This window comes from Silene latifolia, chromosome Y (assembly GCF_048544455.1).
Source record: "Silene latifolia isolate original U9 population chromosome Y, ASM4854445v1, whole genome shotgun sequence".
In the NCBI taxonomy this organism is placed as follows: domain Eukaryota; kingdom Viridiplantae; phylum Streptophyta; class Magnoliopsida; order Caryophyllales; family Caryophyllaceae; genus Silene; species Silene latifolia.
The window spans coordinates 325,871,334-325,943,422 of NC_133538.1; the positions used below are offsets into that span (position 1 = coordinate 325,871,334).

A 72,089-nucleotide genomic window follows, 5' to 3' on the forward strand; every position below is an offset into this window, starting at 1 on the left:
TAAACGTTAATCAACTGATTAAATATACGAAGTATACCCTTGTGAACCTGAAAGAGATTTACAAATGTTATCACACTAATTTGTGGAGGACACCAGCTCCAACAATAACATTACCAATGTAGGGATTGAAAATCCCTTCAAACTCATCGTCCCAAAGACCACAAACTTCATCTACTTGATCACTAAAGATCTCTTGAGTTGATAGAGACAACTCTCCCATTGTCTTGCTTTGGCCAATGAGGCCATCTTCTTCATTGCTTGACTTTGGTGAGCTTTGCAAGCTCTCTTTGTTACAATTCACTTGCTCTTTGAATGGAGCATCTTCAATTTTCTTCTTCCATTGGAGTTCCGACTTCTTCCTATCATCCTTCCGGATATAATGATCAATCATGAAACATGGTTCATGTAAACGGGGAGCTCTCATAGTTTTGTCAAGATTAAAAGTTATACTCTCATATCCCACTTCTAGAGTGAGCTCTCCATGTTTCACATCAATCACCGCACCCGCGGTGTGTAAGAAAGGTCTTCCTAGAATGATTGGAATGTTGGAATATTCTTCCATATCAACAATGACAAAGTCCACCGGGATGAAAAATTTCCCAATTCGTACAGGAACATCTTCCCATATACCTAATGGTGTCTTCATCGATCTATCGGCCATTTGGAGTGTGATATTGGTGCATTTAAGCACTCCCATCCCCAACCTTTTACTCACCGAGTACGGCATAACACTCACACTAGCCCCTAGATCACACAAGGCTTTGTTGATCGTGGTGTCGCCAATGGTACACGGTATTGAGAAGCTTCCCGGATCCTTGAGTTTTGGAGGTGAACTCCCTTGAAGTATTGCACTACTCACCTTAGTGAAGGCGATAGTCTCAAGCTTCCGGATCGACTTCTTCTTTGTGAGGATATCTTTCATGTATTTCGCATAGGCCGGCACGTGATTGATTAATTCGGTGAAAGGAATTGAGAGTTCCAAATTCTTCACAATTTCCATAAACTTTCCAAGTTGGTCATCAAATTTGGGCTTGGCTTGACGACTTGGAAAAGGAAGTCTAATCACAATGGGCTCCTTCTCCTTGACCTTGTCTTCATTTTTCTTTGAAATTTCTTTTTTTGATGATTCTCCATCTTTGGATTTTTGCACAATTTCTTCCTTATCACTAGCTTCCACAACTTCATCCTCAACTTGCTTCTTCGGTGCTTCATACCTTGTACCACTTCTCAAGTGAATGGCACTAACCGTTTCATGTCTTGGGGGATTACTTTGAGGTGGTAATTGTCCCTTTTGTCTTTGTGAGCTTGAAGATGCTAGTTGAGTCAATTGGGTTTCCAACATTTTGGTGTGAGCTAGGATGTTGTTGATGGTGGTTTCCTTTGCTTGACTATATTTTTGCATTTGAGTGAAAAATTCTTGTTGATTCTTTTGCATTTGAAGGACCGCTTTTTGAACATCAAAACCTTGGTCATTTTGTTGATTGTATGGATTTTGATTTTGGTAACCTTGGTTTTGGTTGTAAAAGGGTCTTTGATTTTGATTTCTCATGGGAGGTGGGGTGTATGTTGTTTGAGGGTTTTGAACATTTTGGCTTTTGTATGAGAGATTTGGATGGAATTTGGTGTTTTCATTGTAATAGTTAGAATAAGGGGTACCACTCTTGTATGCTTGGAAAGCATTCACTTGTTCATTTGTTCCCCTACATTCACTTGAGTCATGTCCCAAAGTTCCACAATTCTCACATATCCCACTTGGGATTGATGAGGATGCCGTCATGGCATTAACATGATGCTTTGGTGATTTCGAGGCTTATTCAAGTCTAGCCATAGCTTTTTCAAACTTCAAATTGATGGTATCAATGTGAGCACTAAGTTGAGCACCCAATTGAGTAACGGAGTCCACTTAATGCTTTCCTCCTCTAGTTGTTGGAATATGTGTCCTCCGACAATAATGCGATCACGACTGTTGATCATGATGATCACATGTTTAAGTCTCATTAAAATGAATACAATTGGGAAGTAATTTTGTTATCACAATCAACCTGGTCAACATATATCGGTAATGATTGGTGACTAGAGTTTGACATTACTTGTCGTGTGACGGTGGTGATCGATTGACCCCTAGGTCATACCTAAAGGGCAACACTCTTAATTGATTATTTAATTAATCGTATAATGTTACGAGTTAATTAAATTACTTGAAAATTGACGGACGATTTTGGAAGTAAAATTTACGTATCATATTGAAATGTGATTAAATAAGATACGGTCTGAGTAATTGAATTGTATCATTACTCGGATCAAATAATTGTTTAATGTAACAATTAAATTGAATGAATTATTATAAATACAATCAGTTGTGATTTATAAATTGGTAAAATTTTTGGCATAAGTAATTATGAAATTACTAAGTCAATTTTTGTATGTGACGTATTTTTATTAATACGTTGATTTTTGATATGATAAAAATTACATAACAAATATATGTGACATGTGACATGTAACATATAGACAATTGACAAAAATAATATGGACTCTATATTATCCATTGTGCCGAAATAAAAGGTTAGTGGAAGCTAATATTGTGTTTGTTTAATTATTATAAGAACACAATGATTACCTACATTCCTAGCCATGCAACCCTAATATTCTTGTGAAGACAAAGGTGTTCATGCATTGGCTCCCCAAAAACCCCTCCTCTTACCCGGTTTTGAGAAGGCAAAAGCCATCATGGCTTTTGTTTTATTTTTACCTAATAATATACAAAATGTTGTATATCATTATTCATTCTATTCCATCATCAAATAAAGAGATTTCTAGTGAGATAAAATCCTCTCTTCTTCTCTCTTAAAAACCGAAACAAATAAGTGTTTTATAAAAGTTTTGGTTCAATTTTCTACCTTTGATTAATATTATAACTAGTATTTGTAATATTAATTATATTAAGAGAAGCCTTGGGTATAATACATAGGGAGAGATCTTACACTTAGATCTTTGTTCTTCCATTGGAAAAGCTCAAGAACAAGAAGAGAAAGGTGATCTCTCTTGTGCCCTAATAGCCGAAATCTACTATGTAAGGACATGATTTCTCCTCTATTTATATTATCGTTTGCATGCATAAGATCCGTTTTAATTTTATGACAAATTAGTTTTGACATATTTGAGTATGTTAACATGTATATGAATCTATTTTTCCTTCAATCGGTATCATGAGCCACGGTTGTTTGCATGCAAATTGGTTAAAAGTTTTTCCGAGTTATATGAATAACAAAATAAAACTTGTAAAATTTGTGTTATTATGATATATCACGAAATTATTACATGCATGTTAATATTTCTGGTCCTAAAGTGTTTTAGGATATTTTGGTTATTTTTTCGGATTTTTATTGTTCATAATTTATAATAATGGCATTTAAATGTGATTTTATGAGTAAAAATGTCATTTTTGGTCTAAAAATAGCTATACTTCGAAATTTCACTTGGTTTTTGGATATGTTGTTACATATATTATTTTGAGATAACCTGTAAATTTTCATAATTTTTGGACTTGTTATGCTCGAAAAATGATTTTTTCATCATTAAATTCGGATTTAAGAGAAAAAAAGGTTAGTATGAGTTAAATTTCGAATCTGGTCATAGAAAATTAATATGTTGTCACATGAAATTTTACAAGATGTGTGTAAAATAATTGGCTATAAAGAAGTCTTTTAGCATGATTTATGAATTTTTGAAGAAAAATGGCATAAATAGTGACATTATTAGTGAAAATTAATAAAATATAATCTATGACTTAGGAAAAACGTCTAATGTTGCATTTTATTATATTTTTTTTCAGATCTAAAATTGAAAGGTTAATGAAAATAATTTTTCCATGTTTTTATGATTATTTTATTAAATATCGATAAACCGCAACATTGTTTTTCCGGAAAATTTTCGAAATTTTTAACCTAAGATTTTGAACATTATGAGTGTCATGGAATTTTTCCAGAACGTTCATGAATTTAAATTTCAAATTTTGAATTTATTTGAAATTTTTAGATTTATTTGAAGTTTAATGGCTTATTTTTGTAATTTTTGGTCCATTTTTGAACAATTTTATAAATAAAGGTTAATTATGGTCAAATTATTAGTGAAGACTATATTTTGAGTCCTAAGAGGTTAGGGTAATTAACTTATGCATAAATATGAGTTTATGCATTTTTGTGATTATAAAATGTTGAAATCACGCAAATCCGTAAAAACCGAGTAATATACGATATTGGCTAATTAAAAGGCGATTTAGCATAAAAATTGAGCATGTTCATACATATTATAATGCTGCATTTTCCTTATGATTGTCATAATTTTAATTTATGTAATTTTTGAATTATGTAATTTTACTTAGTATGGCCTTAGATTTTAATTGGTATTTCCCGAAATGTATGGGAATATCGATTCGGTTGTAATTTTTATTGTGATCTCGTATCACCGTTTTGTAATTTAATAGATTTATTTTATTTTAGTTACAAATGTATAATAGGAAATTATGTAATTTATTATGTAATTTTATTCATTCCGGAGTTCCAAAAGACGGATTACTTCAAGAATGGCGATACATAAAGACGGTGTTACCTCGAGATGTGTGCCACAACCGAAGTTCAAGGGACCAATGGAGTTGGTTTCCGAATATGTAATAGATTAATAGTTTTTCTATTTTAGGAAAGGCCATACTAGGATTTTTATCTTTATGCTTGCATTTTATTTTATGTCACATGCATCGCTAAATCGTCATAACTAAACATGCATCCTTATTTTATCGAGTTTATCGACCGTGTCAATTAGAATTATCGTAGTTCACCGCTTTAGTTCACTTATAACGTGATAGATAATAAATTGACATGACCTCTCGCTAAAACTACTAATTGAGACATAGCCTTACCAAATAGTAGAAACCATGAAAACCTATTTCGCGAGGGAGTGCACTCGGCTACCCCGGGGTACAAACCTTGTTACGTAGGGGAAGTGGGTGATAAATGTCTAATCCACCGAATTCATGTTGATGAGGGTTTCATCGGCTACCCCGTGCCTAAGTTAATGTGGGTTTGGATAATGGACACATTTATTCGAAATTTGGATTGAACTCAACAAAAGTAATTGATAAGGGTTTCATCGGCTACCCCGTGCCCTTATTGATGTGTTTTGGGCTATAGATAAATATTAGAGTAATTTTATCGACCAAGAGTTCTAAAAGTAGAATCGATTAAAAGGTTAATCCACCGAGTTATATTGATGAGGGTTTCATCGGCTACCCCGTGCCTAAGTCGATATGAATTTGGGTCTTGGAATCATTTATTCTAGTTGGGTAGAGGTCACTAGAAAAATGCATAAAACTTGTTTAAATCATTCATTTTTACGAGTATAATTAAAACGACATATGTTTTACTCCTTATATTTTGTTTTGTAGACCACTTCTTATTCATAACAAATGGCAACACCAACTCCTAATGCTACACCACTCGCTACTTCATCTTGGCTCCGATCCTTTATGGATCGATGTAAACTTGAAAAGAATGGGTCAAATTTCTCCGAGTGGGATGCCCAACTCAAATTAGCCGCCGAGGGTGACGACAAGCTTCGTTACCTTACCGAGGCCTCTCCACCCGAACCCTCCGCTAGGTCCACCGCGGCCACTAGGGAAGCCTATGAGGCTTACCAAAAGGAGTCCGCCGCAATGAAAAATGTATTGATATTTGCAATGGAGGCGGAACTCCAAAGGAGAGCCTTCAAAATGGGCAATGCTAATGAGATTTACTCCAAACTTGTGACCATGTTTTCACAAACTCCGCGGATCGTCCAATATGAGGCGGCGCGGCATTCTTTGATCTCGACTTCAAAGAGGGCCAAAAGGTTAGCCCTCATGTGCTCAAACTCATGGAGCTTGTCGAGACCTTGAAAATTCAAAAGATTGAAATCCCCAAAGAACTCATCGTAGATAGGATTCTACACTCCTTGTCTAAAGTCAAGGCATATGTGCAATTCCGGGTGAATTTCAACATGCAAGACAAGGATGTGTCTCTTGAGGAGTTGCACAAGTTACTTGTGCAAGCCGAGAGGGACATGGGGTTAAATGTGAACCCTCCCAAGGATGTGCTTAACATAAGCACAAAGAGTAAGGGGAAGTTCAAGAAGAATGGGAGAAAGGGCAAGAAGCAAGCTCCCACATTCACCAAAGCTAAGTCTTGTGAAGCTAGCACATCCAAAGTCAAGAAGGGTCCTCTTGACAAATGCCATTATTGTAACGGCATGGGTCATTGGAAAAGGAATTGTTCTAAATACCTTGGTGATATCAAAGCTGGAAAGATCACTCCAGTAGGTAAATGACTAACCTTCTTTTATGTTTCTAAATTCAACTATGGTATTATGATGCAAAGTTGTGATAATGTATCTCCTTTTTATTGTAAATAGGGCCTCCACCAAGCAAAGACAAGGGAAAAGAAAAACAAGCATGAGAAACCATGGAGAAGCTAAGAATAGCTTTTATGGAGCTTTGTTTTTCATTGTCTTATTTTAAGTTATGTTTTGGATTCTAGAACTTTGAGTTTCCGTGTTCGACATGGAAAAGTATTTTGGATAATGAGTTGTATTTTGGATGATAGTGACTTGGTTTGCAACCCAAGTCACCCGTTTTATCATTTATCCTTTTAATGTTCTAAAATTCATCTTTAAATGCTTGCGTTTTGAAACATAAGATCATTCACTTAAAGGTGATCTAATAGACAATTATAATGACGGGTTTCATTATATGTCCACATGCTTAAGGCTTGTGTATGATCATTTATGAAGTGATTTTGAGTCTATGAACTCTCTTAAAGGTATGTCAATCACCAAGTACACACATGAAATCAATTACTATTAGTCTGTCTATGAGATAGTTCTCCTTATACTTCAACATCATTGATTAGTGTCTCATATGCTATCTTTGAATATATAGTGTATTTATTCTAAAGATAGAGTGGGAGAAAAATGAGGACACAACACACAAGGCAAGATAAAATTGTGTACTTGTGTAAATGTAGATCTACACAAGAGAAAATGATTTGAATAAAGGTATATCTATTTACATAGTATACCAAATAGATGAGATCTATGGTCTCAAGTTAGTTCTATATAACTAATGAGACCAAGTGTAGTAATCATAAGAGTAAATTCTCAAAATAACTACACGAGGAGACCAAAAGAAGTTTTGGATAAAAATGACTAATGTAAAGTCTTAACAAGTTTTGACTAAGTTCTATATGATAAATTTTGACCAAATAGTTTCAATCATGAGTTTTACTTAAGAGCCTAAATGAATCAAAGTAATATACTAGTTATGATCAAGATTAAGTTGCAAAGATTGATATTCCGATATCTTCAATAGCCAACGTTTTAACCACGCAAATGTCATTGCTTAACCTCGCTATGAAATGGTTAAATCTCCTTCCAAAAGGGTATTTGCGAGGGACGTATTCTAGATATTGTTTATATTTGAATAATGACATTACTACACATCATTATGACATGAGTGTGTTAGAGATTTAAAAATCTCTTTCCGTAAGGTTGAGATGAGACCACTTCAAAATAGGCTTTTTGAAAGGATATGATGGGAACATATATGGTTTTATCCTAGTAACTTGGCAAAGCAATTTATATTTATATCTTTGACAAATTTCGATTGAGAAGTCAATTTCGAAATATGTTGAATTGAGTGGGAGTTAGGAAATTCTCCTGTGAAGACATGGAATTTAGTGGGAGCTATCATCCTTGAATGTATAAAACTCATTACTCATTAAAGAATGACGAGCTAATGCCTTCTTTCATAAAGAAGCGTTTGAGTTTTCAATTTTGGATGAAAATGGACAATGATGAATCCAATTGCATCAGGAATGTTGGATTAGTATTAAGAGATACACATCATATCAACATATACATAGGTTATTCATATGAATGAAAATGGGATTACCATTAGCAGTCATGGTAGTTCATTGAACCTGAGAACGGTTGATCTCATGATTATTAGTAACTAATGTTTCCGCCATTAGAATGATCATGTACGTGTCCAATTTTGAATCATATGCATAAGAGCATGATGATTGGTTGGTGAGCCATAAAAGAAACGTCATGAATTCTCGAGTAGAATCCGATGAGCGATTTCGGTGTTTGACGGAATACTCGATTATGTGACAATAGGTTGCACATATATATGAAATCCGAACACAGGTAAGGATTTATGAGAATCCTAAAACTTTCGAGCTAGAAAGAGAAATGAGAAGCTTTGGAAAGATGCTTGGTTGAATAAGAAGTTATTCAAAAACAATCTTTCCTAGTAAAGCTAGGACTTGTGAGAAGTGCTAAGTTGAATAATCTTGTAAATTGTTACAAGATTCTACAAAACATATACCTAGTGCATTGTGTGTGGATGGAACACTTGATCGACAAGTTGTATTATTCATCGCAAATTCGTTCGTTATGAGATGAGCGATAAGAAAGTTCTTTCAAGTTAAAGAACCAAAACCAAGGTCGAGAACCTTGATGTGTACATGGTAAGATTCATGCTATGAGAGAAAACATGAATGTAAAGGAAAATGCAAGTGTAAGAAGTTTGAACACATGGACACATGGGATGTTAAACTTCTATTGCAATCAATAAGTGTTTATACTTATGATAAACATCACAAGGTTGTAATATGATATTGACTACCCGAGTGTGATGTCGACACTTGTCGTTTGAGTTATTATTAACTCACTTTGAACATTGTTATATCCAAACGGGTTGTAGAGACAATTGAACCCCGTTAAAGTGAACATGGATTAACATTGTTTTTGCCCATAGTTACTTATATGAGGTGACGTCTCGAAGTGACTAGAGTGTGAGGCGATTGATGGCAAGTTCAAGTGCCATACAAATATGTGAGATGACTAGTCGATCACATAGGCAGACTGTTAGGAACACTTTGTCGGGCCTTATGACCGCTTATAGAGTTCGGCAAATTTATATAGCCTGGTCGTGGCGAGAGCTACTATAGTATTCAAATGAGTCGATTCTTTTGACTAAAGACTATTCGCCTAAGATGGCACAGTTTCGATTAACTTTGATTTGTGTTACTACGACCTTCGTAAATGGGGTCAAATGGGCATATTTTGGGTTATGATGGCTGTGGCTAGCCGAAGGGAATGAGTGCGATAGGAATTGTCCACCCCTAGTCGGGGTTATAACAATATCTCGGGGCCACTCGAGGAGTAATGAACTAGAAATGCGTGGCCACGCTCGGATGGCATCCAGTGGTGGATAAATCCGGTCAATCGGTTATTCTCCAGATCGAGGAAACCACTCTCGATATGATCACTTGCAAGTACGACCGAAAGACACCTTGCATTGAGTGGGAGATAGTAATAGGACAAGAGAATTGGTGACGCACACTTGTCGAGGACAAGTGGGAGATTGTTGGAATATGTGTCCTCCGACAATAATGCGATCACGACTGTTGATCATGATGATCACATGTTTAAGTCTCATTAAAATGAATACAATTGGGAAGTATTTTTACTGTCAACCGGTCAACATATATCGGTAATGATTGGCTGACTAGAGTTTGACATTCTTGTCGTGTGACGGTGGTGATCAGTTGACCCCCTAGGTCATACCTAAAGGGCAACACTCTTAATTGATTATTTAATTAATCGTATAATGTTACGAGTTAATTAAATTACTTGAAAATTGACGGACGATTTTGGAAGTAAAATTTACGTATCATATTGAAATGTGATTAAATAAGATACGGTCTGAGTAATTGAATTGTATCATTACTCGGATCAAATAATTGTTTAATGTAACAATTAAATTGAATGAATTATTATAAATACAATCAGTTGTGATTTATAAATTGGTAAAATTTTTGGCATAAGTAATTATGAAATTACTAAGTCAATTTTTGTATGTGACGTATTTTTATTAATACGTTGATTTTTGATATGATAAAAATTACATAACAAATATATGTGACATGTGACATGTAACATATAGACAATTGACAAAAATAATATGGACTCTATATTATCCATTGTGCCGAAATAAAAGGTTAGTGGAAGCTAATATTGTGTTTGTTTAATTATTATAAGAACACAATGATTACCTACATTCCTAGCCATGCAACCCTAATATTCTTGTGAAAACAAAGGTGTTCATGCATTGGCTCCCCAAAAACCCCTCCTCTTACCCGGTTTTGAGAAGGCAAAAGCCATCATGGCTTTTGTTTTATTTTTACCTAATAATATACAAAATGTTGTATATCATTATTCATTCTATTCCATCATCAAATATAGAGATTTCTAGTGAGATAAAATCCTCTCTTCTTCTCTCTTAAAAACCGAAACAAATAAGTGTTTTATAAAAGTTTTGGTTCAATTTTCTACCTTTGATTAATATTATAACTAGTATTTGTAATATTAATTATATTAAGAGAAGCCTTGGGTATAATACATAGGGAGAGATCTTACACTTAGATCTTTGTTCTTCCATTGGAAAAGCTCAAGAACAAGAAGAGAAAGGTGATCTCTCTTGTGCCCTAATAGCCGAAATCTACTATGTAAGGACATGAATTCTCCTCTATTTATATTATCGTTTGCATGCATAAGATCCGTTTTAATTTTATGACAAATTAGTTTTGACATATTTGAGTATGTTAACATGTATATGAATCTATTTTTCCTTCACTAGTAGCCTTGCGAGGTCTACTATATTGTGAGTTATGGACCGCCATTTCCTCAATTTTGTTCCAAGTTTGATTGTCATCAACTTCGGTAAACATTCCATTTGATCCCATGTTGAGAATGTTCCTTGAATCTTCATATAGACCGTTCCAAAATTGTTGTACCAAGAACCACTCGCTAAGTCCATGGTGAGGACATGAGCGACAAATTCCCTTGAACCGCTCCCAAGCTTCATACAAAGATTCTTCATCCCTTTGCTTAAAACCCGTAGTTTGAGCTCTTAGCATGTTAGTCTTTTCCGGTGGGTAGAATTTTTTGTAGAAAACTAGAGCCAACTTCTTCCAAGAATCAATTCCGAGAGTGGCCTTATCAAGGCCCTTCAACCATTGTTTCGCGGTGCCAATTAGAGAAAAAGGAAATATGACCCATCGAATTTGGTCTTGAGTTACACCGGTTTGAGAAATCGCATCACAATAGTCACAAAAGGTCTCCATATGAGAATGAGGGTCTTCACTAGGCATCCCCCCAAATTGGCTCCTTTTGACTAATTGGATAAATGCGGATTTAACAATGAAATTTCCGGTCAAATGTTGTGGTGTGGGAGTACCATTGGGTAGGTTCTCCTCGGTGGGTACGGAATGTGATGAAAACTTAGGCATTGTGGGTTGATTTTGTGTTGGGTTCTCCTCACCTTCTCTTGCAAAAGGGTTGATGAACTCAATAGTTGGTTGAATATCTACAACCTCACTAATACCTCTCAAATTTCTCTTAGCAAGTCTTTTATTGGTTGTCAAAGTTCTTTCAATTTCACGATCAAAAGGTAACAAATCACCTTGTGACCTTCTAGACATGCAAAATATCAAACAACTCGAAAACAATTAGAACAAACCTTGAGGAGTTTTACTTCCTCAAGGCAAATAAAGACACAACTAATAACAATATAAGAAAATCTAAATCAATATAACACCGTCCCCGGCAACGGCGCCCTTTTTTGTCGAAGTCGGAGCTATATTCTATTTTTCGGAACAATTGTCGTTGGAAGCACCTAGACCAAAACAAAATTTATAGCTTCACAAACAACTCTACAATTAGTAAAGGGGCAAGTAAAGGTCGGATCCCAAGGGACGGGAATTGAAATGAGATTTCTATTGAGACTAGTGGTGTCTTAGGGGTGTCACAATTTGGGTTGATGTAGAAGATCACTAAACTAAATAGCAATGAAAGTAAACAAGCAAGATGAATTGAAAGGGTTGTAAACAATTGATAAAAAGCACTAGGGTGTCATGGGGTCATAGGGGATTCATGGGAATTGATCATACAAACATGTTCTCAAATTATAAGCAAGCAATTATTGTTGTGATGGATTGAGTTGGGTTATATCTTACAATCCTAGGAAAGTTTGGGTCCCGGAGCCGAATCAATTAGATTGTACAACACCTACAAGTCGACTTAGTCTTCCCTACTCAACAACATGCATGGTCTAATGAGACTCGAGTTGGTTTATGTCTTACAAGTCTCATTGAAAAGATAAGTGATGGTTGTAAATGCAAGGATTCATAGGCTTAGCATTTCATCAAACATAACATGTGCATGAGTTGAGATCAAAACAAGCAAGCAAATAAACTATGAAAGCATATTAATTTAAGCATGAATCATTCCCCATGTTGGTTTCCCCTAATTACCCATTAACCCTAGGTATGGAACTACTCACTCATTATCATGTTGAACATGCTAGCAAGGTTGTCAATCATACCAACAAAGTGAAACATGATGAACAAATGAAAGTAGTTAGCAATAATTAAAAAGGATTAAGAGAATTATACCTACTAATGATTCCAATAATAAAGCAAAGAATAATAGAAGTACTTGATGCTTGATTGAGAGGTTGTCAATCTCCCAATAATAACCCAAATAATCTTCAATTACCTAAAATAAAGGATGAACAAAAGAGAGATTAAGGAAATAAAACTTGTATTAAAACTTGATTAATTATTGATTACAAAACTAAAGAGAGATTTGATTGATATTAACTATTCTAAGAATTGATAAGAAGAACATGCTCTTCTAATTAGACTAATGGGGTATTTATAGTGGAAATTAGGTGGATGCATTAGGGTTAACTAAGGGCTTAAATGACGATTTAGTCCCTACTTAGGGAAACGCCGATATTTTCTGAAGGAAGGGCATCTTTCTTGAAGCTTGAAGAGACGAATTTGCGTTGTCTTGGAATCCGTGCGTCTTAGGCACGGGACGGCCGGATTCCTGTGTCTCTCCCCGGGCGTCTTTGGGAGAAGACGGGCGTCTTCTGGGTGATGCTGCCCGGGCATATTTGATGGAAGACGCACGGATTGTGGTCCTGGGGACGGGCGTCTTCAGGTCAATCCGCACGAATTGCTGCTCAGCCTTGTTTCTTCTTCTTTTCTTCCCTTTTCTTCATAAAATCCTTGGGGATTTCCTTGGGGATGCAAGGATCTTTCCTCATCATTGCCCAACTACTATAATATATACAAAGGCCTTCTAATCGTGTCTCTCCTTGATGCTTGGTCATTGGATTCAATCAATTTAGTCTCTTTTTGCCATGAAAATGCAAGGTTTGCACTCCTTTCCTACCAAGGACACAAAACCTCAAAGAATATGCAAAACAAAGAACTAAAGACAATAAATGACCCAAATATGCACTAAAAAACATGGGAACAAGGCTAATTCGGGGACTAAATGTGCGCTAATTATGGTCACATCACATGCATGTGTGTTGAACGGATGATAATAAAAGAACAATTCTCTTATATGAAAGAGGGAGGAACCAGTGGAGCATGGCAAATAGGCCAAAAATTGGCATCTTGCTTTTTGCTTTTGGCCTTCACAAGAAATAGGTGTGTAAGGCTATCATGATATAGGTATGATTATGCTATTTTATCAAATAAAATAAAACAACCACAATCCATCACAACTCCCTCCATATTTCGGTCATTAGGAGTAAAATGGACCTTTATTTTATTTTGTCAATTTGTCACTTATCACACAACATGTCACATGTAGTATGTTACATGTTATTAATTAACTTAATGCATATTTTTCAAATAAATATCATTTTATAAATTAATTTAATCACATACAATAAATTGACTACTGATATTGATCACATAAATAAAATGAGTCATATAATTATAATTCACAACATCTTGTAATTATAATTAACCATTCATTCTTATCTCTATTGTTTCACAAACAATAATCAATTATAGTAATAAAGTATTTCAATTAGTAAAATAAATCTTATTTAATCCCATTACAATATGATATAAATATTCTCTCTCACAACTGATTTGTTCAATTTTAAGGAATTGATTAATTTGTATCGTCATACAATTAATCAATTTGTCTATTAAGGGAATTGTCCTTTAGGTGTGACCTTAAGGGATCAACTGATCACCACCGTCAAATGACAGTAATGTCAAACTCTAGTATACAATCATTACCGATTAATGTTGATCAGTTGAGTATTTAATTTATCATTCCTTTCTATTCTTAATATGAGATTTGATTATGATATTAAATCATGTGAAGGTCTTCTCTCAAACTGTCTAGAGGTCTCAGCTAGCTCTGTGATAACCTCCCAAGCTTCATCTGGATTCTTGTTGGCTATATTTCCTCTACAAGCAGAATGAATCATACGGAGGTCATCTTGGTTTAGTCCACCACAAAAATACATGATAACATCCTGTTCGGAGTAACCATGGTAGGGGAAGCTGGCACATAACTGCTTAAACTTTTCAAGGTACTCGTACAAAGTTTCTCCGTCTTGCTGCTCAAAATTACTAATGGCTCTTTTCAGTTGAGCGGATCGAGAAGGAAGAAAATACTTCTCCAAGAATGCTTTCTTCATACCTATCCAAGTAGTGATACTCGTTGGTGGTAGATAGTTTATTAACCAGTCTCTCGCATTGCCTTTCAAGGAGAAATGAAAGGCTCTCAATTTCAATTGCTCATCTGTGACATCAACTGGCTTCATACTGGTGCACAGAATATGAAAGTCAGAATGATGCTTATTCGGATCCTCAATACTCGTCCCACTGAAACTTGGTAATTGATTTATGAAACCAGATTTCAGTTCAAAAGTAACTCCATCATCAAATGCTAGAAAAGTGATGCATAATGGCTGAACAGCAAGATTTGGAGCTGTGAGTTCCTTTAATGTGCGGGTATCTCTAGCCATATTCAAAGACTTTTCGGATTCTTCAGAAACTTCAGAATTGTCAAAATCGGAATGCAGATCGTCGAACTCACTGCGTTCAAGAATAGCCACTATTGCACCTAGTTTGTTCTTCCGTAACCTGAAAAGAGTATGCTCAATCTCTTGGTCGAAAGGCTCGAGGTTAAGGTTAGAAGAACAGGTGCTATGCATAAAATAACTAAAAAAACACAATAAAGAATCTACACTAACACACAAAAATTAAATTATTACCTTCCCCGGCAACGGCGCCAAAATTTGGTGAGCCGAAGTCGTATGTTCCCAAAGATAAATAATAAGTTCTATTTCCTTAAACTATATAGTAGAGATAAGTCGGGTGTCCAATCCACAGGGAAGGCGATGTAATTAATGTGTAAAAAGTAAAGAGTAAGAGTGACAGTAATATGGGGGGGGGGGGGGGTATGATTGATTAAACAATAGACTACTGAACAAATAATAAAGATGGGTGAATTCAGTTGATTAAAAGGTCTTTGGTCAACAAACATCCACTATCAACAAGCCAATTGGTCTTCGATTGTCTTTAATCTAGTTACTCTCAAGTACTCTATTGTGGAAATACAAGTTTCCTTCTTCCTCTTAAGGTTAGTCAACTAACTCGAAACGCGATATTAGAAGACCCTAATTATTGAATAATCTAAGCCAAGCATCTAGATTTAATCCAACAACAGCATTAACAATTCAAGGAAGCAATAAAGATAACGATCTTTAATACACGCGGTTAACGTTTTAAATTATATGTTTAGTCTCTACTTTGTCCTAATAACGACGAAACGCATACAAATTATTAGGGTAAAGTTTGCTACTTTAGTCTAGATTAATTGAACAATTACGGATTCAATATCTAAACCTGCAATAGATTAATGAAAGCAATTACTAATTGATTAGATTAGCAAGAGAAACAATAATCATAAAATAGGAGCAAGAGACATAAACAATACTTGAGAAATAAAGAAAGAAAGAACAATCTCTCAATTAATCCGAAGATAGCTTCAGTTCATCGATCCAAGAAAGGGAGGATTAGTTCCTCATAATTTCTAAGCAAAAGTAATTAGAGTTCAAGAGAGTTTTTCCCCCAATTACAAGTTGAATGAAAAATAGAATGATAATTAAAACCTGATACTTAACCTAATAATAATAAGCTGAACTTTGGAAACAAGTAATAACATCAAAATTGACGTCAATCATCCGCCATACATGGGGCCCGCCCGTGCTGATCCGCGAGTGGCACGTGATGCTGGTATCAAATTCTGCTCCAAGTTGTTTCTTCCGTGTTTCAAACTCCCCTTGAATTGATGATTGTTGGGCTAAGGGTGAACATGTCATGTGACATGTTAGGCTACACATTTCACTTTGACGCCTTTTGATAGACAACATGGAATGGTGGACTTCTATTTCTCATTTCCACTTCCTTATATTTTTGAGCCCACTTGAAACTTCATGTTTAATATGACAATTTTCCGTAATTAATAACTTTACATAATTATCCTCAAAGTATAACCGATATTATAAAATGAGAAATTACGCAAATACTTTTCTAAAAATCCCCTTATTTCACCAATAGTCACCCAAATCAACGTTCATATACCGTACTAAACCCGTCTTATCAACATCCCCACATTTAGATCTTTACTCATCCTCAAGTAAACTCAAAATACTCATTACAAGCTCAAACCAACACCAATCCATAGAAGTATAAGGAAGGTAACAAGACTTAAAATGAAACTCTTGTAAGACGGTCTCCAACATAGCAACGAGAGATAAAATAGCACAGAAGAATTTTTTTCTTGCCAAAATTTCTCATTTTGCCTAGAGCGCCCGGCCTTCCGGGTTTTCACTCTAGCAAATCATTTTTTTCAACTCACTCTACTCTCAATGGCACGCAACTCAATTCTTCATTTTATCCAGAGCGCCCTTTCGGGTTTTCACTCCGTCCTCGGCCACATCCCAATATTGCATAGGCGCCCTTTCGTGTTTTCACCTAGCCAGGATACTTTCTTTCTTTTTCTTTTTCTTTTTTTTTCAATTTTTGTTTTTTTTCTTTTCTCATATTTTTTTGTGCTGAAATAAATAACTGAATAAAAGCACACAATACAAGGATAAATAACTACAAATCGGAACGATACTCCCTCCCCACACTTGAATGAAACATTGTCCTCAATGTTGCAAGAACACAATAAAGGGAAAAGGAGAACAAAGCTCAGTTAGACGACTCAATAAACATATCAATCCTCAACACCGCGTGTAATAGAGAAATCCACGCACCACACCACCTCCCTACACTTGGCCATTAGCATCCTCCATAAAGTACAATAACAACAAGGCCAACAAAAGACAAGAGTAACCAAAGAAGACTAACGCCCCTTATTACTCCGATCCTAACAGATGACCAAGTAGCTCTAATAACCTATGTGCCAGCAACAGATTGCACATAAATAAAATACTTCCACAACTCCGAGCTTACATGGTCAATCCTACTCTTCTCTACGCCAAAACAACAAACCATCCAACCGCATTAGCAACGTGCCCACAACAACACACCGCGGTTTCTCCACACCTTAGCCACTAACCTACCCATCTGGCCTTCTTTGTCTACCTTCTTACGTCGCCAAACACCATAAATCAAGACTGTTCCGATTGCTTTTTTTTGTTTTTTTTTTTTTGTTTTTTTGCAAAAATTGCACACACAAATCTATGGGTTGCCTACCAGAAGCGTTGTTGTTTAACGTCGTTGGCTCGACATCTTGCGGAGTGGTAAACCACCCGACTTAAGTAAGAGTCTTGAAAGTTACCTTACCAATGGAACGGGGTGAGCACTACTTGATTTGATATATATGACTTGTGTTGCTTTACCGGCGCCCTTCCGGCGAATTAGTTTATCAAACCAAGTCATACCCTTTCTTTTACCAGCCTCGACATCTTTAAGATTCTCCCATAGAAGGATACAACTTTTCACTTTAGGCAGAGAGTCCTGCAAAATTTCACAAGTTTTGCTCGGAAGTGGTGGCTTTCAGCTTCTCATAGAATTATGGTTAGTAGCAATAGCACAAAGAGAATAAACCACAGAGTTAGTCAAATTAGGTGGATTAATTTCAAATTTAACTACCCTCCCATTAAACTCCATAGTCAAGGAACCATTTGGAACATCAAATTGGGTTCCTGCGGTCTTTAAGAATGGTCGACCCAATAAAATTGGGACTCCATCGCCCTCCTGTGCCATATTCAAAACATAGAAATCAGCTGGAAAAACCAGCTGATCTACCTTAACCATTACATTCTCTACTACTCCCCTAGGGTGAACATTAGACCGATTAGCAAGTTGGACTACCACCCTAGTACTCTTTAATAGACCAAGCTTAACAGAGTCATAAACATGGTAGGGGAGAACATTTATTGACGCCCCTAGATCTAACATGGCTCTTTCAAACCGTGTATCACCTATAGTGCAAGGTATAGTAAAGACACCTGGATCACTACACTCAGGAGGGGTATTACTCTTAAACAACGTCGACACAAATTCACTAGCTTTACCCTTTGGCTTTTTCAAACTTTGTTCCTTTTGATTTCTTTTAATCGTACAAAGTTCTTTTAAAAACTTTGCGTACCTAGGAACACTCTTAAGCAACTCAAGTAAAGGAATATTTACCTCACATTTACGAAAGGTTTCGTAAATATCATTGTCATGCTCCTTCTTCTTGGTATCTTTTAAAGCCTCGGGAAAAGGTGGGAGGGGCTCATATGAAGGTGACACGGCTGTCGCAACCCTATTAAAAATAAAAACCAACTGGCTCTAACTAATGCAGCAGAGGTAAGTCGAGTATTGTATCCACAGGGAGATGGGAATTCTATAAGCTAAACTAAGTCTGTCTAAGCAACCGTTTCTTAGGGTTTTGATTATTTTGGTTCTAAACCATGAAGATATAAGGGAGGAGAGCAGATAGGGAATAAGGACTAAACTTTAAGGAAATTGACAAATAGAGAGAAAAAAAACTAGGACAGTCGGTTCACCATGGTTTTCTAGGAGTACAATCTAGGGTCATAGGTCAGCATAAACTCAGTCTGCAGGGTAATGAAAAGGTCCTTTCGGTCCGCTATTCGCCCTAAAACATTACTAACTTAGCTTTCACCCTCATTAGAATGCCCTAATATTTATTGCAAGTCTTACCTCTTCCAATCTTTCGATCTAGGTCAAGATGTACCAAATCAATTAGCTAAATGCGTCGACTCAAGCAACTAATCGCTATTAAATGCAGTGATTAACAACACAAACCCAATTTGTATCAAGCCCTAAGTACCTATTCATAATCTCCCTAATCACCATGGCTCCCCTATGTCCTAGCATAGAAGATTAGTTACGCATAAAGAGATTTGGGAAATTAACAACAACAAAAAAGACAATTAAATTGAACATTCTAATAACTAATAGAAACAACAATTAATGTAGAAGAAAGAAGAGATGATAAATAAGAAATAGGTGCAATAGAATAAAGATTGAAATTAAAGAATGAAAATACCGAATACAACGAGTACCAAAAGTGCCAAGTTCTAGGTCTCAAGAATAGAGATAAAAATGAGAGATGAAAGTTTCAAATCCAAAAGTAATAGATAAAAGAAGATATCCCTTGTTCTACTGTTGTCGACCTATTTATTCTAAGATAGAAAATAAAATATCCATGCGTAAAAATATCCTCACGGCAGAAACTACTCGATCGAGTAGAATAAAACCACTCGATCGAGTAAAATCAAGATCAAACAACTCGATCGAGGACAATAAGTACTCGATCGAGGAACATAGAAAATGCCCTTCTCGATCGAGTACAGTAGTTACTCGATCGAGAATCTTCAGCAGGAAAAAGCATTCGATCGACCAGTTTTCAACAGCCAACTTAGTCGATCGAGCTGTGTTAGCGTGGATGAACTCAATACACCTTCTGAAGCCACTTCACGCATCTCTAAGTGACCGATTCCAAACTCCGATTCTTCTTTCTCCGAAATGCATGCAATAGGGACAGGTTCAGGCTTGATTTTTCTCCTTTCTGGTTCATACCTGCAAATAATACAAGACAAACCAAAGTGGACTATTCGGGGGACATTTGTAGTTGAATTCCACATAAATAATATAAATATGCGTGTAAATATAGGGTAAAAACCTTATATAAAATACACGCATCAGAAGGCATGGATGGTGTCACCTCCTTGGAATTAGATGCATCTTCTTCTCCTCCATCTTTCAGTAGCTTATCATCTTCCACCATAACTCCTCTTCTTCTTGGATAATCACCACATTAGGCTTAGCTTTTGGGTTTTAATCTCCACCAATTGTCTACCATTTCTCAATGACACAGCTCTCACATTCTCTCTAGGATTCAGAACTATCTGAGATGGTAAAGCACCCGATTTTTTAGCTTCCAACCGATTGACCGCAGTAGCCAATTGACTAACTTGATTCTTAAGATTCTTGAAATTCTGCTTATTTTTTGCTCTCTCTTAGGTGACACTAATGGTAGAGCACGAATCATGTCCTCAGTAGAAATTGATGAGCTCTGTGTAGCTTGCGGTGGTGCCTGAGTTGTGGAAGGTTGCTCTTGTGGTCGCATAATAAACTGACCTCTAGAAGGGCCAGATGATGGGCTAGCTTGAGAATTTTCCCAACGGAATTTGGGATGAGCTTTCCATTCTTCATTATAAGTATTAGAGTATGGATCCCATTTCTTATTTGGAATACTCTCTCATACACCATTCACCATCTGAGAACCACCCTCTTGCATTTGAGGGCACAAGTCGCTAGGATGACCCTCGGTAGAGCATATACCACAAATAACAGCCATTTGTCGGCCAGATAACATATCATAGAGTGTGGAAGCAATATTATCAACCTTTTCCTCCAAGCCAGGATTAACACCAATAGCACTCACTCCTCTCCGTGAAGGTCTTCTCTCAAACTGTCTAGAGGTCTCAGTTAGCTCAGTGATAACCTCCCTAGCTTCATCTGGATTCTTGTTGGCTATATTTCCTCCACAAGCAGAATGAATCATACGGCGGTCATCTTGGTTCAGTCCACCACAAAAATACATGATGAGATCATGTTCGAAGTAACCATGGTAGGGGCAGCTAGCACATAACTGCTTAAACTTTTCAAGGTACTCGTACAAAGTTTCTCCGTCTTGCTGCTCAATATTACTGATGGCTCTTTTCAGTTGAGCTGATCGAGAAGGAGAAAAATACTTCTCTAAGAATGCTTTATTCATACCTATCCAAGTAGTGATACTTGCCGGTGGTAGATAGTTTATTAACTAGTCTCTCGCATTGCCTTTCAAGGAGAAAGGAAAGGCTCTCAATTTCAATTGCTCATCTGTGACATCAACTGGCTTCATACCGATGCACACAATATGAAAGTCCGAAAGATGCTTATTCGGATCCTCAATACTCGTCCCACTGAAACTTGGTAATTGATGTATCAAACCATATTTCAGTTCAAATGTAACTCTATCATCCAATGCTGGAAAAGTGATGCATAATGGCTGAACAGCAAGATTTGGAGCTGTGAACTCCTTTAATGTGCGGCTCCCTCTAGCCATATTCAAAGACTTTTCGGATTCTTTAGAAATTTCAGAATTGTCAGAATCGGAATGCAGATCGTCGAACTCACTGTCTTCAGGAATAGCCACTATTGTTTATTCTTCCGTAACCTGAAAAGAGTATGCTCAATCTCTTGGTCAAAAGGCTCGAGGTTCAGGTTAGAAGAACGAGTACTATGCATAAAATAACTAAAAAAAATAATAAAGACTCTACACTAACACACAAAAATTAAACTATTGCCTTCCCCGGCAACGGCGCCAAAATTTGGTGAGCTAATGTCGTATGCTCCAAAAGATAAATAATAAGTCCTATTACCTTAAACTATATAGTAGAGGTAAGTCGGGTGTCGAATACACAGGGAAGGCGATGTAATTAACGTATAGAAAGTAAAGAGTATGAGAGATAGTAATATGGGGGGAGGGGGTTATGATTGATTAAACAATAGACTACTGAACAAATAATAAAGATGGGTGAATTCAGTTGATTAAAAGGTCTTGGGTCAACAAACATCCACTATCAATAAGCCAATTGGTCTTCGATTGTCTTTAATCCAATTACTCTAAAGTACTCTATTGTGGAAATACAAGTTTCCTTCTTCCTCTTAAGGTTAGTCAACTAACAAGAAACGCGATATTAGAAGACCCTAATTATTTAATAATCTAAGCCAAGCGTCTAGATTTAATCCAACAACAGCATTAACAATTCGAGGAAGCAATAAAGATAAAGATCTTTAACACACGCGGTTAACGTTTCGAATTATATGTTTAGTCTCTACTTCATCCTAATAACTGATACGTGCATTTCATATAGTCTTTTTGAGCCTTTCTTGCACGTATTTCTATGTAATTTACGTAGTGTTATGCTACAAATGCCCCCGAATTGTATACTTTGGTTTGGTTTGTCTTATTGTCATGAAAGGACCCGAAAGTAGCGGAATCATGCCTCTTTGTTGCCCCTTAGTCTGCATTTATGGAGATGGAAGAATGAGAGCGGAATTACCTGTGCCTTGAGAAGCGTGAAGTCGTCTCGGAAGTTACCAACGATACAAGGAGCTGGTTCAGTGGCAGTGTACTCGATCGAAGCCTTTTGTTGGCTAATATGTTCGATCGAGTAACTATGGTGAAGAGAAGATCTCGATCGAAGGGTCTGTTGCCTTCGATCAAGAGGTGGTATTTTGAAGGTTCTCGATCGAGAGGTGATTTCCTCGATCGAGAGGTTTGGATGGAAGAAGTGCTCGATCGAGTAGTTCTGTTATACTCAATCGAGAGCTTTTTTTATTAAACGTAGGATTTAATATCTTAATTATGTTTTAGGTTAATAAAATAGCTTCCCTATATAAAGAGAAGACGTGATTAGGTTTAAGTATCATTCTTTCATCAAACTTTGTTCTTAATTACTCAGTAGACACTTTTCTTCCTTGTTCAACGTAACCTTGTTCTCTATTTTCCGGTTCCGAAACCTTTGTAATATCTCTTTACTCTCTTCATTTAATTTAGTTCTTTCTTTGCATATCTTTAATCCTTGTTCTTAATTTCTACTTTAATTAGTATTATTAATGGTTTATGTTATTCCTTTTTATTCATCTTTACATCAAGTCGTCTTTTATTTCATTAATCGTTGTTAGTTTAATCATCGCCATGAGTAGCTAATTCTTCTGTTGCTAAGATTAGAGGAGCCATGGTAGTAAAGCAATAATGTTATAATTAGATTAGACGATTTTGATTGTGAGAACTGATTCATAACAATTTAATTGTAATCGTTTAGTTGAGTGTACGCTTCTAAACTAGTTAATCCGGTTAAATTCAGACCTAGATCGGGAGATTGGAATGAATAGACCTGTTATGAACAGTAGACTACACTAATGAGGGTGAAAGCTAAGTTAGTAGTATTTTAGGGCGGATAGCGGACCGAAAGGACCTTTCCTTTACCCTTCTCACATCAGACCGACTAACCTTACCATTAACAGAATTGTGTGATATCATGGTCAACCGACATCCTAGCATTTCTCTCTTTATTTAATCACATCTTATTTCATTTTATTATTGTTTTTGTCCTCTCTCTTTTTGCCATTTAATTCAAGTAATTAGTTTAGAAATCAAATCAAAACACCCCCAATCTATTACCGTGACAGACTAGATAACAAGTAGATATAATAACCTCCCTATGGAGTACGATACCCGACTTACTTCTACTATATTAGTTGAGCTGGTTGGTTTATTTTTGATAAGGTTGCGACAGCCGTGTCAAATTTTAGCGCCGTTGCTGGGGAGGCAATTAGCCTATTTGCTTGTTTATTTCGGTTTGTCTTAGTCTCAAGGGATTTATAATTCCTTGAGACAGTTCTCATTATTTTTCTTTCTTAGTTTTCTTTATGCCCAGGTCTAACAGGTAAGAATTAGTACCAGCTGATCCTGAACCGGAGCAGACTTTTCGCCGTAGATGGAACTTGTTGAGAAAGAATCGTCAAGAGGAAGCCTTGAGTACTTTTGAACTGATTTTGAAAACTATACATTTGCAGAAGACCAGTCTTTAGAAGAAGACACTTCTATTTCTGCAACCAAATCTGCAAAGATGCCTAATATTGCCAGTCATTCCGAGCCTACAGCTGACTCCGTTCCTAAGGGTTTTAATCTTGAAACGGAAGATGGGAATACATTTGATATTCGGCCATCTTACATTAATCTGGTGGAAAGAAACCTGTATCATGGAATAGCTGGTGAGGACCCGAGGAAGCATCTGGAGGTCTTTACAGATTACTGCTCTACCATTCCCGCCACTAAGGGAGTAACACAAGACAAGATAAAAGACGTCCTTTTTCCTTTTTCTCTTACTGATGGAGCCCGAGAATGGCTATTTGATCTGGATAGGACTGCAGCTGGAATTACCAACTGAGAGACCTTGGCCCTTGCTTTCTACAAAAGATACTTCCCTCCACAAAGCACTAATGCATTGAGAGGGAAGATTACGAGTTTTAAACAAACTCCAGATGAGAATTTGTATGAAGCATAGGGTCGGTTTAAGAAGCATGTTCGGTCTGTCCCACATCATGGTTTTAACCAGTGGTTTTTGTGCAACCAGTTCTATAATGGGTTGTATGATGACCACCGCGCTATTTTGGATGCTGCAGCCAATGGTCGATTTCAAAAAAAACATTGATGATGATAAGGGCTGGGGAATTATTGAAGAGATGGCCACCCATTGTGCTGAATATGGGAATCCTAGAAGCTGTATTAGAATGGTTTCTACTGATAATAGTACACTTGTGGCTCAGCCGGAGGCCATGAATGCCAGATTTGATAAGTTCGAGTTAAAGGCCGCGGGGAATCAACAGATGGTTCACTTGTTGTCTAGACAAGAGACCGTCTTATGTGAGAAATGTGGCAAAAATGGTCATACTGCAGTGGAGTGCTTAGCTGAGATGGAGCAAGTCTATGCCTTTTAACAATACAGGCAATGAGGCTCCTATTATAACAACCAAGCTAGAGTTCATCCTAACTTGAGATGGACTAGTCAAAATGTATTGAATCCAACACCTCCACCGCAACAACAAGCTTATGTGTTGCCTCATAAAGCTCAACAACAAGGCTTTTAAAAGCCTCCTTTTTTTCCACCACCGCAAGAAGGTGCCTCTTCTAGTGGCATAAGTGATATAGCCGAGTTGAAGTCGATGGTGTAAGCATTTACCATCCAATTGCAAAAGAGTGACCAAGCGAAAGATGCATCCATTAAGTCACTTGAATCTCAAATGGCTACCAATCAAGTTTCGATACAACCGGGTCATTTACCGTCATAACCCGACAAGAAACATCATGAGACGGTGAATCTGATCAACTTAAGGAGTGGTCTTTCCTATGAAGGACCCAAAATATCAGAAAAGGATGCTGAACTTTCTGACCCGGAAGTTGAAGTTACTGTGCAAGAAAAGTCGTCTTTTGACGAAAACTGATGAATACACGAGATATCCTCGATCGACTTATTTCTGGTGGTCGATCGAGGGACTATGCTGAAAAAGCTCTCGATCGAAAGGGTGGAAGTGCTCAATCGAGCACAGAGGAAAAGGCAGTTCTCGATCGAGTAGATGAAAGTGCTCGATCGAGCACTATTGTTGAGAAAAGCACTCGATCGAAAGGTATTGATGCTCGATTGAGTGATTGCAATGCTGACTGTGAGAATTCTTTGGCGAAAAAAATGAAGGACTAGCTATCCCAATTAAGGTCCCATTTCCGAGAAGATTGCAGAACAAGAAGATTGAGCAACAATTCGGTAAATTTGCTGAAATTTTGAAAAGTCTTCATGTTAATGTACCTTTTGCTGAGTTACTAACCCAGGTACTCTCCTATATGAAGTTTATGAAAGATATTTTAACACGTAGGAGGCATATTAATGACCATGAGACGGTGGCTTTAACCAAAGCGGGCATTGCCCTAATTCAAAATAAGACCCCACCTAAATTGTTTGACCCGGGTAGTTTCTCTATACCATGTCATATTGGGACCCATTTTATTGATAATGCATTATGCGATTTAGGAGCTAGTATGAGTGTCTTACCATTGTTTCTCGCTAAGAGGCTTGGTTTGACCAAATTTTATTGTACTATTATGACCGTACAGATGGCCGACCGTACTTTATCACGGCCTTTAGGTGTCTTAGAGGACATACCTGTAAAGATGGGAAGTTCTTTATTCCCGTTGACTTTGTAGTCTTTGATATCCCCGAAGACTCTTATACTCTTATCATTTTAGGACGACCATTTCTATTTACCGCTCGTGCAGTAATAGATGTCGGGGGAAGACTTTGACTTTTCAGGTAGGTGATGAGGAGTTGACTTTCTATCAGTCTAGTGTTCGCAGGGCTTCTATGCAAGTCCAGCCCTGCAATGTACTACCCTCTATAGAACCTGACACGGAACCTCCAATTGACCATATTGAGTCATGTGATGCGATATTAACACCTCAGCCCCAGATCGGGAGCAATACGGAGGACAATTCTGTCATTTCTGTTGTTACAGGTCTAGGCGGATTGGACATTGGAGATCCCGGTGATAAAAGTACAATGGAATTTGCGCTCAATGATAAAGATGATGCCAAAGACAAAGGCCATGAAGCATGCTAAAGAAAAGACGAGAGTAAAGGCATACGTGGATGTAGACTACTCTCCTTCGATAAATTCAACTTCATGGAAGCCAAAAAGGACGGTCCGCGATGCTGAAGGGACTTCCACCAGTCAGAAACCCTCTTACGGGCTATTCAAGTGTTTCGGAAGATGAAACAGGATGCCATCCCGTTTGTAAAATCAATTTGTAATTTGGATTTTGTTAGACTTTTTAATTGCATTTAGACAATAGTATTAGTTTAGTTAGTTTAATTAGCTTTAGACAGAATATAGACTGCTGCTGTGGTTTTGGTATTTTTGCGGGAAGTATTTTTGCGTTTTATGCAGGTTTTGGGAGATCTAAGATCGTTGGGAAGCGTGCCAAGATAAAAGCACTCGATCGAGCACTTTTTGTGTTCGATCGAGCAACTGTGCAAGAAAAAGCTTTTGATCGAGTGGATTAAAGCTCTCGATCGAGCAGGTGAAATTTGGGGGTCTTCAATCAAGTAATAGAAGCTCTTGATAGAGAAAATGAGAGGAAAAGCTCTCGATCGAGTAGTTTAAAACCACTCGATCGAGTAGTTTCAGCTGATATGAGCATGAGGGAGTACTTTCTTCCTTTACTTTGTTCATTTGCAATCTTTTAATTCCCCCTTTATTTACCTCGACACCCTCTTATTCTCAACCCAAATCCTTATTTTCTCCCCCTACATTACCAAATTAATTACACCAATACTTTGTTTATCATCAATTACAACTTTCCCCCTTGTTTACCTCTATAATTTTCAAGTAATTTGAAGTTATTTGCGGGATTAGGGTTCGCGGAAAATGGACATTTATTTCGATTAATTCGCATTTTTGTTGTTTTTAACTGATTTCTGTGTTGGGTAATCGTCACAAGTAAGTTCCTTCCCCTACTCTTTAATGTTTAATTGCGCTTTTATACTTAATTTCGAAATTAGGGTTTGAAAAATTAATTTGGGGACAATTCCGATTGTGTTTTTCGATTTTTGATTTAGAACTTGCTTAGATTATAGGATGGATAGTAGTTTTTCGACGATCTCTGCTTTTGTTTACGATACTACTCCGTCTATTTCTGAGACAGTGGTCCCTACTGCCACCACCACTGCGGCCACTGCTGCTGCCGCCGTCACTACAGTGGTGTCGACCCTTTCTGTGTCGACACCTTCACCTGTTACTACGGCCTTTGTTGCTACTGTCCCTGCTGTTGTGGTTTCCACTGTTGTTACTGCTGCCGCGGGTGTTACTGCCACTACCTCGGGTTCTCGTTCTGGGACGACTATGGGGTCTCGTGCTGCTGCCCTACGCGAGGTCGACAACTCCACATAGACTTTACTTGAGTTTTTGCAGGTACGTTTCATTTCCCCGTCCTACAGAACTCGGTTTTTAAATTTAATGGATTGTGACATGACGTCGACCCGTTTCTTATGTCGACCATCCTTAGAGAAGTTGGGGATTTTTGAGCCCGTTGTTGAGCTGCTCAACGGGACAGGGATGTCGGGTTTGGCCACCATGAGAGAGCTCACCTATCGACAAGTGACCTTATAATTTTTTAGCTCTTTCACCTTTTCACCTGCAGCCTATGCGACTGACCCAGGAAGTAAGTGTATTACCTTTCGACTGTTCAACATGACCTACACCTGGATCGTAGTTGAGTTTGGGTGGGAGGTTGGGTTTAGTTAGTGATGGTCTTGAGGAGGCTCCTAGGAAGCTCCTGGCTTTGCTTTAGCCTACACTTGCACAGACTCCTTTCGGTCTGAGACGTGTTGCTCACGTCCACTTACCCCCAGCCCGTTACTTTCTCTGTCTGCTAGGAGAGACCATTTTTGGTCGCCACGAGCCCAACAATGTTAACAATGTCGAGTTGTTTATTTTAGCGGGTTACCTGAACATTGAGTTCGGTAACCCCTCTGTTTTTAACATTACTTATTTGACGGCTCAACATTTTAACACTGTCGGGCAGAAGGCGACTTGCACGATTGCTTGTGGTGGGTTGGTGACCCGCATTGCCCGCAGCCTTTCTCCCAACTTTTCCCGTGGCCTAGATATTTAGATAAGGATATAATCATTGACATTCCAGCTATGATTGCTATGCATTTGTTAGCAAAAGACCAATGGACGTGGAAGATTGGCAGTTTCACGTCCGTGACTTTACCCTCACCTAACCTACCCCGTCTTTTACCCTTGACTACTGTGTCGGGTAGGTTACCACCATCTCCACCTTATTACCTCCTTGACCTTGCTCCTCCCGCTTCCAAGAAGCAGAAGAGGCCTCCCACTGCTGTTAGGGAGACCGGTGAGGGGTCTACACAGACACATGCTAGGCAGACGCCCACGTCCACGTCCACACCATGCCTATCCGTACCCCTACACCTACACCCTTTGTCCCTCAGCCGGCTTACCGGCTAATTTTGTTGCTTCTCCTGTTTTTGAGGCGTCTGAGGTCATGGACCAAGAGCGTTGTGATGCGCTTTTATTGGAGATGTGCAGGAGAGTGGCTCGTATAGAGCGGGAACGGGCACTTGCCTTATTCCCTCTATATGAGTACCACATGATGAGAAGACGTCATGTCTCTGCCGACCGGCCACACCCTTCTTTCTAGCGGTTCTCGGCGGAGGGGTAACCACAGCCAGCGAGCGAGGAGGACATAGGTGAGAGGGAGGAGAGGTACAGAGCTGACCTTGCTGCTGGGGGTCGTCAGAGGAAGAGAGGAGAGGAGGAGGATGAGGACCCCACCTACGAGGTGGTTGACGAGGAGGCTGACGAGTAGCTACTGATCTACTCACTTCCCCAATTTGCTGACTAGTTTGGGGAAGTTCGTATATATTGTAAGTATTTCCTGCTTTTTGTTCTTTTTCATCTCCTTTCATATTTATTTATTTTATATTGCATATTTGTTGTATTTTTTCCCGTCCCCTATTATTTTGCCATTGTATGCTGGAGGACAACGAGAGCGTGGTCCGTTTTAGTTTGGGGAGGGTAATGCATCCTTTGAATCTGCATTTGCATTTGTTTTGCATTCACGTTTATTGCATTTCTGTTTGCATTGTATTTAATTTCGAAAAAAAATGAAAAATCCAAAAAAAATAGAAAATTCGAAAAATTTAAACATATATCACGTTTATTTTTGCATATAGGTTGAGTCGGAACGGTCGATTTCAATGATGAAATTGCACTACATTTAGTCATTTCACTTAAGCCTTGCAACAAATTGATATCTTATTAGCTTTGTCTTATTGCATATCTACGAGTTAATGTTAAACTATAGCTGAACAAACAGACATGACCTGATAATTTTGGCAAACTATTTATAATTTCTAAGTTTTAGAGCCGTATAAACTGGTGTCATTTGTGACCAATTCATGTAGGATTGTGAGTAGTTACTCCTTGCATAACATGTATCATTAATTTGCATATATATGAAATTCAATTGCTTTTTGCCTAAATACATTCAGGTTAGTGGTTCGTGTCATATGCGGGGAGTTGCTTATTTTCCCCCTTTTTCCTATTTTTACCCATTTAACTCCACATTTAGCCAAATTTGCCTTTTGACGCTTAACTACATCTAAATTTAGCCTGCTTTGTCAAGCTAGTTTAGTGGTTGTTTTGCGGTATTTTACTATTGATCCGAATTTGGTTTGTATTTGATTATCGGAGTTGGTAATTTATGGAGAAGGAGGATGAAATGATGAAAACAAGAAGTTGAAAAAAAAAAGAATTCGAAAAAAAAAGAGAAAAAACAGAAAAACCGTGGAAAAGAAAGAAAAAAAGAAAAAAAAGAGTTTGATTTGATAAGAACGGTTTTCCTCCTATGCAGTATTTCTATCTTATGAGAAGTATATTTTATTTGGTTAGTGAGTTTGTGTGCCGAAAATAAGGGGCAATTGTGCTTTTTTTTAATGGTTGTGAATCGGATATTGGTTCGTTTGGTTTGTTAGGTAGCTAGCTTGACTAGTAACCTCACATTTCCAAAAATATTTTGTCTTTTCTTACCCATTACCTCACTTTACCATACTTTTGTAAGCCCTCGGCTGTGACAGACTCTATTTGGTTGGAATGTATGTATGGTAGTTAGAATTGTCTATCATATTAGCTGCATGCATGTCTATGTCGGTCGTAGTTTAGGTGAGCGACTATTTTTATTCTTCTCTTACATTCATATGCTTACCCTTTGCTTCATGAGAGAAGAGTGACCTGTGAGAGTCCATTTTTAAAGGTCTTGCAAGGTCGACAGTTCAGCTTATTTATAAACATCTTACAACTCGTTTGCACTTGACTGTTTTGGCTATAAGTGTCGGTTTGTTTGCATTAAACCGGTTTAAATGGACAATTTATATCTATCTCTGAGTTCTCTTTTCCGTTCCATTAGTTAGTTTTCATATAGTTTGCTTGAGGACATGCAAAGGTTTGGTTTGGGAAGATTTGATACGTGCATTTCATATAGTCTTTTTTAGCCTTTATTGCACGTTTTTCTATGTAATTTACGTAGTGTTATGCTACAAATTCCCCCGAATCGTATACTTTGGTTTGCTTTGGCTTATTGTCAGGAATGAACCCGAAAGTAGCGGAATCATGCCTTTTTGTTGCCCCTTAGCCTGCATTTATGGAGATGGAAGAATGAGAGCGGAATTACATGTGCCTCGAGAAGCGTAAAGTCGTCTCGGAAGCTAACCAACGATACAAGGAGCTGGTTCAGTGGCAGTGTACTCGATCGAAGCCTTTTGTTGGATAATATGATCGATCGAGTAACTATGATGAAGAGAAGATCTCGATCGAAGGGTCTGGTTCCTTCGATCGAGAGGTGGTATTTTGAAGGTTCTCGATCGAGAGGTGATGTCCTCGATCAAGAGGTTTTGATGGAAGAGGTGCTCGATCGAGTAGTTCTGTTATCCTCGATCGAGAGCTTTTCTTATTAGACGTGGGATTTAATATCTTAATTATGTTTTAGGTTAATAAAATATCTTCCCTATATAAAGAGAAGACGTGATTAGGTTTAATTATCATTCTTTCAGCATACTTTATTCTTAATTACTCAGTAGACACTTTTATTCCTTGTTCAACGTAACCTTGTTCTCTATTTTCCGGATCCGAAACCTTTGTAATTTCTCTTTACTCTCTTCATTTATTTTAGTTCTTTCTTTGCATATCTTTAATCCTTGTTCTTAATTCTGCTTTAATTAGTATTATTATTGGTTTATGTTATTCCTTTTTATTCATCTTTACATTATGTCTTCTTTTATTTCATTAATCGTTGTTAGTTTAATCATCGCCATGAGTAGCTAATTCTTCTGTTGCAAGGATTAGGGGAGCCATGGTAGTAAAGCAATGATGTTATAATTAGATTAGACGGTTTTGATTGTGAGAATTGAATCATAACAATTTAATTGTAATCGTTAAGTTGAGTGCACGCTTCTAAACTAGTTAATCCGGTTAAATTCAGACTTAGATCGAGAGTTTGGAATGAACAGACCTGTTATGAATTGTAGACTACACTAATGACGGTGAAAGCGAAGATACTAGTATTTTAGGGCGGATAGCGGACCTAAAAGACCTTTCCTTTACCCTTCTCACATCAGACCGATTAACCTTACCATTAACAGAATTGTGTGATATCATGGTGAACCGACATCCTAACATCTCTCTCTTTATTTAATCACATTTTATTTCATTTTATTATTGCTTTTGTCCTCTCTCTTTTTGCCATTTAATTCAAGTAATTAGTTTAGAAATCAAATCAAAACACCCCCAATTTATTACCATGACGGACTAGATAACAAGTAGATATAATAGCCTCCATGTGGAGTACGATAACCGACTTACCTCTACTATATTAGTTGAGCCGGTTGGTTTATTTTTGATAGGGTTGTGACAGCCGTGTCAATAACGATGAAACACATACAAATTATTAGGGTAAAGTTTGCTACTTTAGTCTAGATTAATTGAACAATTACGGATTCAATATCTAAACCTGCAATATATTAATGAAAGCAATTACTAATTGATCAGATTAGCAAGAGAAAAAATAATCATAAAATAAGAGCAAGAGACATAAACAATACTTGAGAAATAAAGAAAGAAAGAAAGAACAATCTCACAATTATTCTGAAGATAGCTTCAGTTCATCGATCCAACAAAGGGAGGATTAGTTTCTCATAATTTCCAAGCAAAAGTAATTAGGGTTCAAGAAAGTTTTTCCCCCAATTACAAGTTGAATAAAAAATAGAATGATAATTAGAACTTGATACTTAACCTAATAATAATAAGCTGAACTTAGGAAACAAGTAATAACAATGAAATTGACGTCAATCATCCGCCATACACGCGGCCCGCCCATACTGATCCGCGAGTCGCACGTGATGCTGGTATCAAATACTGCTCCGTGTTGTTTCTTCCGTGTTTCAAACTCCCCTTGAATTGATGATTGTTGGGCTAAGGGCGAACATGTCATGTAACATGTTGGGCTACACATTTCACTTTGACGCCTTTTGATAGCCAACATAGAAATGTGGACTTCTATTTCTCATTTCCACTTCCTTATATTTTTGAGGCCCACTTGAAACTTCAAGTTTAATACTCCCTCCAATTCATCATATTCTTCCTTATTTCCTAAAACGGTTATTCAGGTTTTCTTCCTCTTTCTATTTTTGGTAACTTTTTACTCTTATTTTATTCCTACCTCTCTCCTATTACCCCCACACACCCAACTCTTTTAATCCTATTTTATTCCTTACTTTAATATTTGTGGCCCACAATTCATTATTTAACTCTTAATTATTCATACATCTCTCCTATCACCAAACCCACCCAATTTTTTATCAATATGATACTCCATATCTTAATTCTTGTGCTCAAACTAAAGAGGAAGAAAATAGAGGATGAGAGGGAGTATGACAATTTCCCATAATAAATAACTTTGCATAATTATCCTCAAAGTATAACCAATATCATAAAATGAGAAATTACGCAAATACTTTTCTAAAAATCCCCTTATTTCACCAATAGTCACCTAAATCAACATTCACCCGTTTTATCAACCAGGCAGTGGTAGGGAGTGAATTGAACTTCAAAATGCTCAAACTTCAGAGCATTTAAGTGGTGGAATTAGAATCATATCACTTTATATCGATTGTGTCTTTTCTTCATGCTGCAAATTGTTGGTCACGGCTTACTGACTGAGTGACTTATGCAACATAGAAGTGTGTCGAACCAGCTTGAGAGCACTTAATTATTTAAGCTTCTAATTTGACGAATCTGCTTTACTGTTATATCGCGTTTCAGGTCTTCCATCCCTTTGGTCAGTATTTTTGCTTGCACTTTAAAGCATTCCAGCTTGGCATGGCTCCCATTTATATGGCATTTCTTCGGTTCATGAGTGAAAAGAGTGAAACTCGAAAGTATAATCACAGCTTAAAGGTGGGTGGATATGGGAAAAAATTAACATGGGATATCCAAGAAGCATTCGAGACAGTCACCGAAAAGTGAGAGACAACCACGATGGTGTTATTATCCAACGCAAGTTGGCTCTTTTATTCTCCGGAGGGATCATAAAAGAGCTTAAGCTCCGCGTTACCGGCATAATATCTGGGGGGACCACAACTCTGATTCTGGGACTAGTTTCTGAAATGATTTATATTACTCTAGGTCTCTAGGTACACAAATTAGCAGCCCAGATACACTGCTATTACTAGCGGATACACAAGTCGATTTATGTATCCGGTAGGAATACCATGTGTATTTGGTAGTAATTCCATATGTATCTGAGGTAGTAATATGGGTATCTTGATAGTTGGTTCGCCGCTTCCTTATCGTCCCTAGTTGTCGATGAGGCCTCATCAGTAGGACACATTTAGTCACTCTCTCACCTGATATTGTGGTTATTTTTAAAAAAAAAATGTTTTCTCACCGGATACTTCTTCATGTAAAACTCTGCTCTGAAGAACTTTGTCTTGGACCTTGGGCATATGAATGAATGAATGCCTCGGAAGATTTTGTGTGCACATTATTTGTATGAAAGTTCAATTTTAATATGATGCAAGTGTCACATTTGATTATTTCATTCTTTTTATGAAGGAAAAATGTGTAATGTAAAATTCTAATCAATTAAGTAAAATATACTTTTTCCGTTTTTATATGATGTATCCATTTGTTGAATATATAAGTGGAGTATTTCAATAAAATGGGTACATCAGATGAGAATGGAGGAAGTAATACTTACTTCGTATTCATTTATTTAATCAATTGTTTTCATGTGTCAAATGAGTTACTGTTTTGGTAAAAATTTACCTATTAAGAATTTAATTCGTCGGGTCAAAGTGATCGTCAATGGCTATGAGTGATTCAAGAAATTAACGCACGTATAATGTAAAAGATAAAGAAAGAGATTGACGCAAGAAGTTTTTGGTGACGCGGAAAACCCGTTGTGGGAACAACCGCGGGGGGAGTCGGAATCCCACCAATAATTTTCACTATGATCGGAATATCTCGTAGCAAGTAAGGAGTTACAGTGACTTTCAATAGCTAATTGAGGATGATATATTTCAATGGTATGGTTTCTCTGATACTGATAGTTGATGCCCCTCCCTTTGGCCTTCCTTCTCCTTTTATAATTATCCTCCTAGGGTTTTGGTCTCTGCAGGCTCCTCCGGGTCAGGCTCCTGACTTCCAGTCAGCCGTTACCTAGAAAGTAGGAGGCGGTTTCATGAATTTCTCTTCCCTGTTTGACCACGTGCTTTTCTTCTTATGTGTGTTTTCTCTTCTTTAATCTTGTGGTCCTGCTCTTGCCACGTCACTTATCCCTATTTCTTGGTTTCATCCAACTGGATCGTGCCACGTGTCGTTTGACCAAAAATTGTAAATTTTGACTCTAACAATTGCCCCCAAATTCTCGTGTAAGTATCACATGCTTAGGCGGGAATTTTTGTCTTAGGAGCCGCCAAAGAGTCTGTCGATCTGACTTCCCAAGTCTTTTCAACTGTTGCCTCCCTCTCTCTTTCCAACCGACCACTTTCCTCTTTAATACTTCATCTTTCCCCATAATTCTTTCATATTCCTCAACCGTCTACTTTTTCCCTCATAAACTCTCCTTTCTTCTTCTTGTCACTTACTCTTTTCCTTGCCCAAAATCCTTCTGTCAGGTACTTCCCCCTTTTAATCTTCATTCTTGTTCCCTTGTTTCTCTTTGCTTTTTATCAAATGGCTCGTAAGTACACTCGGTCTTCTAGCTCCACCGTTCCGGATTTTCCTTCTGACTTGCCTCCAGATCCCTTCCCTTCTGCCGCCATTCTCACCCCAACTCACTCATGTGATTCTGATTTTGTGGCGGCCGATCTTCCTATGATTAGGAAATGGTTCGGGCTCCCAGAGAATGTGGTCGTGCATGTCCCTCTCCTAGGTCAAAGAGCCGACTTTCGGAGGCCTGGGTGGACTTGCTTTTATTTCTATTCTTTTGCTTTGGGGTTAAGGTTTCCTTTTCCCAAATTGATCCAAGATTTCCTTCGTTTGAATAAATTAGCCGTGTGCCAAGTTGCTTCTTATGCTTGGCGCACCTTGATTCCTCTTTGCATTATAAGTGATTTGTATGGTTCTGAGATTGGTCTTGAGGATTTAGGCCATGTTTTTACGGTGAGGTCCTTGGGACATGGTCAGGTGACCTTGCGCGTCCGAGAAAATGAAGAACATTGCATAGTTTTTCCTCCTAAACCTAATAACAGTGACTGGTTTTGCCGCTTTATTTTTGTGGAGATTAATTCCCTCCCTCCTCCGGTTGACTATGTGTTTTCCGAGTGGCGATCTACCACAGGTATCTATTTATTCCATCTTTACTGTTTTCCTTTGTTTGCTTACTTTCCTTAGTTGCTCTTCCGTGTAGGTTTGAACCGTTTGGTACCTTCGGCTGACGAGACTGCTTCCTTGACTAAGTTGTTTGGTCCAACCCCTGATCAAAGATCATTCAACCGCTTGCTCGGGTTTTCTTCTGGTGGCACACCCTCTGTTGACGGAGAGGAGGAAGAAGAAGTTTCAATGTCTGGTATGCCTTCTGCTTCTTGCTTTAACAAGCTCAGTTTGTACTTTCATGACTCCTGCCTTTTCCTGGTTCCAGACCACTTTGGTTTTAGATTCTGCTAGGCCCAAGGTCACTCTACAAATGATACTCGCCCAGAGGAGGAAGAGGGCCACTGGTGGTGCCCCCAAGCCTGCCTCTAAGAGAAAGACGGATTCCACTCTGGATGCTGAGGCCACCGGCTCAAAGAAGCCTGCTACCTCTTCTGATTCCGCCCTTGTTGACATTACACCCTTGGCGTCCCTGCCTCCTGAGAATAGAGGGTCTTCTACTCCTGTGGCTCCTTGTGCTCCTCTTCCTGAAATGACTCTGAAGCTTCCAGAGGGCTTTGGTCGGTCCAGGGCCCTCGGGCATTGGCCTTACCTAGAGCGGTTGATGCTCCCTGGCCCCCGTTCTTCGCTGGAGAAGAGGCCTTTGAAAGAGATGGCTGATTTGGAGGCTGACCACGCTTTTGAGGTGGAGCCCTCTCTTTTTTTTTTTTTTGCTGAGGATTTTCCTTTTCTACCAGTCGCTGCAGATTTCTCTCCTTATCCAAGAGAAGCTTGTCAAGCTGGAAGATGACGTATGCCTCCTCCAGACAGAAAAAAGGGAGCTCCTTGACCAGCTGGATGAGGAGAGGAAGGAGAAGGCTAACCTTCGAGGGGAGATTGTCTCAGTTCGTAATAGCCTGAAGGAGTCTGAGGAACAGCTTGCTCAAGCTCAGGAGGCTAACAATTCTTTGACCGCTGAGAATAAGGTTCTGAGGGAGAAAAAGGCCAACCTGTCCAAGGCCCTGACTGACGCTGCAGCCTGCTCATCCTGGGAGATGAAGATTGCCTGTATCAAGGAATTCCAGGAGGGGAAGCATCTGTCTTGGTATCTGGAGGAGGAGGAGAGGTTGTTCGCCGATTCTTTTCCCGAGAAGGTTGATTTAGGAATTCTGTCGGATTTTGAAATTGATGCCCTTGAGGAGGAAGATGGGTTTCCTGATGCGGAGGAAGATGAGGTTCAGGGAGGAGTCAATCCAGCTGTCACTCTGGCTCCTGAAGGCAATCCTACCAAGGAGCCGGTTTCTGCTGCTCCTGAAGATGTGCCAGCTGCGGCTACTGGAGTGGAGCATGTCTTCCTGTATTAACGAGGTCCCTAGGTTTAATTTTATTTCTATCTTAGTTTTCTGGGCCCTGCGTGGCTAAAAATTTTGTTAGTTTTTGTTTCTGGATAATCTGTTTGCGTATTTTGGCTCTGATCAAGGGAGCAGGGCGTACTTTGATATTTTCGCCTCATAAGGCGTATTATGACTATGCTGCCGTTTACAGGCGTATTTAATATGCGGCCGTTTTCAGGCGTACCTTTATTTTATCGTGCGTGCACCCTTTTCCTTTGTTTATTTGTCGGCCTCGTTGATTGGAGGCCCTGGGATCTAGTTGCCCCTCTGTTCAGAGGAACCTCGCTTGCATGGATAATAAGTACTTGCGGGAGCTTGGTTCATCCGGTCTGTGGGTACTTAGCCATATGTCCATGTTTTTCTGTGTAAGAATACAAAACTCCACCAGATTAGTCCTTGCAGGCTCCTATCTTTTAGAACACAAAAATTAAGAATAGGCCAAAAAAATGTACCATTGATAAACTTGGATTTTAAGTTAACGTGTTAAAGCAAACTGAAAAATTAGTTATAGCCTGATAATTTGAAGTCAAAACTTTTAACTGGAAGCTTAAAAGAAGTTTTAAAGTTTCATTGAAAATTGTGGCTCTTAAGAAGATAGGAACACTTTAGCAAAACTTGAACCTGGTGGGGTCGTGTCTGGCAGGTTGCATGCCTGGTTGCTGACTGTTCTAGTCACTTTAGATATAATATTTTTTTAGGTGGACGATATTCCACGATCTGGGGACTATTTGTCCTTCCATTGTCATGAGCCTGTAGGCTCTATTTCCAACGATACTTTCCACCTGATATGGTCCTTCCCAATTGTAGGCAAATTTGCCTGCTCGCTGGTTTTTAGTGTTTTGGAAAACTTTCCTTAGGACCAGGTCTCCTACTTGCAAGGTCCTGACTTTTACATTTCTGTTGTAGCTCCTGGCCATTGTTTGCCTATATAAAGCCATCCTGATCTGGGCGCCGGTTCTGAGCTCATCTACAGTGTCTAGGCTGCTTGCCATTTCCACCTGATTTCTTTCCTCTGTTAGGCATCCATATCTGTGGGTAGGGACCCTGACCTCTAAAGGGATAACTGCCTCAGCCCCAAATACCAGGCTGAAGGGAGTTTGTCCCGTTGCTACTTTAGGGGTGGTTCTGTCAGCCCATAGAACTAGTGGTAGCTCTTCTGCCCATTTGCCCCCAATTTCCTCCAGTTTCTTTCTGAGGTTCTCCACTATGATCTTGTTGCTTGACTCTGCTTGGCCGTTGGATTGAGGGTTCCTGGGAGTAGATTTCTGCAATGAAATGTTCCAACTAGCACAAAATGCTTCTGTCTTATTGCCAATAAACTGAGACCCATTATCGCATATTATTTCAGATGGAATACCAAACCTACAGATGATGTAGCGTTTAATAAAAGATATCACCTAGGCCTCGTTAACTTGGGAGAATGACTCTGCCTCTATCCATTTGGAGAAGTAGTCCGTCATGGCAAGCATGTAGACCTTGTTTCCTGGTGCCTTGGGCAGCGGTCCCACTATGTCCATTCCCCATTTCATAAAGGGCCAGGGAGAAATAACTGGGTACAGAGGTTCTACAGGCTGGTGGCTGACTGGCGCATGCCTTTGACAGGCATCGCACTTTTTCGCATATTCCATAGCATCCTTGCGCATCATGGGCCAGAAGTACCCCTGCCTGAGGGCCTTGTTGGACAGGCTCCTGCCCCCTGCATGATTTCCACATTTACCACTGTGGATAGCATGCAAAACAGCCTGGGCTTCATCCTTATCCAGGCACCTCAGGTAGGGTCCTGCGAGGGATTTCCTGAACAAGACACCATCAATCAGCACAAATCTGGAAGCTCGCATTTTAAAGCTTCTTACCTCTTTTTTATCTGCTGGAAGTATGTCATTTTGCAACCAATCTTTGTATGGTTTCCTCCAGTCTACGGCTTCCTCCTGGCTGGTGGTGTTGGTTAACACCCCTTCTTCCTGTGATTGTAGTGAGCCAGCTGCGCTTTCGTCGTCTTGTCCTGCTTTTGATATTGCAGGTTCCAGTACATGGACGATAGGTATGGTAGAGATTGTACCTGATTTGAACGTTGCCCCCAGGGCAGCTAAGGCATCAGCCTCCACATTCTGGTCCCTGGGGATTTGCTTAATGTTGAAGGTCTTGAACCTGAGTTTCAACTCTTGCGCTACTTCTAGGTAGGCCATCATAGTGGGGTCCCTAGCTGCATAAGAGTTATTGACATGGTTTACGATAAGTTGGGAGTCACTGTATACCTGGAGGTGCCTGATTTTCAAATCTAGAGCCAGCTGCAGACCCAAGATCAAGGCTTCATATTCCGCCTCGTTGTTGGTAGCTTTGAATTCACACCGAACTGCCTGGACCAGCTGGTCCCCCCTGGGGCGACTTAAGGACCAGACCAACTCCCACTCCCTTTGTGTTGGAAGCTCCGTCTACATTCAGCTCCCACATCTGCTCCCCTTTGTCTTCCTCCAGAGTGAGGATGTCCTTTTCGGCCTGCGTCTGGAGGGAGGGGGAAAAGTCGGAGACAAAGTCCGTTAGAGCCTGGGACTTGATTGCTGCCCGAGGTTCGAATTTCAGATCATAGCCACTCAGGTGTATGGACCATTTGGCCATTCTGCCTGATAATTCTAGTTTCCTCATTATAGTCTTTAGAGGATAGTTAGTTATCACAGAGATAGTATGGGATTCAAAATAAGGTCGCAATTTATAGGAAGCTGTGACTAGCGCAAGTACAAGTTTTTCGAGTGAAGTGTACCTGGTCTCTGCTGGCAGCAGAGACTTACTGACGTAGTATACTGGATGTTGTACACCTTCTTGCTCCCGAACTAACACTGCAATGACAGCCACCTCCGTTACTGAGAGGTACAAAGACAAGGGCTCTCTGGGTTCTTGCTTTGATAGGAGTGGTGGAGTGCTCAGATATCGTTTCGGCTCGCTGAGTGTTGCCTCATGCTCCTCCGTCCACTCGAACTTCTGGCTCTTCTATAGGATGTCATAAAATAACCTGCATCTGTTTGAGGACCTTGCTATGAACTTGTTCAGAGCAGCTACCCGTCCCGTCAGGCGCTGCACGTCCTTCGGCTTTTGAGGTGATTCTAGCTGGAGTATCGCCTTGATTTGATCAGTGTTGGCTTCTATCCCCCTCTGGGTGACTATATATCCCAGGAACTTCCCACTGGAGACTCCGAAAGTGCACTTCGAGGGGTTCAACTTCATTTCATATTTTCTCAGGGTGCTGAAAGTGTCAGCCAGATGTTCAACGTGCTGGGCAGCTTGCTTTGATTTTACCACCATGTCGTCGATGTATACCTCCATGGTGCGGCCTATTTGCTCTTTGAACATAGTTTTTACCAGCCGTTGGTAGGTGGAAACTGCATTCTTTAGACCAAAAGGCATCACGTTATAACAATAGATACCTCGCTCTGACCTGAATGCCGTTTTCTCTTGATCATCAGGGTGCATCTTGATCTAGTTGTAGCCGCTCCAAGCATCCAGGAATGTGAGCATTTCGTGGCCTGCTGTGGCATCCACCATAGCGTATATGTGCGGCAGCGGGAACGGATCTTTAGGGCAAGCTTTATTTAGGTCCGTAAAATCGACACAAACCCTCCATTTGCCATTCTTTTTTAGGACTACCACCACATTGGATAACCATTCCGGGTACTTCACTTCCCTGATCTTTCCAGCAGCGAGCAGGTTGTCTACCTCCTGGTTTATGACCTGGTTCCTCTCTGGAGCAATCTTCCTCCTCTTCTGCTGGATAGGTTTATAGCTTGGGTCCACGCTCAGCTTGTATGTTATTATACTAGGATCTATCCCTACCATATCATTGTGGGACCAAGAAAAACAGTCCATGTTAGTTTTCAACAATTGAATAAGTTCTTGGCGGACTTTACCTGTGCATGATGACCCAATAAGTATGGTTCGTTCTGGTTGCAGCTCGTCCAGGCTGACTTCGTCCAGCTCGGCCTGAGGTGGCTCGACATATTCCTCCTGGATGCGCTGGCTCTATAATTGCTATGCTGGCGGTCTGGCTGTTGGTTTCAGGGCTATCCTGTAGCAATTCTTAGCATCCTCTTGATCCCCACGTATCTCTTGCACTCCCCAAGGTGTTGGGAATTTCAGACATTGGTGGTAGGTTGAAGGTATTGCTTTCATTTCATGGATCCAGGGCCTGCCAAGAATCACATTGTAAGTAGAGGGCCCATCGATAACCAAGTATCTTACCTGTTTGTTGACCCCGTTGGCATAGGTTGGGATGACGATCTCTCCTAGAGAGTGCTTTGTTTCACCACTGAAACCGACCAAAGTTACCTCTTTCGTTGCTAAGTCCTTCTCGCTGAACCTCATGCCTTTGAGAGTTTCCAGCATAATCAGATTGACGGAGCTTCCTGTATCCACCAAGATCTTTCTTACCTCGCAGTTTCCTATGGGGAGGGTGATGATCAGAGCGTCGTGGTGTTGCTCCGTAGTGTTTTGCGCGTCTGTCTCATCAAAGGTGACTGCTGGGAGGTCCTGGCGGCTGATTCTGCAGGAAAACTCCGGCTTGTCTCCTTTAGTTTGTGTGGCGTGTCTTTTGGCTGCTGAATAAGTTAGGCCGCACAATTCCGAGCCTCCTGTAATGACATTCACAATTCTAGTGCAAACAGGTGAAGGAGTAGGCAGAACCTGATTAGTGGAATTAACTTTGGTGGAGCCTCCTGGCAAGAGGTGGTCTAAGTTTCCTCGATCGTACTGGAATTTAACTTCTCTTCTCAAGGTGTAGCATTCGTCGGTGTCATGGCCGATGTCATCGTGATACTTGCACTTCTTGCTGGAATCTCTTTTATCGTTAGGACGCTCCTCAGTCCACTTCCTGGGCTATATGACTCCCCGGATCTCCTTTAGGGCCTTGAGTACACCTGCAAGGTTGGTTGAGAATTTATACTCACTTACTTTCGGAGGTGGCTCTGAGTTGTTCTTTCCCCCTGGGCCCTCCGATACTTTGTTCACAGGCTTGCTGTAGGGTTTGGTTCTTTCGTTCTGCTTCTCTACATGTGCCTTTCTGTATGTAGGATCTGTGCCATAAGCTGCTCTCATGGGTCCTGAGTCTTCTTCCAGCCGCATGACTGCAATTGCCTTTGTCTGCACCTCCTCGAAGGTAGTGCATGGGTACTTGGTCAGATCTTTGTACAAGTCTGAGTCCTGGTGGAGCCCTTGGCGGAAAGCTTCTATGGCCGTGGCTATGTCGCACCGGGGGATTGCCACCTTCTCTCTGTTGAACCTGTTCAGAAAATCTCTGGTAGCCTCCTCAGGTCCCTGCACTATCCGATACAGGTCGCTGGTTTGTTTTTCTGGTCTGCGGCTGCTGGTGAACTGCTGGTGGAAGGCATTGACCAAGTCCGCGAAGCAGGTTATACTCTTATTGGGCAGGCTGACGAACCACTGCAAGGTTGCTCCGAACAGGGTGGATCCAAACCCTTTACACATACAAGCTTCTTTCAAGGAGCCTGTCGCGGTGATCACCATCATCTTATGTTTGTAGTGGTTGATATGGTCAAGAGGATCCGTGGTTCCGTCGTAGAGTGTCATGGCTGGCGGCACGGATCCTTTTGGGACACCGACAAGGGCTATGTCATCCACGAAAGGGGAGTCTGCGTAGCTATCTCGTGTTGCCTTCTCTAGGGGTCGTGATACACCCGGAATTCTGTACATCAGGTCCCTCAACTCCTGGTACTGCTGTTCCAGCAAGCTGCCTGTTCCTGCAAGATGGTTAGAGACAGGCGGATAAGAGTCAACAGGTGTACCTCCAAGCCAGGCTCCTCCTGGGATTTGATTGCCTGGCTGGCTTGCCAAAGGTGTTGTATGGATGATGGTTCCTGGTTGCCACTCTGGGACCGGCTGAGAAGAGGCTCCTCCTGGCCAGGTTCCTCCAGAGAAATGGCCGCCTGCTGGATTTATCATGTTAGTGCTGGGTCCTGGATTTCATCCTGCCACCTGCTGGGCGGGTGTTCCTGCAAAAGACTGCAAGTTAGACCCTGATCGACTGTTAGAAAAAGTACTACCTGGGGTTCGCTGTAGGCTGAGTGGTCGATCGAAAGACAGGAATCCCAATCCACTAGGCTCGATAGCTCCTCTGGGTGGCACTCCTTCAAGATCCAATCTCGTGACCGGTTCTGATGGAATCTGCCGGGATGATCCTGCACTAGTGGCCGAGACTGGGACCTCAGAAGGTGGATCCAGCGCGGCTTCCGTGGTCCTAGACCGGGTTACTGTTGCGATCTGGTTTCTGAGATCTTGGTTGTCCTTCCTCAAGCTTTCGATAGCCCTGGTGCAGGGTGTCCATTCCCTCTTATACCACTCGCATTGGGTCTGGTGATGAGGCTCCTGATTTCTTGGGAATTCCTCCTGACGCAGTCTCCTAAATCTGGGTCCTGCTGGAACTGCTCTCCCTGCTGGATCTCATCAAACTGGGCGCTGCTAACACCTTAGGCACCTGCGGTGGCTTGAAAGGTGGCGGCATGGTTTTCGGGGAGGCGCTGATAGGGGCCATCCGGGCCTCTCCCCGGTGACGCGGTGGTGGTCCCGTGGTTCTTTGGGAGGGTCTTCCCCCAGAAGATTGAGAAGATACGCCATGGGTGCTGGGTGAGTTCGCACTGGCTCCAGACATGGCAACGAACAGATTGCTGAATTTTACGAAAAATCGATCACTGAGGCCCCACGGTGGGCGCCAAATTGTTTTGGTAAAAATTTACCTATTAAGAATTTAATTCGTCGGGTCAAAGTGATCGTCAATGGCTATGAGTGATTCAAGAAATTAACGCACGTATAATGTAAAAGATAAAGAAAGAGATTGACGCAAGAAGTTTTGGTGACGTGGAAAACCCGTTGTGGGAACAACCGCGGGGGGGAGTCGGAATCCCACCAATAATTTTCACTATGATCGGAATATCTCGTAGCAAGTAAGGAGTTACAGTGACTTTCAATAGCTAATTGAGGATGATATATTTCAATGGTATGGTTTCTCTGATACTGATAGTCGATGCCCCTCCCTTTGGCCTTCCTTCTCCTTTTATAATTATCCTCCTAGGGTTTTGGTCTCTGCAGGCTCCTCCGGGTCAGGCTCCTGACTTCCAGTCAGCCGTTACCTAGAAAGTAGGAGGCGGTTTCATGAATTTCTCTTCCCTGTTTGACCACGTGCTTTTCTTCTTATGTGTGTTTTCTCTTCTTTAATCTTGTGCTCCTGCTCATGCCACGTCACTTATCCCTATTTCTTGGTTTCATCCAACTGGATCGTGCCACGTGTCGCTTGACCAAAAATTTTAAATTTTGACTCTAACAGTTATAAGGTCAATATAATTTAGGGGAGACGTGTAAATATGTGACAGAACGACATCAATCCTCCTGTCTCACTGAGAATCTCGATTTGTGACTAGTATGTGGCTATATTGGATGAACAAGAAAGCTCTAATCCAACTCTCATCGCTTAGTGCCTGCAACTGCTTGGAGGCTTCCCAACAGCAACGGCAATGTCACGGCCCATTCGCCGAGTGATCTTGTACTGCTTCATCTTTCTATTTCACTACATTTCATTTTATTGGGATTATTTCATAAGAATAATCCATCCTATTGGTTACCTGCTTAAACTTGCTTGTTTTTTCTGACCTGCCATAACAGGTGAATAATGGCGTGACCAATAATATTTCATAGGAATAATCTATCCTATGGATGACCTGCTTAAATTACTCCATCCTTTAATCCCTCTGATCACCATCATAAATTTTTGACCACCCTATCACCATCACGTTCGGCGGTTCAGGCGGCGGTGGCGGAAGAGAGTGCTTGTGATGAGAATTGAGTTGACGAGAATGTTGGGAATAGGAATAGGGGGAATATTGGGTCTTCGGAGAAGGTGGCTAAAAGATTGTTGTTGTTGTTGTCGTTTTGGTTTGGTGGTGGCGGTGTGGTGGTTGTTGTGGTGGAGTCTTTGAAGGTGGGGAGTTTTGATTGTTTTGGATTGATTTTACATCTTTAGTTTGTTATGCAGGTTAAGACGATTTAGTTGCAGAGTTGGGTTGCCCATTGATAAGGTTGGAATTGAGAGAAGAAGAGAAAACAGGACAGGAGAGGAGGGAGTCGGCGCCGGAGGAGTGTTAATAGTTCGGATTATTATGAGATTAAATATAGTTGGGAGTATTATAAGAAGGTCGCTCATAGTTTAGATTATTCTTGTAAAATAATTAAGATGTTTATTAACCCTTAAAAACATAAGGTAACTTGTTGTTTAGGTTGGCGGTCACTCTGGTGTGTTCTGGGATGGAAGGGGGATATGAGAGATTAAATTCAGATTACTTAAAGGATGGAGTAATTTAAGCAGGCCACCCATAGGATGGATTATTCATATGAAATAACCCTTCGTTTTATTGTTTATCTTATGAATGTATGCATGTCTTTTGTTTCTGGTAACCGTGGCTTTGGAAAGAAAAACCGTTGATCTTGTGTAAGGTTGTTGTATGGTAAAAATAATCTATTGATTGGGCGTCAATTATCAGTTTAAGCTTTTGGTTAGGATGATTTTCTTACGGCCATAACTATCATTAACTAAAGTACATAACATGAATGAGGCTTGTGTGTGCATACTGTTAGAACACATTGGGTTGATGATGCCAAGTCCCTTTGTTATTTGATTGTTTGCTCTTAGTTGAAATGATTAGTGATTGAAGCAATCAAATGGACTTTCAACAATGATTCAAGATGATCAAGCTAATCAAGGAAGTCAAGACAATGATACTTTCCAAGCCTTAGTCGAAAAGTGTAAGAGTAAGTGTAACATTCTCATTTAAGTCAAGTAATGGCAAAACCATGCAACAAAGATCTGTTATCTGTCTTGTGGTTTCTGGTACTATCATACGGAGGAGGAATTTCGACCAAATGTTTTTAAGTGTCAAAACTTTGCAAACTTTAAACCTTAAACATTTGAATTTTCAAAAGCTTGAAAATAATCTGAAATTTTGGAGTCACAAACCCACTTGACTAAACCTCTATAATTGTGCAAACACCTTTTACTAAAATGGCAAAGAAGACTTGTCAAACTTCTAAAGTAAGAAAAGCTTTTTGCCATTTTGGTAAATTGTCACATGTTGAGTGTTGTAGCTTAAGTTTTCTGATTTCTTAAGCCCCAAGCCTATAGTCTAACACTTACCATCACTCAAAACTATCATTTTAATATTGGATTTAATCTTTCTAAGTTGTACTTACCTAAGACTAAATCCACTATAAATAGAGTGTCTTAGTCACATTTATTTCTTAAGACTTCCAAAGCATTTATTGTAAAAACCTTGCAAATCATTTGTGCATTTAAAGCTTTGTTCTTCAAGTGTTTGCAACACGTTTTTCTGACTTTAAGTCTTCAAAATTGTTTTCGAAAAAGCTGTAAAACCTCCAAGTATCAGTTCGCTGTAATGTGATATAATGAGTTTGTTCCATGATTCTCGTGTTAGATCTTCATTGTGATCTCCATGTTCATTTAGTGAACTCTTAAGATTCAAGATTCTGTAACACCTTGAGATAGAACCCATAAACTCTTGAAGCGGAGTAGCTTTAAGCTTGAGTGCAACCGGAGTAGGTTGGCGAGTTATTTTCATTGTAAGGGGTTTAGTAAGTTTGAGTAAATTTCTAAACAAGCAATAAAATAACGGTTGGACGTAGGCCTCGGAGTAGAGGTTGAACCAATTTTTAAAATGTCGTTTGTTTGTTCATTTACTTTTTCGTTCTTCCACTTTGCTATTTCTCGCATGTACTTAATCAAGTTCTGTGTCACAGTCACCTATACTGTGACATAGAACTGCTGTACCTTCTTGTGAACTTACATTCAATTAAGTTTCTCAAGTCTTGTACTTCAATATTCTTAGCTTAAAGTAATTAATTAACTAAGTTAAGGATAAAATTTTTAAAAGGTACACCTAATTCACCCCCTCCCCCTCTTAGGTGTTAATCGTTCTTAACTCTTCAATTGGTATCAGAGCCTCGTGCTCTTGATAGTGGTTAAATCCAAAGTGTTGATCCTATAGTTATGGACGATTCAAAACACACTAAGTATCCCATTTTCAAGGGAGAAAACTATGCCTGGTGGAAACATCGCATGGAGCACTATGTCAAAAGTGCGGACTATGAATGTTGGTTAATCATTCAAAAGGGTCCCCTCAAAATCGAAGTGACTAATGCTGATGGCACTAGTACCTTGAAAAGTGAGGATAAGTATGTTGAGGCCGACTATAAGAAAATCGAGAAAAACTCTAAGGCTATGTCCATTCTTCAATATGGGATCGGTGACCAAGAGATTAATCGTATATCTGGATGTGCTTCGGCCAAAGAGATTTGGGACACCCTAAGCCTTGCTTATGAGGGAACGTCATAAGTCAAGAAATACCGTATTGATCTTCTCATGCAATAATGTGAGATGTTCAATATGGAACGAGATGAGTCAATTAATAGTTTGTCTTCACAGTTTTCTAGTATTGTCAATGACCTTAAGAGTTTAGGTAGGAGTTTTCAATCCGAGGATTTAGTTCGTAAAATCCTTCGTAGACTAACTGAAAAGTGGCAACCAAAGGTTACGGCTATTGAGAAAGCTAAGGACCTTTCTTTGCTCACACTTGATGAACTTATGGGCTCACTTATGGCTCATGAGTTAACTCTCATGAAGCGTTCTAGTGAAAGCTCTAAAGGGAAAGGACTCGCTCTTAATGCTCTCTTAAGTGATGAGGAGGATGAAGATGATGAGTTTGCAATGTTCACTAAAAACATTGTTGGCATGATAAATGGTCGAAACTCTCAAAGGTATAGCAACAACTCTAGTAAACGCTGTTTTCCTAAGAGAAGATCTAACTCCGCTGTTGGTTGCTTTAAATGTGGTGACAAAGGTCACCAAATCAAAGAATGCCCAAAGTGGAACGATATTAAATCTAAGGAAAAACGTGACTTTTCAAAACGTGATTACAAAAACAAAGTAATGACTGCTATTTGGGGCATGTCTGATTCTGAAGAGGACGATGTCCTTGAGGATGAATTAGACGCCAAACTTAGCATCTCGTCTAGTTCCTCAAAAAGTGTTTCCAAATCATCAAAGAAAGAAGACATCAAGTGTCTTATGGCTCACTCCGCGGACTCAGACTCTGATTCAGACCATGAGGTAATTAAGCTCAAGAAAAAGGTTCGATCTTTCTCTAAAGACAAAGTTTGTCTCCTCCTAGATCAATTTATTGATAAATGTCGTGTCCAAACTAATAAGTTGGAAGCTATGCAAATCGAAATTGAGGACATAGCTGAGGAAAATGTCGTCCTAAAAGAAAGTTTAAATGAGAATGATCAACCTAGTTCCATATTGAGTCTTGAGAAAGGAATAAAAAAGCTTCGAAAACAAAATTTGTTTTTAGCCAACAAAGTCGATGAAACCGATGCAACAGATCCCTGCACTGTTGCATCCAGTTCTAACAAAGGAAATGTGTCGTCACTAACTCATGAACGTGACCAAATTTTGATTGACTTAGCAACTCGTAACAACGAAAAGGATGATCTTGTTAAGATTGCTAAAATGTTAAATGATGAGTCTAGTCATGTCAAAAGTGCCTTAGAACAAGCTCAAAAATCAAATGATGACCTTCTTGCTCAAATTGAGATGTTAAAAAGAGCTGAACAGACTCATGCCACAAAGGTCTCTACTGTAGCATCTGAGTCAAGAAAAGAAATATAAACTCTCACGAAATTAGTGTCTTCTTTGACTAAGGAACGTGACACTCTTCTAGCTGACCTCAAATTGTGTCAAAGGGATAATAAACAATTGGAACAAATTGGGATGTTACTTAGTGATGAAGCAAGACTTGCAAAACAAGCTTTCGACAATTTAGGTAAATTAAATCTTAATCATCTTGCTAAAATCGAAACATTGACTAAAGAGCTAGATGAGGCTAAGATGTTCTACTTAAAATGGGAAGGAAGTCAGAATGTTTTGGAGTTTCTCTTGAAACAATCACAAGAATATGAAAAATTTGCAAAGAAAGCTGGACTTGGTTTCAAAAGCAACAGTAGCACACACTGTTGCACTCGAAACCAGGATCCAAGTCAAACTGACTTTCGAAGAAGAAAGTATGCTGGTCTTCCTGAGTACATCATTTGTAACTATTGTGGCAAAACAGGTCATGAGTTTAATGGTTGTGAAAAAAGAGTCTGTGACTTAGAAAGAAACACTAAAAATGCTAAACAAGTGTTGATTAAGAAAGAGGAAGTCAAAAAGGTCGTTGTCAAGAAGGAGCCCAAACTCGTTTGAGTTCCTAAACTAAATGTTTGATTACTTATAGGCATTAGTGAGGGGCAGCAGCAATTTGTACTTAGACAGTGGATGCTTTCGTCACATGACGGGAGATGAAAACCAATTCCTCTCGCTAGAAGCTTACGACGGTGGCATGGTGACTTTTGGCGACAACAAGAAAGGTGAAATCATTGGTATTGGAAAATTTGGTAAGTCAAAGTCATTATGCGTGGACAAATTGTTGCTTGTCAAAGATTTGAAACACAATCTCTTGAGCATTTCACAACTATGTGATCGAGGTAATATTGTTGAATTTCTTGCTAGTGAATATAGAATCATCAATGGAAAAACTAGAGAACTCATACTTGAAGGTAAACGTGTCAAAGATGTCTACATGACCAACTTATATTCATTGTCGGGTCAATCACTATCATGCATGAGTGTTCAAAAGAACGACCCTTGGCTTTGGCACAAACGACTTGGTCATGTAAATGCTAAGACACTTAACACCCTCAAGAGACTTGATCTAGTTGACGGCATTCCTAACATTAAGTTTGAATTTAAATCACTTTGCGATGATTGTGTTAAAGAAAAACAAGTTAAATGCTCTTTTAAATCCAAAAAGGTTGTTAGCACTTCCTTACCTCTTGAACTCATTCATATTGATTTATGTGCTCCCATGCGAGTTGTGAGTAGAGGTGGAAGTCGTTTTATTTGTGTCATTGTAGATGACTTCACAAGATTTGTTTGGCTTCTCTTATTAAGTTCTAAGGATCAAACATTTGATGAGTTCTTAATTTGGGTCAAAAAGGTTCAAAACAAATTTGGTTATAAACTTGTCTCATTGAGATCCGACCATGGAACCGAGTTTGAGAACTCGCCATTTGAGTCTTATTGTAATGAGAATGGTGTTAGTCATAACTTCTCGGCCGCAAGAACCCCACAACAAAATGGGGTTGTGGAACGAATGAATCAAACTCTTGAAAATATGGCTAGAACCATGCTCATTAGCTCTAAAGTCCCTAAGAATTTTTGGGCCAAAGCCGTAAACACATCTTGTTATATTTACAACCGTGTCATGATTAGAAAAATCATTGAGAAAACTCCCTATGAACTACTACGAGGAAGAAAACCTAATCTTTCACATTTAAAATGCTTTGGTAGTAAATGCTTTGTGCACAATAATGGAAAAGACAACCTTGGCAAATTTGATGCTCGTAGTGATGAAGGTGTTTTTGTTGGTTATTCCGATTATAGTAAAGCCTATAAGGTTTATAACTAAAGGACTATGAAAATGGAAGAAAGCGTTCATGTAATATTTGACGAATCTAGTCTTTTTGTTTCAAATACACAGATTGATGATGAGGATGATGAATATGATGACGATTTTGAGATTGGTATGACACGACATGTGCTCAACAGTTGGAGCCACTGTTGCATGAGGAGGATGTCCAAAATTCAGGGGGAACTAATCGTCCTCCTACACAAGATGATGCTACCTCATCCAGGGGGAACAAGGATGGTGAAGAACAGCCCAATCTAAACATAAATGAACCACAATCACCTCCTTCAAACAATCCTCATGTAACAGTCCCCTCTACTGTTGCAGATGAACAAACCGAATCCTCTAACCCACTTATTCCCAAAAAATGGAAACACCAAAGCTCACATCCTCTATCAAATCTAACCAGTGACTTAACCTCTAGAATAAAAACCCGATCATCGCTTCAAAATTTCTGTGCACACAATGCTTTCATCTCAAAAATTGAACCAGACTATGTCACAGTAGCCTTGACTGATGAATGCTGGATGATTGTAATGCAAGAGGAATTGGAGCAATTCGAAAAGAACAAGGTATGGCATCTTGTCCCTAGGCCCTCCCAACGTACTGTAATTGGTACACGGTGGGTCTTACGCAACAAGCTAGATGATGTTGGAGAAATCGTAAGGAATAAAGCTAGACTAGTGGTGCAAGGTTTTAACCAACAAGAAGGAATTGATTACGATGAAACCTTTGCACCGGTAGCTAGGCTTGAAGCCATACGAATGCTTGTAGCTTTTGCGTCTTTTCAAGGTATAAAGCTTTTTCAAATGGATGTCAAAACCGCATTTTTAAATGGATACCTTGATGAAGAAGTGTTTGTTGAACAACCTCCGGGCTTTATAAACAACGAGTTTCCCAACCACGTTTTTAAACTTGATAAAGCACTATATGGTTTAAAACAGGCTCCTAGGGCTTGGTATGATAGGCTTTCAAAGTTTCTATTGGAAAATGGTTTCATACGTGGGTCCGTGGATAAAACGTTGTTTATCAAGTCACAAGGAGATGAACTGTTGTTTGTGCAAGTATATGTCGATGACATTATTTTTGGAGCAACTAACAATGTTCTTTATAAGTACTTTTCTGATTTAATGACTTCGGAATTTGAAATGAGTATGATGGGAGAACTTGGATTCTTTCTTGGTCTTCAAATCAAACAATGTGAAAATGGAATGATGATTCACCAACAAAAGTACTTAAAAGAAATGCTAAGTAAGTTTGGGTTGACTAACTCTAATCCTATGCCTACGCCAATGGTGTCTAAAGTCAAGCTCGACAAGGACAAAAATGGTAAGAGCATTAGTGAAAAGGTATATCGAGGTGTGATCGGTTCCTTACTTTACCTAACCGCTAGTCGACCCGACATACAATTTAGTGTGTGTGCTTGTGCCCGTTTCCAAGCAAATCCTAAAGAATCACATTTCAAAGCCGTCAAACGGATTTTTAGGTATTTGATTGGAACACAAGGGCTATATCTTTGGTACCCAACTCACTACGAACTTGATCTTGTAGGTTTTTCGGATGCAGACTATGCCGGTGATACATTGGATAGGAAAAGCACTTCGGGCATTGCTACATTCCTAGGACCGTGTCTCATCTCATGGGCTTCTAAGAAGCAAAACACCGTTGCATTGTCCACGGCCAGTGAATATGTGAGTGTCGCTCTATGTTGTGCACAAATTCTTTGGGTACATCAACAATTGCATGATTATGGCCTTATTTTCGAGACTACCCCTATATTTTGTGACAACACTAGTGCAATTAATATACCAAAGAATCCTATACAACACTCACGAACTAAACACATCGACATACGACATCATTTTCTATGTGATCAAGTTGAGAAAGGTAATATATGTCTAAGCTTTTGTAAAACGGAAAATCAAATTGCGGACATTTTTACAAAACCTTTAGAAAGAGAACAATTCGAAAGACTTCGGTCGGAAATTGATTTATTAGGTGACATATCGCTAAATTAAGTTACTTTTTCCAATGATTGATTAGAGGAAGGATTTACATGTAATTAAATTTTAGCTAATATGGTTGAATACATGCAAATGTCGAACAAAATAAAATCAACAAATGTCTGTGTGCACTTGAGCTAATCTTTGCATTGAGCCTCCAAAAACCACTTTATGTCCCATCATACCTAAAGTCTACACCCTAGCCTCCCTCTCTCAACACTCAACCGTCCACTCACCTTGATTAACTACACCAACCCCTCATTTAATTCCATGTTTCCACACTAAAACTCCCTATTACCCACTAAACAAAAACCAACCCTCACCTTTTTCGGATTCCCAAACCGTCAACACCCTTTCCCTTTCCACTCTCTTAAAATGCCTCCAAAACAAAGGTTCTCAAAAGAGGTTCTTCAACTCAGAGATACATTTAACCCAAAATATATTGCCAAAAAGAAAATGGCTCCCAAAACCGCTGCCAAAACAAATGAGATCATCCCTGCCACTACCAAGCCAACCGTTGCACGAAAGAAGACAACCGCCAAAAGGGGCGGTGGTCGTGGCAGAGGAGGTAGAAGTAGGAATCCTCCTATCTCTCTCCAATTAGATGCTGAAGTGGACTTTGACACCGATGAAGAGGACTCCGGTTCTAAGGGAACAAAAAAGGATGAAGACATTCGAAAACTAAGTGATGTTGCCGAAACAAATGAAAAAGGAGATCAACCAAGTGAGATGAAAGAGGGGAAACTTGAAGGTGAGAAATCAAAAGAGGGTAAAGAAAGCAAGGAAAAATCAGAGGGAGACAACGAAAAATCAAAAGAAAGTGAGGAAAAATCAGAGGGAGACAAAGAGAAATCAAAAGAAAGTGGGGAAAAATCAGAGGGAGACAACGAAAAATCAAAAGAAAGTGAGGAAAAATCAAAAGAGAATGAAGGGGATTCAAAAGAAGAGGAAATGAAGGAGAAGAGTGATGATAAAAATGATGCAGTTGAAAAGAATGATGATGATGTGCTTTCAAAAGATTTGGTGAGTGAAAGTTTAGAGAAGGATGAGATGAGTAAAATTGATGCAACTGTGGCTTCCACTGTTGAAAGATAAATCGGTCCCAATGCTTAAAAAATTGATTAAGATCCAAAAACTGATTCAACGAAGACGGCGCATGTTGAAGAGGTAGTTGATATTGAGGATCATGGTGATGCCAAAGAGATGTTTAATGATGGGCTTGACCCATTATTTTCGAAACCGGCATCAAGAACCCGGTCCAGGCGAAAGATGCTTGAGATCTTCGATGATGATGATGATGATGTGACACCGGAGGCATCCCCTCCAAAACCCAAAGTCACTAAAAGGAAAAGGGGATCCGGTTCAAAGATCAAAGCCCCCAAACGGCCTCGTTATCATCAAGATTTGCCAAGCATAGATGAGAATGAGATTATTGAGGAGAAGGTTCCACTCAACACATGCATGGACCTTGTCATTGCTCCTTATGACGAATCATTCAAGAATGACGTCCTCAACCATATTAGTTCTCTCGATCTTCCGAATGAGATTTTCAAGATATGCCACGATATGCTGATCTGTTGCTTCCACAGTGGAAGACGTTATAAGAAATCTTGGTATGACACCTCTCTTGCTTTCAAATATTTCAAAGAAGCTATGTATGCACAGGGTTGGGTAAATCTGTTGGAGAAGTATAGTCCCATGTACTTGTCTGAAATCATCAAATTCTATGCAACAATCAAGGTAGATGTTGCATCTGGAACTCTCTCTGCCTACATAAATCAGAAACCCTTTGTCCTTACAATCGCCCAACTTGCTGCCCATCTGGAAATTTGTGATGTCGGGCTTACCTCCTTCCCCAAACGTGATTAGGGTGAAGTTGAAGAGGTCACCTCTACCCAAGTCATGAAGGTTCTTCGAACTCATGATGACAATGGCCCAACCAAAATCTATGCCCTCGAACTTACCGCACCCATTAGGTTCATCTTTAACCTTGTTTTTCGCAACCTTGTCCCTAGCAACAATAGCCGTGGGAGATTCTCTCTCCTTGATATGCTCCTTATTCATCACATTGTCAAACACAAACCCATAAACCTTCCTCGCCTTATATTTCACCGAATTCTTGAGATGTCCACTGAGTTTCAAAGTGGCAACTTTGACAAAAATGTCGTAGTCTCATATGGTATGTGGCTCTCTATTATCTTTATGAAGGAAGAGTTAGTGTTGAAGGGAAGCCCCGCAATTGAAAAATTGAGTGATGAAATGACACCGGGTCTTCTTTCTCAGATGAACTTGGAGATTAAGGATGGGAAATTGGAAAGGAAAAATCAGTCGGGTTCTACAGCGGGTTCTACTGTTGAATTGGGTGTGGTGCTAGCAAAGTTGGATGAACTTCTTAGATTTTTCAATCGGTTGGTCAAAGAACAGGGCAAGTTACGGGATGAGGTGGGTGATCTTCGCACTATGAGTGAAGATCTACTTGAACGTCTTCAAGCTAACAAGCCGAATGCCTCCTAAGCTCATGCCTTTCTAACCCGTTTATCTCTTATTGAACCTCGGCTCTTTGTTGTTCTTAAACACTTGTGCACTTTCGGATGCTTGTTTTTCTTATCTTGCTTGAACTATTTGCGTGTGTTTTGAACTATTTTCGCTATCCTTGAACATGTTTTATCCTCCTTTGACGATGTCAAGAGGGGTAAGTAGTTTAATTATGCTATGTGTGATCTTCTAACTCTTAGGCTAACGTCCACCTTAATTATGTCTTAGCTACCATGATTAGATGTTTTACTTTGCCCAAGCATGTTGCACCTTTCGACTACCTTGATCATGTTTATAAATCATGTTTATGTTGAAATGAACAAAGACCGACTAACCATGGGTTAAGGGGGAATATCACACATGTTTGGACTTGTCATCATCAAAGGAGGAATTTGTTAGAACACATTGGGTTGATGATGCCAAGTCCCTTTGTTATTTGATTGTTTGCTCTTAGTTGAAATGATTAGTGATTGAAGCAATCAAATGGAGTTTCAACAATGATTCAAGATGATCAAGCTAATCAAGGAAGTCAAGACAATGATACTTTCCAAGCCTTAGTCGAAAAGTGTAAGAGTAAGTGTAACATTCTTATTTAAGTCAAGTAATGGCAAAACCATGCAACAGTACGATGTACTGTGGTTTCTGGTACTATCATACGGAGGAGGAATTTCGACCAAATGTTTTTAAGTGTCAAAACTTTGCAAACTTTAAACCTTAAACATTTGAATTTTCAAAAACTTGAAAATAATCTGAAATTTTGGAGTCACAAACCCAATTGACTAAACCTCTATAATTGTACAAACACCTTTTACTAAAATGGCAAAGAAGACTTGTCAAACTTCTAAAGTAAGAAAAGCTTTTTGTCATTTTGGTAAATTGTCACATGTTGAGTGTTGTAGCTTAAGTTTTCTGTTTTCTTAAGCCCTAAGCCTATAGTCTAACACTTACCATCACTAAAAACTATCATTTTAATATTGGATTTAATCTTTCTAAGTTGTACTTACCTAAGACTAAATTCACTATAAATAGAGTGTCTTAGTCACATTTATTTCTTAAGACTTCCAAAGCATTTATTGTAAAAACCTTGCAAATCATTTGTGCATTTAAAGCTTTGTTCTTCAAGTGTTTGCAAAACGTTTTTCTGATTTTAAGTCTTCAAAATTGTTTTCGAAAAAGCTGTAAAACCTCCAATTATCAGTTTGCTGTACTGTGACATAATGAGTTTGTTCCATGATTCTCGTGTTAGATCTTCATTGTGATCTCCATGTTCATTTAGTGAACTCTTGAGATTCAAGATTCTGTAACATCTTGAGATAGAACCCATAAACTCTTGAAGCGGAGTAGCTTTAAGTTTGAGTGCAACCGGAGTAGGTTGGCGAGTTATTTTCATTGTAAGGGGTTTAGTAACTTTGAGTAAATTTCTAAACAAGCAATAAAATAACGGTTTGACGTAAGCCTCGGAGTAGACGCTGAACCAATTTTTAAAATGTCGTTTGTTTGTTCATTTACTTTTACGTTCTTCCACTTTGATATTTCTCGCATGTAATTAATCAAGTTACGTATCACGATCACCTATCTTTGTGACATAGAATCTTTGTATCTTCTTGTTAACTTACATTCAATTAAGTTTCTCAAGTCTTGTACTTCAATATTCTTAGCTTAAAGTAATTAATTAACTAAGTTAAGGATAAAATTTTTAAAAGGTACACCTAATTCACCCCCTCCCCCTCTTAGGTGTTAATCGTTCTTAACTCTTCACATACATTAGCCTCATTTTGGGGTTTTGTGAAAGACGAATTGTATGTTGTAGACCTTAAATCGATGTTTAGGATTCCTATAAGGGTTCTGTGGTTCACTGCTTGCATTGTTGTTGTCTTAAAAAGGCAACTTTTTAAGCCTATAAGACGGGCTGCTAGTGTATGAACCTGAGATTTAGCTGCTTCTGTTTTACGGAGTACATGCCAACAAAATATTGAATGTAGATGTTGGAAAGAATTTGGACTCGTAAGAGATTGCTTAGTTATTCTTAAAAAAGCACATAGATTATTACTCATGATAATTGCAATAATTATGGTGGGTTGTTTAGATACCACAAACATGTATTAGAATTATCTAAGAACTCTAATTCCTTCAAAACAGAGGAAGTTGTTTGTCTAGACCCCTTAGCTGAGTGTGAATTCTACCTGAATTCCTTTTACTATATTCAACCAAACATGTCTTTCCAATTCATGGGAAGTAAAAAATCATGTGAAATAGAACTTCCTCGCCATTAGGACCTACAATGAACCAAACGGTAACTGAACATAGCATCAAACTGGCATTGGTCGTAAGTGGTAACAAACTATTGCATGAATCTAAAGAAATTGTTACATTATAATAACGGCATTAGGGTACAGGAACCACATGCATGTGCCAATTTATTTGATTAGGAGTAATAAGAATATTGATGTCAAATGACATGGTGGGTAAAAGATTTTGAAAGCAAAGGCAATGAATGTTGTATCTTGTACTGTATTACAGATGCTCATACATTTATATTCATTTGATCATTTACACTTAGTATTGTCAACTGTCAATCACTTAGCCCTAATTTAGGTCTGGATTTTAATATTAGTCTTTCTTGTTTACAATGTACGTATCACCTTGTTAGAAAATAACGATTCTTGGCACTTTTCATTTCTGGTAGGAAAGAAACATGAATGGTAAAGTCCAAGATCCCAAACCTCCAACTCCAATGTCTGTTGCAAAAATGAGTTCAAGGTTAGTACTCCAGCTGGAAAGCATTAACAAATACTATTTCGGCAACCCTTATTGATACATTTTCTTTTGCTGTTTTCTGCTCTATTACTATACAGTGGTTGCTACTGTCTTCAGCTTGTCAGTAGCTGTGATATCCACTACCATGAGCTTTTTGTCAATATTGTGTCCATGTTTTATAAAAGAAATCCGGAATTCGATTTTTAAAACCTGTAAGTTTACCTTGACTTTGTATTACATTTTCGCTCTCCCTTTTGTTTTTCATTTTTCCCTTTTCTATTCGCATTTTGAAGTGTGCGTTCACCCAGGGACAGTTCTAAAGGATGATTCATGTCAGCCGACCCCAAATCATTTTGGGATTAAGGCTCTGATGTTGTTGTTGTTGTAGTGTCTTCTTAAGAGACAAGCTTTTATTGTTGGTGTTGTTCTAGACTTCTCATAGAAATTAAAACCTATGAGAGTCCATAAGTGGGAGCTCTAAATAGCTTTGGTTAATGTAATAAGATAAGATTCAGAAGTATAGTTTTGCGTAACTTAAAACTGTTACCGTAACGTGCAGAGACCGCACAACCAGTATGGAGGATGCGGTCATGCGGATGGGATACTAGCAAATGTCGCTCAATGCGTTGAGAAGTTGAGACAGAATTCAATTTCAGTTCAAGAGAAAGAGAATTCTCTGAGGCAGTTGCAAGAACTTATTGAGACCCGTGAAAACGCCTTGAGTGCTGTAGGCTCTCACTAACAGGCGGTTCCCGTGCTTGTTTCTCTTTTGAGGTCGGGGTCACAATTAATCAAAATACAAGCTGCCCGTGTTTTAGGGTCTCTTTGTAAGGAAAATGAACTCAGGGTGAAAGTTTTGCTTGGGGGTTGCATTCCTCCTCTACTTGGGCTACTGAGGTCCAGCTCATCTGATGGTCAGATTGCTGCCACAGAGACACTATATGCAGTTTCCCAAGGTGATGCTAGGGATCATATAGGTTCGAAGATATTTTATACTGAAGGGGTTGGGCCAGTGTTGTGGGGATTGCTGGAGAAAGGACTTGAATCTGGGAAAATGGTTGATGAACTACTAACCGGATCTTTAAAGAATCTTTGTAAAAGCACTGAGGGGTTTTGGCCAACAACTGTTCAAGCTGGAGGGGTGGGTATTCTTGTAAAATTGCTAAAATCTGGAGAGCCTTGTACTCAGGCAAATGTATGCTACCTCCTTGCTTGTATGATCATGGAGGATGCATCTATCTGCCCTACTGTCTTAAGTGGTGAGGTGGTGAAACAGCTTCTGAAGTTGTTAGGGCCTGGTAATGAAGCAGCTGTCAGGGCAGAGGCTGCTGGAGCTCTTAAATTCCTTTCTGCCCACTGCAAAGATGCAAGGAAGGAGATAACTAACTGTAATGGCATACCGGCTTTGATAAATGCTACAATTGCTTCATCAAAAGAATTTATGCAAGGTGAGCATGCACAAGATTTGCAAGAAAATGCAATGTGTGCTCTAGCAAACATATCTGGTGGGTTGTCTTCTGTCATCTCAAGCCTGGGGAAAAGCCTTGAATCTTGTACATCACCTTCTCAGGTTGCTGACACTTTAGGGCATTAGCAATAGATGAACCCATTTTGAGGTTTGTCAATTGCCAAATCATCAAAAATACAAACCTTTCTACAACAAACCTCTTGTCAACAATAGATAAACCTTTTCAAGGTTCATAAGGTGGCCCACACATATTATTCCTCCTCTCACACTCTCTTTCTACAAACCCGTATACTACCTAGTAACCATTCCCAACAACAAACCTCAACACCCATGCCTAGCAATAGGAGGTTTGTTGACAAACCTGAAAAATAGAGGACATGTCATCGCACAAACCCGTTGACAAACCTCTATTGCTAATGCCCTTAGGGGCTCTCGCTTCGGCTATTATGATGTACGATCAGGAAGCTGAGTCAGCAAAAGCTTCAGATCCTCAAACTGTCGAACAGACATTGATTAAGCAGTTTAAGCCTCAATTGCCTTTTCTCATCCAAGAGAGAACTATAGAGGCACTTGCTAGCTTGTATGGAAATTCTATACTTTCAAGGAAGCTTACAAATGCAGATGCAAAGCGCTTGCTGGTTGGTTTAATCACAATGGCTCCTAATGATGTTTAAGATGAGCTGATAAATTCTCTTTTGAAAACTTTTAATGATGACGGCAGTCTCTGGCATGCACTTCAAGAGCGTGATGGTATTCAGTTGCTAATTTCACTTCTTGGACTGTCGTCAGAGCAGCAGCAGGAATGTGCCGTTGCCTTGCTTTCTCTTTTGTCAAATGAGAATGATGAGAGTAAATGGGCTATAACAGCAGCTGGTGGAATACCTCCATTGGTCCAAATTCTGGAGACAGGCTCTCAAAAAGCCAAAGAAGACTCGGCAACAATTTTGGGGAACCTTTGTAATCATAGTGAAGATATACGAGCGTGCGTTGAAAGTGCTGATGCTGTTCCGTCTCTCTTGTGGTTACTAAAGAACGGGAGCCCAAATGGGAAGGTTATTGCAGCAAAAACATTGAACCATTTGATTCACAAATCAGATACTTCTACCACCAGTCAACTCACTGCGCTTCTAACCAGTGAACTTCCAGAATCTAAAATCTACGTTCTCGATGCATTGAAAAGTATGTTAGCTGTAGTACTCCTTAAAGATATTCTGCAGGAAGGTATTGCTGCAAATGATGCAGTTGAGACAATTGTTAAATTATTGAGCTCCACGAAGGCAGAAACCCAAGCTAAGTCTGTCTCCACTCTTGCTGCGATATTTCAACTCAGAAAAGACCTGCGTGAGAGCAGTATTGTGGTAAAGACTCTCTGGTCAGTCACGAAGCTGCTGAGCTCTGTATCAGAAAAGATCTTAGTAGCTGCCTCTTGTTGTCTTGCTGCTATTTTTCTCTCACTAACAGGAAATCCTGAGGTGGGTCCCATCGCTAAGGACACATTCCCTCGTTGAATTGTCCTTTCAAGTTCTGCTGATCTTGAAGTTGCTGAGCAGGCAACATGTGCTGTAGCTCACATTTTGTTAGATGATAGAATTTCAGAAAAAGCTTCACCTGAAGATGTGATTTTGCCTGCTACAAGGGTTTTGCGCGAGGGCACTTTCTTTGGCAAATGTCAGGCAGCTACTGCAATTGCTCGTCTTTTACATCGATGCATTATTGATGATGCTTAGAGTGACTGCTTGAACCGTGCTGGTACTTTTCTTGCTCTAGTATCTTTCATGGAGTTGGCAAATGATGGCTCCCTTGCCACATTTGAAGCCTTAGATGCACTTGCATATTTGTCAAGGTCAGCAGCTCCTAGTGGGAATATCAGACCGGCATGGGCAGTACTATCAGAATCTTCAACTCACATAACTCCAATCGTTTCATGCATTGCTGATGCAGCACCATCATTGCAAGATAAAGCTATTGAAATACTGTCAAGGCTTTGCCATTACAAGCTATTAGTACTAGGGGAAACAATATGTAGTTCTTCTTTTTGTATTGCTTCTATTTCTAGGAGAGTTGTCAGCTCAAGGGACATCAGTGTTAAGATTGGAGGTATGGCGCTCCTCTCTTGTGCAGCCAGGGTCAGCCATCACAGATTGGTGGAAGATTTGAATGACTCGCATTTGTGCACATATCTCATTCAGGCTTCGGTGGAGTTGCTCACTGGCTTTCAATCTGCATTGGATGATGAGGATACTATTGAGGATGAGGCAGTTAGCATATGCGTGCGTTGGGTCCAGGACGAGGCAAAGAAAATCGCTGCAAGTATGAGTTCAAGGATCATGCGTGGTGCAGATATTGTTGTGTGGCTACTATGTGTACTTGCTTCTTGTGATGATAAAAGCAAAATTGCGATCATGGAAGCGGGAGCAATTGAAGTTGTTACTGAGAAAATTACCGTATACACTCAGGTATCTTGTATGATGCTTGGTTTGTACTTGTAGAAGAATCTGCTGTTTTATTTTGTTTTCTGCTCTGTCCGACAGTTGGTTGCTTAGTTGGGAGGAGTTGGGTGGTAAGGAAAGGAAGTAGGGGTAGTAATTAGTATGTTTCTACCCTTCAAATATGTATGCAGCCTTAGCATTAGCAACACAAAGAGGCTGTTCCTGCAAATTGTTAGCTATTGTATATTTTGGGAAATTTGGGGCCCACAGTTGACTATCAAACTAGAAGGGGGACAATATAAATTGAATGAACGAAGAAACTTATTAAGCTTTGATATCATGGAACTGTATCCTGTGTGCTTGCATGGTCTTTGGATGGGCTCGATAGATGATTAAATGCTTTATGAGGAAAGTTCTTGATGTATGCTCTATATGATGATTGTTGCAGATTGAAACTGTAAATAGCAGCATATGGTGTTATGCTTTACTGCTGGCAGTTTTGTTCCAAGATAGAGATATAATACGTGCACATGCAACTATACAATACATTCCAATTCTTGCAAATTTGCTCAGGTCTGAGGAACCAGGTAACAGATATTTTGCCGCACAAGGGTTGGCCAGCCTAGTCTGTCATGGTAGCCGTGGTACTCTTTTATCTGTTGGAAACTCAGGTGCTGCTGGTGGACTTATTGCTTTGCTTGGCTGTGCTGATGAAGATATTTATGATCTCTTGATATTGTCGGAAGAGTTTTCTTTGGTTAGTTAAGTGACTTTTGAAAAATTGTTTAGAGCTGACGACATTAGAGTTGGAGCTACTTCTCGACAAGCAATACCTGCCCTTGTTGATCTTCTCAAACCAATTCCAGATCGCCCAAGGGCACCTTTTCTGGCACTTGGGCTTCTCACTCAACTTGCAAAGACTGTCCCTCAAATAATATGGTGATGGTAGAATCAGGGGCACTTGAGGCGTTGCCTAAATATCTTTCACTTAGTCCTCAAGAAGCAACTGAGACAGCAGCTACTGATCTATTGGGAATTCTGTTTGATACTGACGAAATATGCAGGCATGAATCAGCATTTGGTGCAGTGACTCAGCTCATAGCTGTTTTACACTTAGGTGGAAGAGGAGCGAGGTACAGTGCAGCTAAAGCTTTGGAGAACTTATTTTCCGCGGACCATGTGAGGAATGGTGAAACTGCACGTCATGCTGTGAAGCCTTTGGTGGAAGTTTTGAATTCTGGGTTGGAGAGAGAACAGCATGCGGCAATTGCAGCACTAGTTAGGCTGTTATGTGAGAATCCTTCAAAAGCCGTAGCCGTAGAAGATGTTGAAGTGAATGCTGTAGGTGTCCTTTGCAAGATCCTTTCATCAAATTGTTCCCTGGAGCTTAAGGGAGATGCTGCTGAGCTCTGTTCTGTTCTTTTTTCTAATACAAGGATTAGGTCTACTTTGGCTGCAGCTCGATGTGTTGAGCCACTGGTGTCTCTTCTTGTTTCTGATTTTACCGCTGCTCAGCATTCTGTTGTCCGTGCTCTGGACAAACATTTGGATGATGAACAGTTGGCTGAACTAGTTTCTGCTCATGGTGCTGTTGTTCCTCCAGCAGGCCTACTCTACAGCAGGAACTACTTGCTCCATGAGGCTGTCTCACGAGCTTTGGTTAAGTTGGGTAAAGACAGACCGTTATGCAAGATGGAAATGGTGAAAGCTGGGTTAATTGAGAGTATACTTGATATACTCCCTGAGGCGCCGGAATTTCTCTCTGCGACTTTTGCAGAATTGCTTAGAATATTGACAAATAATGCTACTATTGCCAAAAGCTTATCAGCAGGCAAAGTAGTTGAGCCTCTATTCTTGATACTATCACGATCGGACTTTGAACCAGATGGACAGCATAGTGTCTTACAGGTTCCTGTTAATATTTTAGAGCTCCCACAGTGCCGTGCTGACTATACCTTAACCTCTCACCATGTTGTTGAATCTTTAATACCTTTGCTAGACTCTCACGTTCCAGCTGTACAACAGCTGGCTGCTGAGCTGTTATCCCATATGTTGGTAGAGGAACACCTGCAAAGGGATCCATTGACTCAACAAGTGGTTGGTCCACTTGTAAGAGCTCTTGGATCAGGCATTCACATTTTGCAGCAAAGAGTTATAAAAGCTCTTGTTAGCATTGCACATATATGGCCGAATGAAATCGCAAAAGACGGTGGCGTTATCGAGCTATCCAAGGTTATACTGCTAGCTGATCCTTCACTTCCTCATGTTTTATGGGAATCTGCTGCATTTGTTTTGTCTTGTATTCTGCAATTCAGTTCTGAGTTTTATTTGGAAGTTCCCATTGCTGTTCTAGTAAAATTTCTCCATTCTGGTTCCGAAAGTACCGTAATTGGAGCATTGAATGCACTTCTAGTGTTAGAAAGTGATGATTCAACCAGTGCTGAAGCAATGGCTGAAAGTGGTGCAATTGAGGCTCTCTTGGAGCTCCTTAGATGTCATCAATGTGAGGATACTTCAGCTAGATTGCTGGAAGTGTTATTAAATAACAGAAAAATCAGGGAATATAAAGCTTGTAAGGCTGCTATCTTACCATTGTCTCAGTACCTTCTGGACCCACAAACACAAGGTCAGCAAGCGTGGAGCGTGGTTACTGGCGACTCTTGCCTTGGGTGATCTATTCCAGAATGAGGCTCTTGCTCGATCTATTAACCATATCGATCCAATTAAGGAAAAGGCCATCGCTGGAGATCCCGCCTTATTCTCCAAGACAAAGATTACGTAAATATTGTACCTTTAGGAAATGTATATTTTCCATATCTTTAGAATTAGGTTAAGTCTTCTCATTGTAATCTATATAAATACATGTATCATACCTTCGTAAATAATACATTCAATTAACAATCAAACCTACGGAGTCGTTTGGTTCACCATTGGAAGATACAATTCCCGGGAAGATTAAATTCATGTGAAGTTGAAAATCATGTGAATTGTAGAAATCTTGTTTGGTTGGATGTGGGAATTTGAATTCATGTGGGAACTCCCACTTACCTAGGGGGGGCTAGGTAAGTGACTTCCTACATTATGTAGGAATTGGAGTTCCATAGGAAGTTCTATTTCCTATGAATTGGGCAACCAAACAAACTTTCATTTAGCTACTTCCCATGATTTTCTAATTCCTATGAATTTGGAAGGCAACCAAACAACCCCCTCTTATATGGTATCAAAGGGTCATCGATCCAACCCTTGCCTTCGTCCACGCCGAGCAACATTCAAACGCTCCTCAACCTTACCTTCCGCCGTCACCATGACTGCACCACACTCCGACACCAATGTTCCCAACCCACACGAAAACACCAAACCCTTAACCTCTCTCAACCTCAACCATTGTGTCAAATTGAACCCTCTAAACTACACCGCTTGGCGCTTTCAACTAACCAATATCCTATTCGGCTTTAGTCTCCTTGGCTTTGTCGATGGAACCGAGTCTCCACCACCACCAACAACTACCACTGCCGACAAAAAAGACCAACCCAACCCGGCTTACTTGACTTGGCTCAAGCAAGACGGACTAATCCTTGGTGCCCTCATGGGTACCCTCACTTCCGCTATTCAACCTTTAATTGTTCGCGCCAAAACCGCTCGAGAGGCATGGGATCTCCTTGCCCAAACTTATGCTAACCCCTCGAGAGCTCATATTATGCAACTAAAACAGCGTTTTGACTCTCTTGCAAAAACAACCGATCAAACCATCTCGGAATACATGAATTCTATCAAAATTTGTGTTGACCAACTTGCACTCATGGGTAAAACCATCGACCCTGAGGATGTCATCGCACAAGTACTCAAAGGACTCGATTACGAATCCTAAAAACCTGTCATCACCACTGTTCGAGCTCGGGACACACCAATTACCTTCGAAGCTCTTCACGAAAAACTCCTACAACATGAAATTCTGATGAAGCATGAACCCACCCCTAACCACTTCGCTCCATCAGCCAACCCCGCTTATCGCCACAACCAACCCTACACCCGTAGCCAGCCGCGTCCCAACACCACACCCTCTTACTCTCACAACTCCAACCAATCCAACCCCGCCAACACTGCTGCCCCTCGCCCCTTTAAAGGTAGGTGTCAATGGTGTCGTGAGACCGGTCATGTAATCTCTAATTGCCCTGTCTTTCGCAAGTTATTCCCAAACATCGTCTTTCCCGAACCCACCTGTCGCCAACACCAAAACCCGCCTCATGCTCACCTCGCCAACTACGGCAACCCCCAACCCAACCACAATTTTATCTTTGACAGTGGTGCCTCTCATCACCTCACCCATAATCTCGATACCTTGGCCTTCCATTCACCTTATGACGGCCTCGATGATTTAATTATTGGTGACGGCTCCACTCTCAACATTGCTAATACAGGTTCATTTACTCTTCATAACCTTAATTTTTTCAACGTTCTTCATGTGCCAAAAATTTCGCGCAATATTATCTCAATTTCCAAATTATGTGCCGACAATAATGCTTATGTTTTATTCACCCATGATTCGTTTTTTGTAAAAGACCTGCAAACCGGGAAGCTTCTCCTTCAGGGCCGAGCAAGACAGGGGACGTATGAATGGATTCCCACCAACCCGTGAATCTCACGGCTATCAAAAATAGAACCACGCAAAAATCGTGGCATCATAAGTTAGGACATCCCTCAAACGATGTACTTAAGCTTATCAATAAAAGTTTATTTTCGCAAATGAATGATTTAGATTATTGTCACGCTTGTTGTATTTCGAAAAGCAAGAAATTGCCCTTCCACGCCTCTACTCTCACGTCGAATGCACCCTTGGACCTCTTGTTCTCTGACCTATGGACTAGTCCAATTCCATCTCGCGACCACTACAAATATTACGTTATCTTTGTAGATCACTTTACAAAATATGTGTGGCTATATCCATTAAAAAGAAAGTCCGAAACCACCCAAGTGTTCAACCAATTTAAAACCCTCGTTGAAAAATATTTCAATCGACCAATACGTCGCTTCTTCTCAGACAATGGAGGCGAATATATCAAATTAAATCAATCACTACTAAATGACGGCATATCACACCTCACCTCCCCACCACATACCCCAGAACACAATGGATATGCTGAAAGACGGCATCGTCACATTGTCGAAACCGGTCTTGCCTTGCTACATCACGCGGCCCTCCCAACCTCCTACTGGCCGTTTGCCTTTAGCACGGCAACCTACCTCATCAATCGCCTACCCACCAAATCCTTACATGGAGACTCACCCTTCTATAAATTACACAAAATCAAACCCGACTACGATAAACTACACAACTTCGGCTGCCTTTGTTACCCATGGCTACGGCCTTACAACAAACATAAGCTCGAAGACCGCTCCATAGCTTGTATATTCATTGGTTACTCGACAACCCAAAGTGCTTATCACTGTCTAGACCCCAAAACCCATAGGATTTATACATCTCGCCATGTGAAATTTATTGACGATGTATACCCATTTAAAAAAATCGACCCGTCTCCTTCTCCTACAACTACACCGGATGACTGGTGCTCTCTTCATATTCCTCTTCTTCCTCAACCCGACACTCCACCTGCATCACTGTAACACCCCCATTTATTTAAGGGCCTGAACTAGGACTCCTCAGATAAATGACGGTGTTACCATCTCGGAAACCCGAGGCAGTAGATAACAAAGGAAAGAAACACAGTACTTTATTAATTTCTTATAGTGAGATTACAACTGGAATAAAACAAAGCCTCCAAAAAAAATGACCCAAAAGAGGAAGTCTGTTAAAACTACTAATAAGACTAAGGTGGGCTAAGCACTAAGTCCGTCATCCAAGCTCTCTTCCCGGCCAGCTTCTATCGGTCTCGAAATACTGTCAATCAATCTCCCAATAATTGGATCATCACAAAGCGTACACGAATACACGGGTCACCGCGAAAGTAGTAGGGAAAACAATTGAACAACAAAATATGATATGCATGATCCTCCGTCACCTCCATCTCCATCTCAACTCATATCTCATATCTCATTTCTCATATCTCATAACCCGGACAACCCAAATGCCATACCGATCCCCAGAGACTATATATATCGACCATAGCCGATCTCGCCATTCGCACTGAGGACACCAGGGCAAGTCTGCGAGAACCCGCCCGGGCCTTATCACAATCCACATCGTATCTCAACATCGTCACTCCTACACCATCCTCCAACTCCAATGCATATGAAATGCTCAACAGTAATAATGCAACACAAAGTGTATATTAATGAATGAAATCATGCCAGCTATCAAAAGATTGGAATAACATACTCAACACTAACAGTTCAGTCAACCCCACCTCATTACATGAAACATAACATCAATCACAACCACGAACAAGTCAACGATCTCAGCTTGGTCATATGAAACACAAACAAGTCAACTCAATTCAATAATACGGTAAGGAGTCAAGTGTGTTTCCCCTACCTCAAAGTGCCAAATCCAACTAAGCGATTAAGCGGTCCGAGAAATAAGGCAATGAATTTGATTATCGATCCTTCACGAGTCCGTCACCTAAAACCATTATAATATTTATAATTACTAACTACTAAATATAGCAATCTCCCAAAATAGAAACTTTCCCCTTATAGTAACTTTCCATTTTAACCAGTCCCGACTCAAAGTCCATCTCTAATTATTTTAATGCACTCGGGAATTAATTAATTAATTTAGAATACGACCCGATACGAAATATAACGATTAAATCAATAAAAACCGTTTCAAACAACCAAACAGCCCCGTACCCCTTCACACTCACCCACGCACCACCACAGCCACCGTGAGGCCGTGTCAACCACCACCCCAACACCCACTTCAAGCCGACCACCCGAGACCACCTCCAGTAGGGTCGACTCCCGCCGGCGAGGTGAACCACGGCCGCCAAAACACCTGGTTCACCACCACGCAACACCAAACATCCCTTTTCTCCACTCACCACCACCGCTCCTATTAACTAATCCCTGCCCAAACCACCACCATTCTTTTCGCCGCCAACCCATGAACACCGACAACACAGCACCACCTCGTCGACCTCCCCCTAGTCGATGGTGGTGCCACCCAAAACCCACTGGTCTAAACTCCCCTGAAAACCGTGTATAAACCTGTTTCCTACCCCCTTATCGACACCGCCTCTCTCTGCCCCTACAACCACCTACGACCACCCTAACCGCCACCAAAGCACTCGTCACCAACCACCCTTTACGTATACCCAGGACACCACCACCATTATCCCCTCCCTAAGACACACAACAACTGCCAATAACTCGACATAAAACAAAAACAGAGAAGGGAGTTTAACTTCTTACCTTGCCGCCACCACAACAGCCACCACGGCCACCCACAAATAGTCGACAAAAGTCCCTAGCCCTTCCTTGCTTTGCTGTCAACACTCACGGCCACACCCTCTCCCTCTCTATGCGTGAATTCTGGTGTTTTGGTGTTGGTGAAGGAGGGAGGCGTGTGAGATGAGGGGTGTGTATGGTTAGGGTAAAATTAGGTTAAAAACTTAGGTTAAAGGTTAAACAATCAAGTTAGAAGGTAAATGGGTCATGGGTATGGGTAACGTGATATGGGTCTTGGGTAAGCTATCGTTCAGTTAAGCCCGTCTCAACAAGTTTACGAGTAACTTGGTCTTACGATATCAACACGACTAAAAAATTACTCGACTCGATAGGCAATATAAAATACGGGGTATTACAGTCTTCCCCCCTTAAAATGAACTTCGTCCCGAAGTTCGCTCAACTACCAAACAGATTTTCTAGTACGAGGATTCATGAACTCAAGCGGATCAAACGGAATGTTACATTCTACCCTCCTAAAAAGAAAGTTACGTCCCGGAACTTCATGGAAATCTATCACCACTCATGAACTCGTGCAACTATCGGAGCGCCATAACAGCAGCAGTTTAATTACACAACATAGAGAACTCATTTGTATGGGTACCACGCAACGAAACATCAGCGAAACATCAGCTTGAACAAACTACGATCTACAACTTGATCAAAACCACAATCTATACACAAGTGGAACATAAACCTTAAGATTTTACAATCCTACCCAACTAAAAACATGGTTACGTCCTCGTAACCTCTTCTCAACTTTCATATTCCAATGTAACAAAACACTGTCAACAACATGTAATCAGAAAAGAACACATGACCAAAAGATTGCGCGTAAAGAACATTAAAGTTGAAAACAAGGTTTTATTATGAAATTAACTGATTGTCAACAAGTATCACTTATTACTTAGTTCATGCTTGACTTAAAACACAACATCGAACTAAAAGAACAACAAGAAGGAACCAAAGGTTTACACGGTTTCACAACAGACCAATCATGGTGTTACTAGCCCTAACCTAACGGTCCTTAGGTCGCGCTTCCTCTGTTTCTGGTGACTTCTATGTCATTCCCTTTCTGGTTCACCTCTTCCTCGAAGTCTAGCATGGGTGGTTCAGTCGTACTTTCGGCATCAGGTACATTAGCGTAAAATTCGTGTCTCAGGTCGCCTGCTATAAAGTCAAAGGTATGCTCGGGCGGGTATTTGGCCCCGCCGCAGTAATTAGGGTCACGGAATAGCCTCATGCAATGGGTGGTCAACTCTCTCATATAAAATCGTTTGCTGTCCTTTAGTATGCCAGAGTCAGGAATAGAATCGATAAGGGTATACGCTCTTAACTGAGTATTAGTTAAATACTCTGGGTGCCCATTATGGCCATACATGTCCATGGCAGTGCAAAGTCTCTCACAATGCTCATTAAAGTCAGCATCAAGTGACATGTAACAGTCTTGCGGGTGTACATTGTAGGGATCCATCCTACAAAATGGAAGGTTAACAAATTTAGACACAAGGGTGTTAAGACAAGGGATTCATCCTCGAGGTTTAAGTGTGCGAAAGATATATAACAAGTTTTCAGGGTAACTGTTGTAATACCAGGGTTTTGGTCAACTCAAGATCATCACAATTCGCATTATCTACCGTAGAACAATCATTTTAGAAATATCAACTCGCAAGAATACACGTAAACCAAAGATACAATCTACATTGACCCCACCAAATTCCACTCCCAAGTCAAAACTGTTACCAATTCCGAATAATTGGACAATCTGCTACTAATAAATCACCAGGAGTATTAAAACATGCGGTACATGAGCATTACTTAAACACCTCGAAACCATAGAAAACATAACACGTAATCAAAACCTTTTTACTCATCAGACATACAACACGAATTGGCCAACTTGTTTGATATAAATTCTGAAACATATTCGCTAATAAAAGTAACAACATATGATCCATGCCAACACAACATTACTTCCATATCACACATGTGTTTGACATCATAGCAACCATATCGTTCAATTGTGTCCAAAGAACTTAGTACCACTCATTTT

At 39.8% G+C, this 72,089-nt stretch overlaps 3 protein-coding genes and 2 non-coding genes across 5 annotated transcripts; 3 read left to right on the top strand and 2 right to left on the bottom strand.

The window, feature by feature from the left end:
* The first annotated feature begins 10,908 nt into the window (after window positions 1-10,908).
* On the top strand, window positions 10,909-11,015 carry LOC141634801 (small nucleolar RNA R71). The gene has a single exon (XR_012539522.1). It is a non-coding gene; the product is annotated as a small nucleolar RNA R71 (small nucleolar RNA).
* A 13,487-nt stretch (window positions 11,016-24,502) lies between these two features.
* Window positions 24,503-24,609, bottom strand: LOC141636744 (small nucleolar RNA R71). The gene has a single exon (XR_012541332.1). It is a non-coding gene; the product is annotated as a small nucleolar RNA R71 (small nucleolar RNA).
* Window positions 24,610-41,892: 17,283 nt separating this feature from the next.
* On the bottom strand, window positions 41,893-43,818 carry LOC141631344 (uncharacterized). Its single transcript, XM_074444029.1, has 2 exons — window positions 42,811-43,818; window positions 41,893-42,543 (listed from the first exon to the last, which is right to left on the bottom strand). Exons 1-2 carry the CDS (start codon window positions 43,816-43,818, stop codon window positions 41,893-41,895), a joined length of 1,659 nt encoding a protein of 552 aa, XP_074300130.1.
* A 16,804-nt stretch (window positions 43,819-60,622) lies between these two features.
* LOC141631345 (protein CELLULOSE SYNTHASE INTERACTIVE 1-like) lies at window positions 60,623-61,714 on the top strand. The gene is made up of 2 exons (XM_074444030.1): window positions 60,623-60,848; window positions 60,882-61,714. Exons 1-2 carry the CDS (start codon window positions 60,623-60,625, stop codon window positions 61,712-61,714), a joined length of 1,059 nt encoding a protein of 352 aa, XP_074300131.1.
* Window positions 60,633-65,536, top strand: LOC141634151 (protein CELLULOSE SYNTHASE INTERACTIVE 1-like). Its single transcript, XM_074446430.1, has 2 exons — window positions 60,633-62,662; window positions 63,084-65,536. The coding sequence occupies exon 2, from the start codon at window positions 63,572-63,574 to the stop codon at window positions 65,306-65,308; it is 1,737 nt and encodes a 578-aa protein (XP_074302531.1). The 5' UTR covers window positions 60,633-62,662; window positions 63,084-63,571; the 3' UTR covers window positions 65,309-65,536.
* Window positions 65,537-72,089: the final 6,553 nt, after the last annotated feature.

Coding starts and splice junctions, on each gene's coding strand:
- LOC141631344 (XM_074444029.1), bottom strand. CDS start 43,818: ATGATAAATCCAGCAGGCGGCCATTTCTCTGGAGGAACCTGGCCAGGA. Junction 42,544..42,810: donor ACTCAGAGCCACCTCCGAAA/GTAAGTGAGTAT, acceptor TCCACTAATCAG/GTTCTGCCTACTCCTTCACC.
- LOC141631345 (XM_074444030.1), top strand. CDS start 60,623: ATGCCCTTAGGGGCTCTCGCTTCGGCTATTATGATGTACGATCAGGAA. Junction 60,849..60,881: donor TGCAAAGCGCTTGCTGGTTG/GTTTAATCACAA, acceptor ATGATGTTTAAG/ATGAGCTGATAAATTCTCTT.
- LOC141634151 (XM_074446430.1), top strand. CDS start 63,572: ATGGTGATGGTAGAATCAGGGGCACTTGAGGCGTTGCCTAAATATCTT.